Source organism: Tamandua tetradactyla, chromosome 5 (assembly GCF_023851605.1).
Source record: "Tamandua tetradactyla isolate mTamTet1 chromosome 5, mTamTet1.pri, whole genome shotgun sequence".
Classification (NCBI taxonomy): Eukaryota; Metazoa; Chordata; class Mammalia; order Pilosa; family Myrmecophagidae; genus Tamandua; species Tamandua tetradactyla.
The window spans coordinates 144,988,500-145,060,588 of NC_135331.1; the positions used below are offsets into that span (position 1 = coordinate 144,988,500).

Genomic DNA, 72,089 nt, shown 5'->3' on the forward strand with positions numbered 1-72,089 from the left:
ACTGAAAACAGAAAATAGAGAAAATCAATGAAACACAGCTCACTCTTTGGAAAGAGCCATAAAACTGACAAACCTTTAGCAAGATAGACAAAGAGAAAAAGAGAAGACACAAATGACCAATATCAGAAATGAAACATGGAATATCACTCCAGACATTAAAATGATAAGGGAATACACTGAAGAACTCTACATTTATATATTTGACAACTTAGACAAATGGTTCAAATACTATAAGAGCACTAACTACTACAACTCACCCAGTATGAAATTTATGACTTGAATAAACCTATGACTATTGTCCTTAACTCAGCCTATTACAACTTTGCTCCCACACATCTTTTTTGTGCTATTATTGGCAAATATATTAAACATACTTTACATTTCTATATGTTACAGGCCCAACAATTTACTATATACATGCACAATTGTTTTTTTAATCAACTAAGGGAAGAAAGAGGAAAATATGCATTAATAGTATCTATTATAATTACATAATAACCTTTACCAGTGCTCTTTGCTTGTGTGGATTCAAATTTCCATCTGGGTTCTTTTCTTTTATACCAAAGAACTTCCTTTAAATTACTTTATAAGGTGGGTCTTCTAGCAATACATTCTCTCACTTTTTGTTCATCTGGCGAAGTTTTTATTTTGCCTTCAGTTTTGAATGATAGATTTGCTGAATATAAGATCCTTGGTTGACAGATTTTTTTCTTTAAGCACTTTCATTATATTACCCCACTGCCCTCTGGCCTCCAGTGTTTCTGAAGAGAAATCAGCTGTTAATCCTATAGAGGTTCCTTGTAAGTGACAGGTCATTTTTTTCTAGCTGCTTTGAAAATTTCTCCTTGGCTTTGCCTTTTGGCATTTTATTCTGAAGTGTCCGTGGGTTTCTTTCCATTTATCTTACTTAGTGTTTTTTGAACTTCTGACTCAAAAAGTCTATGATTCTATTCCTCAAGAAAAAATTGGAGTTAATTAGATCAGACTACTTGACAAGGAACCTAATTGCATTTTGTTTCTTTCTATGACATTATTGAACATATTGATACTGAATACTGTCAAGAAGGCAGTGGAGAGTTAGACTTGGCTCAAAGATTTCCTACTGATTCAAGTGGGAATGCCAAGATATTCTTGCTTTTAGTCTGATTCCACCTTGGTAAAAGCCCTTTTGGGTAAAAGAATTGATTCTTAGGTTAAATCACTATGTGGATTAGTGGATCAGAATGACCTCATGGGGCCCATTGCCCTTTTAAACATTTTTACCGATGACTTGAAGGAGACATTCATAACTGGGAGAGATATCTAACATGTTAGACAACAGAAGCTGGATTCGAAAGAATCTCCATAAACCTAGAAAAACAGGCTCCCAAAAGAATATGGATGTTAACAATGATAAAGAGTAAGTCCTATATTGGTTCCCAAACCATCAACTACCTAAATATGGGATAGGGAAAAACTAGCTTGACAACAGTTGCATCCCACCTCCTCTCACTCCATCCCCACGTGGAGTTGGTGTTGCAGCACAAAATCATCAAGTGTGAATGCGTGCATGCTCTGTTTTTACAGTAGTGTTCAGATCAAAGGAAGAAACCTCTCTGGCAGATAGGGGCACCATACTTAGGACTATCACGAACCCTTATTTCTACATGACAAATTGGATATTCTTGATGAGGAATTTTGAAACCAAGTCACAGGAAGAACACTTGAGATTAGAGGGGGATCTAGTTTGTAGATGTTTAAACGTAGGAGGGCGAAAAAGGAATAGTTTGTAGAAGAAAACTGCATGCGCTTTTAGAAAGACCAGGGGCAGAGGCTGGCAAGATTGCTGATTTACTGAAGAACTGAGACCTCGGTTAAGGGCCTCTGCCAGGCGGCTGCAGGAAGAGAACCGACTCTTCGCTGGGAACCGCAGCGGCCCTTCCGGGCGAGGGCGTGACTCCCGGGCCCCGCGCCCCGCGCCTGCGCACTCGCCGCGCCCGCTTCGCCAGCGTTCCAGGGGCGCCAAGACGGAAGACCCGATGACCCGACGGCAGTGACGAGCGGTGACGCCTCAATGGTTGCCTGGGCGCGGCTCTCGCCTTCGGAGGCTAGCGGCTGGGGCGGGACGTGGCACCTCTTTTCGGGGCACCTTTCGTCAGGGGCAGGCGGCTGCGACTGCGCCTTGGGCGGCCGTCGGGGCGGGGAACCATGAGCCCCGGGAGCACGGGCTGCTCCGCCGGGCTGCTGCTAACCGTCGGCTGGCTGCTCCTGGCGGGCCTCCAGTCCGCTTGCGGGAAGAACGGCTCCTACCTCCAGGATCCCGGCCTGGCCCGCGAGGGCGAGGGCGAAGAAGACGGCGACAACGAGAGCGAGGCCGAGGCCGACGCCGAGGGCGCGTCTGAGGCCGAGGAGGATGGTGAGGGCGGGAGGCTCCGTGGCTGCCCTTCCCTGTGCCCTCGCCCCGAGTTGACCCGCACCAGGTTGCTGCCGAGTCCGGGGATCGGGAGGCCTCTGTTGAGGGCAAGCTCTGCCCTTTGCCCGAGAGCAATAAGAATTATCCGTATTAACATCTGTAGAGGTCTATGGCATACATCAACCCCGAATTTGTACACTTTGCACACCTAATATCCTTGAAGAAAAATGTGCTAATTCTTCAAGGCCGCAGTAAGATAAGCTCATGTGAAGAAATTGCTACAGAAATACTGCTAAAATATTGCTCTGGACATGGAAAAAGATCTCTCTCTCTCTCTCTCTATATATATAGATAGATAGATAGATAGATAGATAGATAGATAGATAGATGATAGATAGATAGATAGATAGATAGATAGATAGATAGATAGATAGATAGATGATAGATAGATAGATAGATGATAGATAGATAGATAGATAGATAGATAGATAGATAGATAGATATAGATAGATAGATAGATAGATCTATATATATATATATATATATATATATATATATATATATATAGTGCCCCTAACTATAGATAGATAGATGATTAGATAGATAGATAGATAGATGATAGATAGATAGATGATAGATAGATAGATTTTTTTTTTTTAAGTGAAGGAAGAGGAAGGTGATTTCCCCAGCACGGGGAATCATTTTGATACTCCTTGAAGTTAGTTTTTCCTTTCCGTTGTAGTTTTAAGTTCTAAATTGTTTGAGGTCCTCCTCCTTTCCACATTTGCAATTTGAGTTGTAACTCACTGAAATTTAGAATGCTCCTTACTGTGACACCTCTTGATGCTGACAAACTGCCCCACTCTTGAGTATCTCTGCAACGTGATGATATTTTATTTTTATGTTCACTTCTAACCACAGAGGAAGGGTGGCAGTGGAAAACCTATCAAGGGAACCAACTAGTGGCTTTATCGGATTATACGTGGTATCCATATGAACTTGTGCTTGGGGCATAAATTTGCCTTATTCTGCTGGCCCATTAAGCATTAAAACTTGACACCGCTCTAGTACATGTATATTGATTAGGAACTCGCATGCTGGCAGGTAAATGGTCAGTTGCAGGTTTGCAGCCTGGTAGAGAAGGATGATTCCCTTCCTCCGTAAATGACCCAGCTGAGGTTTTTCTAATATCCTTAACATTCTCATGACTCCTCAATCTATACATATAGAGTGGGTACTGTATTTATCAGCTTTCCTTTTATTTCCTAGTGACAGATAGTGACCCTCAGAGAGAGAAAGAAATTGACTGTCTGAGGTTAATGGTGAGATCAAGGTTTGTACTGCCTTGATAATATTACATTACAGAGAGCTTGAGAAGGTCCCTCACTTTGGAAATGTGAAAATGAAAATTGACTGAAGAGGAAAAGAACATATTAGAAAGCATAATAGCTATTGCTTCACTCTAATTTTTAAAGTAATTGAATTAATTTTAGCATTAACCTGATGAAGGGATAATTCTAGCCATAAAATGCTATGTGGAGTTAAAACTAAACCTGGGTAATGAGTCAGAATGACTTGTATTCAAATTCAAATATGGGCAAATTAATCTCTCTGACCCTCACTTTCCTCATCTGTGAATCAGGGACAGTGATGAACTTAAGGGAACCCATAAGGGAACCCATGAACCTCCAGGAATTTAATATCTAAAATTTCATGCATATGTGCTTTTTCTTTGGGATTGTGAGTATCTAGAACTTTGAACAATTTGAATGACCTAAGAACTGAAAATTTCCAGAACCATTATTAAAATTTAGTAAAGCCATTCTGTGTATAATAAAACCATCATCACCAATGGGCCCTTTTTATTTTTTAGAAAATACTTTTAGTCATTTTACAATTAATTTACAAAAGTTAGAATAAAGGGATAGAAAACAACTTTATTAGAAATTTTAGTAAGGAACTAGACATGGAAAACCCTAAGTTTTTTCTTTGTATTTTCTGCATTAGAAGGTATATGTTAAGTCCAAATGGTCTTGATCCTTTGAATGCAATTAACTGCTCATCAACTGTTATACATGATCCTGGTATGTTTCCATGTTTAAATACTGATCAGATTTCAAAGACATTTTTAATAGATTCTAGCTTATCATTAATTCTGATTCTTTTTGCACTTCTATTGTAAAGACACAATACTTTTGAAAACTTTGAAAGTTCATAATTTTGTTGAAGAGAATTCTACCATCTTCTTTTCTCCAGAAGGAAAACAATTTCATTTTTAGAGGTATAAATACCAATTAGAATAATTAATCCAATGAATTTAATTCATTTACACATCACCTATTTCATTCCAGTTTCTTTGGTGTGCATACCTGCCATCATTTGTCCATTTATCAACCTTGTCAAGGAAATTATGATACATAAACATCATAAAAGGAAACAATATACTCCATGTCCTTTTAGCAACATGGTATGATACATATTCTTGTCACAGTCATTCAAGATGAAGTCCTGCCTGTTGAAAGACTAATGGGATCGTGATGCCATATATCCCTATCATACTTAAATTTATAGTGTTCACTCTTTGATTCCTGAGTTAGAGAAAATTCACCTAATGTATTCACCTAAGATATCATCACCTTTTGTCATTGAAACTCTTGCTTATACAATCAATTTCACCGTGATTAGTATCTAAAATGCTGCTATCTATGTATTCATCTTCTGATTCACTCGGTCAAAATGTTTTTGTCAGTTTTCTTCTCTTTGCCATTATAGGAGAAACTGAAAAATTCTGTATTCTCAACTGTGTTCAATGAAAGCAAAAATAAAATAATAGACTACAAGGAATCAAGATTCCCTCTAGACTTCTTTTATATCTTGAAAGATGATGCAGTATTTTGCCATCATGTATATTTATATAAATTATTTCATGATTGCATCATCCTTGGCATTTTCTTGTTTATTTTTTTTACTCTTGTAGGGAAAATCAATGAGAACTGATGAAATAATATCATTATAGATGATGAAATGGCAAAATGTTTCAAGATAGAGGAAAAATCACCATCACTAAGATCTCACTCTGTATCTTAGATGTATAGAAGAGTCCAAAAGACCTATATACTGATTGTAAGATAGAATGAGTTTTAGTCTATAAAAATTTAGCCACATATTCTCTTTTTCATTGAAAGACCCCCTGAGCAAGAATTAAAGTCATGAAATATCAACCCTTCCAAATCAAACTAGAAAAAAGAACCTCAAAAGTTAAAAGTGAACCTTGATGGTAAGTACTTAAAGTATGTACTGTCCAGGATGGAAGAGAACATTCCATGTTGTGGCCAGAACAAAAAAGAGCAGGATTATTATCTTCATTGCTGTGGATGCCAGGCTTTTGTCAGCACAATCTAAAACCCGGGAGATTTATATACAAGCCTCATCACACTCTTGCCTCCTACCGAACTCACTGGTTCATTTTTACTTAGTTTTAACTAAGTAAAAACTAAGTTAAAAAAAAAAACATTTTTATTTGTTCTTCTATCAAACTAAGTCAATACGTACCACATTTTTGAACAGTTGCCTTTTTAGCTTTATGTATAGGACTTCGTATTATTCCTCTTTGGTTTCATTTTGTTAGTTTTGCCCATTTTCCAGACTGTCTTTTTTAGATCCAGATTTATCAAACATACTGGCTTTCCTTCCTAACTTTGCAGTAACCGTGAATTTAGTCAGCATGATATCAATGTTCTTATCCGGGTCATTAATAAAAATGTTGAAAAGGACAAAGCTCTGTGGCACTTAACTCCTTCCACATTGACACCAGTTAATTAGCTCTGTAGGTCTTATTGTTTAACCAGTTACACATCAATGTCTATGATATTCAGACCATTACTTTTCTTTTTACCCATAGTGCTATAGTGAAGAAAAATTAAGTCACTTTTGCGGAGTAGTATAGTTGGTTAATAGCAGAGCAGAATGACTCTGTTTTTTTGAGTAGTTTTTGAAAAGAGGTTATATTGTAAAGTAGTCAAATAGTCATTCTTTTACCTACATTTTCTATGTTCAGAATTTGGTTTTTAATTTATATTTCATAATGTGCCAGTAGAAAGTATCGAAGTATTTCAAGCATAGAAATGTCAATTCAAAATTGATCATCATAAAAAAAAATTGATCATCATGATAGTAAAATAATTTAACAAATTCAATCATTAAATCAAGTGCCAACTATGTATTCAAAGCACTATAGTTGCTCCTTATAAATTCAAAATAGAAATATTTATGAAAATATTAAGGTTTTACACTAATCAATATAGGAAGAAAAAAGACCTTGTGTAACATTATAATTGAAATCAGGTAGTACAGTTTAAGTTTGAATTGGATAATGATCATATGTTAAGCATGTTTATAGTGCTAAACAATTTACAGAATGTTTTCATACACATCTCACTTAATTTCTTATAATAATCAAATTAGGTAAATTTTCTTACAGAAGGGTTAACTAGGCCTGAGAGAGTTTAAATAATTTGTTCAAACTAAAATAGCTAATTTGTGGTAGAGGCAGATCTTTGGACTTCAAGTATAATGCATTTTTCCCTGTAATACTATTGTCCTAGGTAAATGTGAACATAACTTTATCAAATTGCTTTTAAAATTTTATCTTTTGACACCCTAATTTTTAATTTATTTTTCTATTAAGATTTTAGTGCTTATCTGAGTTATGGAAATTTACGCCATATTGCTGAACAATTAGAAAAAGAGAGAAGCTTATTATGTAATTTAGAACCAAAAATATTTAACTCTCAGATATTTGTGTATTCATAGATTATCCTGCTAAATCTGGTGTTGAAATAAATTCTTAGAAATATTTGGATTAACCAACTTAATCTGGAAAATGGTAGTACTAGTTTATTATACCTTATATAATTTTAATGAACACTTTATATTAAGTAGATGGAAATTATACCCTCATTTTTTCTTGGGAAATTGAGAATAGACATAATTGGATCTTTAGATTGGCACACCTTTTTGTGCTTTTCTGAGTTCTATACAAATTTTTCTTACCATGCACTAACTGATGAAAATAAATATTTTAAGTATTATATACAAAGTTTCTAAGTATAAACCTGGTTTACAGGTTATTTCCTAAGTTAATGCATTTCTTTAAAGGTTTAGGCTTCTTGTGCTTTAAACAAGGTCAGAACATGTACTAAGAAAGACATCTCTTTTCTAGTTTATAAAAAATCCTAAAAACTTTCAGCTGCTCATATGATGAATACTTTCATCTCCCAGCCCCAAGTAAGAAATTTGCACTTAGAAAAAGTTTCATATGAGTAAATCATTTATCTTTGCACTTTATGTTTAGGTACAAATACGACAATAATCAAAGAAGTGGAATTTGGAATGTGCACTGTTACATGTGGTAAGTAACATAGAGCTTAGGAATCCATACTGTGATTTGAGATTGGAGAAGGAAGATTAAAAATAGACCTTTTTTATATGTAATTGTGTATCTCATTCATCTTTCAATAATTTCTATTTCTAACTATAATTTACATGCAAACTCAGCCTGTCTTTAACAGGTAAGATATTTTGAGTTCATAACCTCTAAATCTTATTTAAGCCACGTCCCAGTATATTTTGGCACATAAACTCCTTATGCCAAAGTAAAATTTTCTCTATCTCACAGATGTTCAGAAGATGAAAGATCTTCCGTTACTTATCACAGATGTCTTCCCACATACTGTGCTGGCAAATCTATCAAGAAATTTGCTTATTTGTAATAGTTTGTGCTAAATTCTACATTTCTCCAAACTGTATGTCAGGTCTTAGAGAAAAGAGGTATTGGCTTTGTGGGGAAAACAATGTTCAATTAATAAAAGAGGTGGGAAAAGGACAGTGATGGGAGGAAAGGAGCACAATAATCAGAGGACAAGACAGATAATCCATGCAGATCTAGATCATAATGAATTTTTTTGTCAAAAATTATTCCTGTACTGTTTTTATTTGAGGTGGTGTTGAATCTGTTTTTTTACCTTAATGTCTTAGTAGGTCAAAGTCTCAAAATGAGAGTAATCCATGTAATAAAGCTGTTCTTATCCATTTGCAATTTGCATCTTTTTTTTTTTTGCTGCTTGAGAAATCTTCAGGCAGAGAATGATTATTTTACTGAAGTTTCAGTAATTGATATTGTCGCATTCCGTTATTTGAAATATTTTATAAATTGTTTATTTTTGTTCATTTAGCAAGCTATTTTTTTCATGCTGACTATATGCCAGGCAGTATTATAGGTGCTGTGGATACAGCAGTGAACAAGACAGATGAAACTCACTGCTTTTAAGAAGCATATATTTTAGTAGCGTTAGAAAGATAATAATATGTAAACCATGTAATATATTAGGTGATGATAAGGTCCAAGGAGAAAAATAAGCTAAGAAAAACCAGTATTTCATAGCTAAAATATTAAAAACTTCTCAATTTATAGCAGATCTATTTAGAAGAAGAAAATGATTTAAGGAAAATTCTATTTATTTTAACTCCTGAAACAATATTTTAGAAGCCAAACATTTCTTTGCATAGAACACCCAGGCAGACTGTAGGTGTTACTTGGATTTACACAAAATCCCTCACCTATCGACATCTCAATGAACTAACTGTATTTGGCTAAGTAGATAAATACATAAAATACAAACTAGGAAAATATTTATGCATTTTAGAATGCTTTTGTAGCGGTACCTTTCAGAAATTTAAGTGGATTCCCACTGCAATCATGCTTAGCTATCTGTGTCAATCAAAAGAAACATTCCATTTCTTTGTCTCATATGGAATCCTCTCCCTTACTACTCAATGTATGGTCAATAGAAAACAGCTTCAGCATCCTCCTGGAGATTGTTAGAAATGCAGAATCTCAGGACCTAGTCCAGACCTACTGAATCAGAATATACATTTTAACGAAGTCCCCAGATGATTCAGGGGCACTTTGAAATTTTAGAGACACTCCCATAAGCCGCCTCCAATATTTAACTTTCCCTTGCCCTTGAGATGAGTTTTAGGATTCACCTTGCACAGATTGAAAGAGAGAATCTGGTAAATGAGGAAATCAAGATGGGCTTTTCTTTTATCTCTGACCATAGTCTTAACACAAGTCATTTTGTCTAAGAACAGGATTCAGCATGCTGTTGATCCAGCATTTTAGCAGGGCTCTCCATTATGGTAACAAAAGGCAATCTCAGTGGAGCTCTGTAATGTAATTGATTTGTAAAGATTTAATTTCTTGTTACAAAAAAGTTTAGCTATTCTAAACAGAGTGTCTCATTGGAAATGGAGATTTGACTGTCAGTTGGTTATCTTGTCTGTGTTTAATAGGGAGACTTAACCAATACCATGTATGATAGAATTTGACTCAGTAATGTCCTCCAGAGGTTCTGCTTACCCCTCCCAGAAGAATGTCATGGTCAGATAAATTTGGAAAGTCCTGATTACTACTGTAATTAATAAAATCTAAGACTCTGTTGACTGTAAAAGCCACATTTTATGTACCCCTCAGAAGGAAAAATGTTGATCTATGACATTCCATCTATTGTAAGACATTCTAATTTCAAAGATTTTAAAGTTAACATTTTTGCATCTTAGCTCAATGGAAATTTATACACAATATCACACTAGTTTACTAGTCTATTAAAAGTTCTCAAAAACCCTGTAGTAAAGAGGTCCCTTGAATTTTAAGTAACTGTCATTTCCAAAGGTGTATCTTCATGGAATCCTTTTTTCTTGTGATAACAATTAGAAGAACTAGTGTTTTGTGTAACTCACTTTGGGGAATGCTGCTTTATGAAATAATTCATTAAAAAATTCTAAATGTTATCCCAAATTAAGGAATTGAATTCCTGAAATTAGTAGAGAAGTTAAAAAAAAAAAAAAGACCTATCTAGAAAGTAAAGAAACTTTGGAATTAGTTTATCTTAATATTTGCTCATTTCTTTTACCAAAGGTGTTGGCATTAGAGAAATTATATTAACAAATGGATGCCCTGGAGGTGAATCCAAGTGTATCGTGCGAGTAGAAGAATGCCGTGGACCAGTAGATTGTGGCTGTGAGTTGGACTCTATATTGGAGGGAGGTTGAGGGAAGAAGTTTCCCTAGGGAGCTCTCCTTAACCTCAGGATACCACTGAGTGGAAGGAGATGATCAGTTAATACAGTGAAATAAAATCATAATAAAATTTAAAACTCAGCTTCTTCTTAGGCCATTATAGCTCTGAGTAACTTTCTGCTTTTTATATTTTTCAGTCATGTCTAAAATTTAACATATTCTCCATAACATACTAAGACTTACGGTACTCATGATCCCTGGTTGAGACTGCTTAGAGTGAGACAATTTTGACTCTTTGGTAGTGACATTTTATCAGTAGAGTGCTAAACTTTAAATTGGGAATTTTAAAAACCATTCTTTATCAGATTATGCTACTGTGAGATTTCAGTATCTCTGGGGATACTAAAAATCATGGGCTCTAACCAGGAATTTGGAAGCCTCTAGTAGATCTCAAGGTTTAATCTAATAGTAAGTTGGTTACCCTTGTTATGCCTCATATCCACAACTATTCCTCTGGAAGAACGAACAGCCATGGAGTTGACTCACCTGCTTTTGGTGATTCTTTCTTTGCATCTGTCAGTTCCTCTACTCTCAAACTCCCAATAATATGTTTGATAACTTACAGCATATAATTCATTTTTTTCTTTTCTTTTTTCTCTTATTCTTATAATTCATTTTAAAAATCGGAAGTGGCTTTTAAAAGTAATATTTTCATAAAGCAATTTATAATGTTCAATGGTACTTAAGTAATTAATTTTTCTTTTTTCAGGGGGCAAACCAATTTCAGAAAGTCTTGACAGTGTTAGACTGGGATGTATTCATATATCTCCTGTAAATCGTTTCAAATATATGTGGAAACTTTTAAGGCCTGACCAAGTAAGTAATGAGTGTATATAATTTGGTGCCTCTAATGAGTTACAGAATTAATTTTTTCTGATCCTGATGACTCATAGAAAACTTTCTCTCTAAAAGCAGTTTGCTAAACTGATGGTAAAATCACACAACTTTATTGTCATTGGGATTTTAATGTCTTAAATTATTTAGTGGGGCAACTTTACATATGTCTTAGGATCAGCTATAATCAGAACTTAAAACATCCATTTTATATTAAATATTCTAATTGGGAAACAGGATTTTCATTGGTTTATATAGGAGTTTTATAATGATAATTAATGTAGCTACAATTAATTGAGGCTTATTAAATGCCAGGTATACACTAAACACTATAGTTTCTTTTACTCCACATAGCAGTCCTGTGAGGGTAGATCCTGTCAGTATGTGCACTTTATAGATAAGCAACTGAAGTATAGAGTAATTTGTCCATGGTCACATAGACAGGAAGTGGTAGGGTTGGGATTTGAAGTCTGGTTTGTCTGACTCTAAAATCCATGTGTATAGTTAATTGCTATGATAAACTAAAAGAGAAACAGATTTTTATTTTGTTAAGCGAAATAGATTGTTTTCTGATCTTAAATGTACTTAAAGAATTTGATACTTTGTTATTATTTTCTTTTAAAATAGCAAGCTATTATACTTGGAAATGACTCAGCAATCCTGGATGTCCGCAGAGAAACTCGCCCTGTTGCTCTAGAGTGTAACACCCTGGATAATAATGAAATAGTTGCATCTGTTAGATACACAGTCTATACGACAAGTGGTAAGTGCCCAACAGTGTTTTGGTTTGCTTGTATCCCAACATTACAAATCTTAAAGAACATTTAAATCACCTAGAGGGTGGAACTGGCGTTTTTAACAAGTCCCTGAATGCTGCTGGTACTGTTGATCCAGGGGCCACCCTTTTGAGAACTACTGGCTTATATCATTTAGACTTTTCTGCGAGGTAGTACAGTTTCCATTTCACAAAGTAGAGTCAGATGTGCCTTACTTCGGGAAACTGCTGTATTCGTGAAGAACTTCCAAAGAGTAGTCATCTAACTTGAGTTCTAGTCTTGCTTTTACTTACATTATAAAATTGAAAATGGACAATTTGGTCTTTTCGTGGGTGTTTATAAAATTTTGGTACCATAACCCAAATAAAATTAAACATGTTATCAGGACATGTTTCTTTAAAAGTTATTTATTTGGAGAAAATATTTTTTTGATGAAGCAATAGTACTGTCCTTGATATTTGCCACAAAAAGCAACTCTTGTCTCGAACATATTTTTACATACTAGAAACTGTTTCCTTTGTGAGATGGATCCATGTAAAAGTTTTTTAACTTAATCTATGGTGTCTTCTATATCTAGGTAATTATTTCCTTTGGTTCAGTTGCTCTTAACCATTTTTATTGTCGCTTTTGTTTTTGTGGATGTGGGAGACTGGTCACAAGTTCCTTTGAGAATCTATTCAAGACTCCAGAGCCTCTTTGCAGAAAATGCCCATGTATATATATATGTCAGAAGTTACATGTAATTTTAAAGTTCATAGAGTTTTTTAAGTAATTTTTGAATCATAAGTAAAGAGATTTACTGTAGTCTACAGATACCCAGAGCATAACATCCTTTGCTAAAACAAAAACATTAAAGCTTCTTTTGGGCGATTTAAAAAAATAAACTATTTCTTTGATGTGTTTAGTGTCTTTAAAAAAAAGGCTTCATGGTGAAAGTTTATAATCTTACCCCTATGTTGTGATTTCAGATATCATTAGAAAAGACAATTTCAATAAAATACTTTAAATAGGACCAAAATACTGCCAAACTGGAAAATATCTCAACTAGTCCTTAGTTCATGATATTAAAGTTGTTGGGGACCATTCTCAGTCTTTGTCCCCACAGCCTGTTTTGGTAGGAGACTAGTGATCAGCTTCTCCCATGGTTAGAGGACAATGTGTAAGCAAGGGCCTGGAACACAGACCCCAAAATGCCAGGCTTTAATGAGATGACGTTGACTACTTTCTTGCAGCATTCCTAGGCTGGCCAGGTAGCTCTCCCTTCTTTCCACATGCACTGGTTAAACAGCAAAATGTTTTCAGAAGAACATTATAAGATCTGTTAGTGTCTTTTTAAAATGACAGTTAGGTACACCACTTACAAACAGACCCTTTTGGCTGTTTATACATCAAACAAACGTTTGGTTAGAAATGTCCACACAATATGGTAGCATATACTGGCTTGAAATAAATATGTCATTGAAATATTTTTAGGGTAAATATGGTTTTGCTAATGAAAAATCCCTGTGCATTCCCTTATATATCAGATGTTTCATTCACATAATAGTTGTTTATCATAGTTAGCCATAAGCTTAGTTTCTCTAAAAAGTGGGGTTGTCAAAATTCAGCCTATTTTTCACTAGCAAATTTCAAGACAAAATTCAGCCTACTTTTTATTAGCTATAAAGTAATCTAAGTGACCCTTGCAAAAATACCGTTGTTGAAATGAACTAAAATCTTCATATTCTTCCCTCTTCACCCCGTTGACCAGTATTACAGGGTAGTAGGTAAATGGAAAGGAATTATTGCATTTATCCTTTTCAGATTTTAGTCCTAAAGTGTGTCACTTTTATTCAAGTTTTAAAAATCCCCCTTTGCTGTAAATGTAAAATTATTTTAAAATAAAAGGTTTAAAATTTCATTGTATGTTGGCATATAAATATAGAGGTAATTTTTCTATCTTACTTGAAACTAGTTAATGAGACCTTTACAAAGTCACTAAATTGAGTTTACAGTTTCTAAGAAAAATGGAAAATTATACTCCATGATATTCAAAGTGTAGGAGAAAAAAAAATCCAGGATAATAAACAGTTGGAACTGTCCATTAGGGAGCCTACTACCGTTAAAGTGGTATATATCAAAATTAAAATATTAAGAGAATCAGAACATAACTTGCATGTATCATTAGACCTCCCTGGACCTTTGTTCACTTAAATATTAACACGATGATTAGACTAGATGATCTCTGTCATCCTTTTCCACATAAATTTTTTATGACTCTATAATTTTGGGACCAAGAAGGGTGACAAGAAAACTATATAATCCATGAAGTAAGTAATATTTGTTGTAAATTAGATTTTCACCAATTTACAATGTAGTAATGTCCTAACATAAGCTAGCCTGGCTTTTTCTCTTTAATAGATTTATTTGCAGAAAGAGCAGAAAGATATGGGAGAGAATGCTTGATTTAAGCGTGGTGTGTCTATATTTAAGAACAATGAGCCTCAACCCCTACCTTATACCGTATACAAAAATTAATTCAAGATGTATCATAGTCCTAAATGTAAAAGCTAAAACCTTTAATCTTTTAGAAGGAAATATAGGAGAGTATCTTCATGATTTGGAAGTAGGCAGTGGGTTTTTAGAAATGACTCAGAAAGCAATTATAAAAGGAAATGATAAATTAGACTTCACCAAATTAAAAACTTCTGCTCATTAAAGGAAATCATTCAGCAAGCCAAAATCTGTGAGAAAATATTCACAAACCATGTGCAATCAGTAATCAATTTGGGAAAAGGTCTGCTAGTTTCTTTAAAAACTGAGCACACTCCTACCCTACAACCCAGTAATTCCATTCCTAGTTATTTAGCCAAGAGAAATGAAAATATGTATTCACAAAATGACTTGCACAAGAATGTTCATAGCAGCTTTATTTATAGTACCACCAAACTGGAAACAACCTAGGTGCCCATCAGTAAGAGAATAAATAAACAAATTGTGAACACCACTCAATAATAAAAAATAATAAAATTATTGGTACATGCAATAAAATGGATGAATATCTAAAATACTATATTGAATTTTTAAAAGCATTACATGAAAGAGTAGATAATGTATGTTCCATTCATACGAAGTTCTAGAACAAGTACAGCTAAGCTAAGGGAGAAAAGAAAACCAGGATTAACTAGGAAGAGGTTGGAGGGACTTCTTAAATTATAGTAATGTTCTGTGTTTTGATAGAAGTTTGGGTGATTACAGAGATATGTATTCACTTGCCCAATTTAAGCAATGTACGTTTAAATATCTGTGCAATTCACTGTATGTAAATTTTATCTCAAAAGGAAAAAATATATAAACAAATACTGAACTCTTGTTAATGATATGCCTGCTGAAGTAGGTAGGGGAAAGTTTACAGATGTTGGCAATTTATATTGAAATACAGCCAAAAAAATGGGTTGATGGATTGATAAATGGATAGTAAATATTAATGGTACTATCTAGATGGGAGTATTCAGGATATTCAAGGAAATTCCTTCAACTTTCTTACATATTTAAACAGAGCACTTCAAAAGTGTGCAGCAGGTTCATTAACAACTTTTCACTAATTCTGTCTGTATTTTTTCTAGGGTTGTTTTTCAAATGTAACTTTTCCATTTAGATATCATTTGCTTTTTTTTTCCAGTAGTAATAACATCAGCTGTGTATTTTCTCTCCAGAATTACAGATGAGAAGAGTAAGCCGACCAGACACTGACGCAGTCCTAGTTTTTGTGCTGACCGTAGGCGTCATCATGTGTGTGTTCGTGATCTTTGTATTGATCTTCATAATCATAAACTGGTAGGTGAACAGCTGAAACTGCCATATCACTCTTGACTGACTTCCTCCTCCTTCTTTTCCCTTCCTCTCATCCAATAATCATAAAGCAAACAATAAGATAAAAAATAGAAGAGAATATGAAAAAAAGTGAAAAGAACAAAAGATAAGATGAACTAAAGAGGAAAAAGAAAAACAGTAATCATAAAGCCTTGCTCTAATGCCTCCCAAATATGTCTTGAAACTGTCCAATTCCCTTTCCTCATCCTCTGACTCACCTAGTGCAGTCTACTTCATCTCTTAGCCGGATTTTTTTTAAAAAAACAATCTAATGATTTGCCCAGCTACCGGAGAGCTTCTAAATGTATTTCTTTTACAGTTTTCAATAGTTAAAAAAAAAAAGACTTGTTGAAGGAATATTTGTGTTGCCCAATTGTAGATGTCACAGCTCTAAAACTTGGTACCATGCTAATTCATTTATATCAGAATACTTATAATACTTATTATACCCTGATAAGGCTGAGGGTCCATTTACTAGGGCAATGCAGCTGATACACCACAAACTAAAAATATCCTGTGACTAAAAAGACACTTCTCTATGTTAAAAATATAAACATGTTTAGTTTTAGTTTTAACTTCATAAGGTGTTTTGTTTTTATTCTCCCAGGGCGGCAGTTAAGTCTTTCTGGGGAGGAAAATCATCAACAACTGAGATACATTCCGATTTGAGTTCGATGAGATATAAAGATTCCACTTCTCTTGACCAATCACCAACAGAAATACCTGGAAATGAAGATGATGCTTTAAGTGAATGGAATGAATGATGTATGGATGATATAAACTACAGGAGATTAGAGCATATCAGATTTGTTATTATAAAAATAAAATATTTACTGAAATACTTCCATGTTTTTGGTAAGTGATTTAGCACAGTCTGAAGGTAATGCATTGTGAGGATAGCACTGTTTTAATTAGGGCATCTTTGAGATAAAAATATCAAAAAGTACTATTTTTTATCTATAATATTTTTTGATATTTTGATCAAAATATTGATCAGTCTCAATATTTACCATTTCAGACAACAAACTTGGGGACAGTTATCTGGAGGGCATAAAGAAAAAGTTAGAGAAACATTTTTGCTTACTTTGAAGATGATTTGTCAGTTATGTCCTGAATAAGAAAAATTAGAGTCCTTACAAATCAGACTTTCTACCCACTAAGAGCACTGGATTGGACTTGCTCCTCATGCTTTGTAATTTCTGTAGACATGTGACATACAAAGTTTTGCTTGTTGAACATGAAACAAAAAATAGGAAAAAAAATAACCAGCACTTAATCAGTGAATACTTTATGCCATGCATTGCTCAAAACACTTTTCATAGATTACCTAATTTAATTATGATTATATATAGGAAATAATGTAAGGGAGAAGTGAAAAAGAAGTTGGAGATGGCTGAGGCAATAACATGAATTTAACATGCTCTGTGTTAAATTCAGGAACACTAAATTAAAAACTTGCATGAACACTAATAAATACCTTTATTATTCTCAGCTTACAGATGATAACGTCTCAGAATCAAGATGCTTAGTTCTAAACATCACCACTGTCTTTTTCTGTTGTTTTATTTTGCAATACAGTAATCATCAATTATCAAACAAGACACCAAAACATTAGATATTTTGATTCAGTAAACTTCATCAGAAATAAATATTTCAGAGGTTATAATAGCACAAAATATATGTTTTGCTGTTTAGATGAATTTTATGCCAATTTTATTGCTATTGCTTTGGAATTTATTTGATGAAAGCTTTAACTCTCTTCACACCTGTGAAGATCTTATAAGTGGACATTTGTGATGTGCTTCCATGTAGTAGTCTAGAAATAGGCTATGTTATGGAATTATCCATGTTTTATATCATATAGCATTTTTATTTGAGAAGCATTTGTATTTGAGAGAAGAAAATAATTTATTTGTTGTATGACTTCTACTGGAGCCTTCAAGTGAAAATGTTTTTTCATAAAATCTTCCAAAAGAATTTCTTTACCCCCCTGCTCCGCTACATCAGTGTGATAAATATTAATCTTCAGCCCCCTTCTTCCTGATTGTGATCACGTAGCATTAGTGTAGGTGCTGTACATTCTTAAATAAGAATGATCAAACCTTGTTTTGAAAACCATGAATATCAGTAATTCCTAGCAGTGCTTCCATCAACACCAGTGTTAGGTCAGGTGTTAATAGGCTGAGTTGTTCTTAGCTGTTCAACTGCCTACTTTATTTTTTATTGCTGTCTACTTTCTAGGCATATGGTAGTATAATATTTCCTGGGTCCCTCATGGTTGGATGGGGCCATACAACAAGTTCTGGCTAATAAGTTAAAAACTGAAATTCCAAGTGTCACTTTCAGGCTGAAACATTTAATGGTGAGAACCTTCAGAACTCATCCTCCCTCTGGTGGCTGCTCTGATCCCTTGGATCCCACAGTGGAGACCATATGGCAAGTTTCCAGTCAATCAATGATAACATGTAGCATGAGTGGAAAATAAACCTTGCTATTTTAAGCCACTGAAATTTGGAGTCTGTTTGTTACAGCAACCTTACTAAGACTATACCAATTGAAAAAATTTTTTCATGATCAAATGAGTTGAAGAAACTTCTTTAGTGCAGGACTTCCCAAAGCTTTCAAAGTGCTATGAACATTGTGACTCTCTGTCTTGGTTTCCTGGGGCTGCTATAACAAAGTACCTTAAAATAGAAGTTTATTGCCTCATGATCCTGGAAGCTAGAAGTTTGAAGTTAAAGTGTCAGCAGGACTATGCTTCCTCTGAAGTCTGTTGGGCTCTGGCAGTGGCTTGCCAGTAATCCATGTCATTTTTTTGGCTTGTGGCATAACCCAATCTCTGCCTCCACCCATGACTGTCTTTTCTCTTTGTATATCTGTGTCCAAATTTCTTCTTATATGGATATCAGTCAGATTAGGACCCACCCTAATGCAGTTTGGCCTAATCTTAACAAATAACATCTTCAAAGATTCTATTTCAAAATAGGGTCACATTCACAGACCAGGGATTGGGACTTGACTATGCTTTTTTTTTGGTGTGTGCAAGCTCCAGGAATTTAACCCAGGTCTCCAACATGGCAGGCGAGAACTCTGCCACTGAGCCACAGTTGCCTGCCCTTGAATATGCCTTTTTAGGAGATACATTCAACCCATACTTCCAGAATATTTCCCAAACTTATTGGTGATTTGTGGACCAAAAATGAAAGCAAGCATGGACTTCAATTTTATGTTGTCTCAGAAAATGCTTCTGAGTAGGGCTGTCCCTGATGGGTCTACCTACCACAAGAATCCAGGGATCACTAACCCAGTCTTTCATAATGCATAACGCACAGTAAATCAGCAATATACATTGACAATAGTTGCATTCTGCCTCCTAGATCTCGAGGTGTTTTTTAGGCCAACTGATCCAGACCCACCTTGATGGTCTTTCTAGAAACCGCCCTACTCACCGGATGAGGGGCTCTGAAGATAGCAACCACACTGCATTAGGTTAAAACAACAAATCTTATTTCTTAATAAGTATGTTATAATATACTTGGGATCCACACCCACTCCAGGTGTTATGAAGACCCACCATTATTCTCCACTGGGTTATACTCTATGTGTTGAAGGAATCTCTCCTTGCCAAGGTCCAAGGTTATTAACCACTAAAGATTAATAGAATCAGGTACTTCCCTCTCCTGGCAGACCTGGCCTCTTCCATCTTATGTCTTCTCCTAAATTCCAGGCAACTGTTCCTTTTCCTGATCACCAAAATAACCATAGGGGAATCCTTGAAGTTTGTCTCTGAACCCAGGAGGTAAATAAAGTTAAGCAGTAAAGTATTTAAAAGAGTCCTTCCTTTGGGACCCTAAGTCATTGGTCTCTGTGTCCAAGCAGGATTTTGTTAGTTGTTTAGAGTGACACCCTGCTCACCGAGAGAACACTTCTTTCATCCTTTTCTCAACAAATATTGATTAAGCTATTCTTATGGGGCAGGTACTATGCTAGGTTCTGGGAATAGAATTGGTGCAATTTTTAAAAATGAAAGTTTCCCTTTTCTTCTCACCATTTACCCAAGAGACAGATATTACAATTAACCACAACTGTGATTAATACGTTGAAGGAAACCTACACGTTGCTGTGAAACTGTAGTAGGGGGAATGACATTTAAAGGAGACTTAAAGCCTGAATAGGAATGAGCCTGATTAAAGGCAGAGAGGGCCTAGACAGAGGGAATAGCAGGTTCAAAATCTCTTAGTAAGTAAGGAGCATGGAACATCCTCAAGGCTGGTGGAGATAGGGTAAGAGAACAGTGGGAGATGAGGCTGGGGATAAAGGCAGGAACAGGTGATAAAGTAAGGTCTTACAAAAAAAAAAAAAACCCCAAATTTTGGGTTTATCCTAAGTTCAAAGAGAAGGCATAAAAGGGGTTGGGAGTGACATGATCAGATTCACATTTCTAGACAACTTTGGTTATTGTGTGGTATATGAATTGGGAAGGTACAAAACTATGTACAGGAAGACCAGTTATGAGGCTACTGCAGTAGTCCAGCAGGGAAGGGCAGGAGGGGGCAGAGGTAGTATTGACTAAAATATCAAGGGCAATAGCAAGAAGTTGAACTATTCAGATATAGAAAGCAAAGTTGAGGGAAGTGTAAAGAATTACTTTAGTTGCAGAGGTGGGAAGGCTGTATGTATTGTTGATATTTATGAGGCATTCAAACAAAAATGTCATGAGCCCTTGCAACATGAGTCTGAGACTAAACAGAGAGGTCTGGACTAAAGATGCAAACTTTGAAGGCAAATTGTTAGCAAAAACAGTATGTAAAGATAAGGAAGTAAAGCTCAAAGATCAAGAGAGCTAGAAAGGATATCAATATCACCCTAACAACAACAACAAGTTGCACAAACCTCACAATAATGATTTTTCTTGAACCCATCAAAGAGTCCATTGAAGGTTGCAGGACAAATACTTCACCTGAGATCTGGAGAAAGATGGGTACCTGTGAGGAGGAAAAGGACTCCTGCATTTGTTTGCCTTGGGCAGGCACTGGATGCTATTTAAGTAGGTAAGAAGATTCAACTAGAAGTTTTTAATGAATTGTTAAAGGCCGAGTGTGGGCTAGTGTGAGAGTGTGAAGCCCCTAAAGGCTGCAGACATAGATGTATTCTCACCCTCCCCATCAGGGAGGCCTTCCCATCAGGAACTCCAGCAGGTGCTCATAGGAAAGAGCAAGGAGAATCCTGAGAAAGTTTCCCCGTGGTGCTGGCTGAGGCAGGGAATATCAGCCAGTGCTGACCTCTTCCCCACTGACGCTCCCTAACTTCCAAAGAACAAAAGCTTTAATCTTCAGGGGAAACAACAATAAAAACAATAGCCTGAGGATGCTAGTGGAGACCCACTCAGAGAAAAACAGGCTCTACCACTGGGGAAAGGCCTGGGAAACATGCTAGAAACAGTCCCACTGCTGGAGGAGGAGCAGGGACACTTGTGAAGCCCACACCCCTAGATCCAGGTTCACAGTGCCTGCCTAAGACTGAGACTAAATTGGAACATGAGGAAATAGACCCCAAGCCACACTCCATCATGCCAACAAGCCTCAAATGAAAATTACAGTCAAATGCTGACATTGTGAGAAATACTTTGAAGCTTGTGGTGCACTGAAAAGAACCATAGAAGCAACAAGTTTCAAACCTAGTTCAACTTCCTGACTAGATTAACACAACCTCCATAGTAGAGGCCTAACAGAAAGAAAGATGTGTTCATCATCAAGCACAAAATATATTTATCTAAGTATGCATCATCCTATAGATCATATCTAGGTTTCAAGAAAAAAAATTGCAAGACATTCAAAAACGCAAGAAAAAATAGTTCAAAGAGACAAAGCAATCAACAGAACGAGACTCATTGATGACACAAATGTTGGAATTATCAGACAGGGAATATAAGATAAATATGATTAATATATTAAAGGCTCCAATGGAACAAGATAAGATTGGTAATTTCAGCTCAGAGATGGAACTTATAAAATAATAATCTAAAGTAAATACTAGAAATTAAATTTTTTTTTCTAGTATTGAATTTCTAGGATTGAAGAATCCTTTCAATGGGCTCATTGGTACACTTGACAAGAAAAGAATCAGTGAGCTTGAAGAAATTATTCAACTGAAATACAAAGACAAAAATGAGTAAGAACAAAAATGACCATCCAAATGCTATGGGGCAATGTCTAATGATCTAACACAAGCATAATTGGAATTCCAGGAAGAGAAGAATAAGGGGAGGAAGCAGAAGAAATATTTAAAGAAAGTGAAAGGGATTACCTAGGGAAAAAAATATATCATGAAAAAGAGAAAAGGCCTTAGTACAAAATTTCAAGGAATTCCACTGTTTATGGTTGAGTAGGGTCAGAGAAGTCCCCAAAGTGACTGGGAAGGAGTACCTAGGGAGATAGAAAGAAGCCTTGAAGAGTGCAGTGTCATAGAGACCAAGTAAGAGATCAGAGTGTTTCAAGAAGGGGATGGGATTCACCACATTGAAAGTGGAAAAGGTCAGGTAAGATTGACTGAGAGGGAACAATAAGTCAGTAGCTGAAGGGCAATGTAGGATACTGGGAGGGCTTTATTTTTTCTTTTTCCGAAGTGGATATGACTAGAATTATAAAAATGAGGCCAATAGAGAAAGACTGAAGATAGAGAAAAATGAAGGAGTTAGGCACAAAGAAATTATGCGTAAGGACTCTTAAAGTGGAAATTGACAGAGACCCAATTCAAACCAGCCTACACAATAATACAACAAGTAAAATATATTGACCCATGTAACTTGGATCTAAGGGTCCAAGTAGTTTCATCATGACAGTCTCACTTTTGGTCTTTCTCTTTTTCTCTTGGTTTTGTTCTCTTATGTCCTGGTGTCATTCTCAAACAGCTCTTTCCATGCTCCAGACTCACACTGTATTAACTTAGCATTCTCTTCTTCAATACATTTAGCAAAAGTCCTGGTTTGACTCTCACTGGACTGACTTGAGTCTTGTGCCCTACCTGACCTGCCCACCATGGCCAAGGGAATTATATCTGTTGATTTACATGCCAGAGCCGAAGGTTGAAGCCTGGAATATGGAGTTAGGTTTAGCACCCTCAGGCTAAATAAATAGCCCAATTTTGAGGTAAAATTAGCCTAAAGGAAAATCAGAGTTTTAATATCAGATGGAGAGACAATGGCTGCTAGAAAGAGCACTGTAGATGATGTCTAGTACTATGGGGAGGTACTTGTCTTTGGTACAATGAGAAACACTTCTTAGAATGGGTCAGACCCAGAAGGGACAGGCACAGATTCTGATTGGTTTGTAGATGTGGTGGCAGATGTGATGCAACAAAATGCCAATATTAAAGTGTGAGAGCAAGCTCACTTCAGCTACACAGCGTTATTAAAAAAGAAAACTATGAACCATCCTTATCTTGCTTCTGTTAGCATAAATAATAGATTCTATGAAGTGACAAGTACGAAAAAGTTCTCAAGGGAAGGTAAAGTTTTTATACCAACCTCTATTACAGCATTTATCACATTGTAACAAGGTGATTTCTGCCTGGCTCTCTCATTAAGCTGTGTGCTCCTTAAGTATAAAGACCGTGTTTGTATCACCAGCATCTACACAGTTACTGGTACATAGAAGACCTTCAATATAGTTGGATGAATGACCCAATACATGAATGAATGGAAAATCCAACAATAACTTCACAAACTCCCTTATACAACAAATATATCTTCTTCCAGGGTAAGGTAGTAAGTAAGTGCATTAAGCACTTTGCACATTCAATTTTAAATTATCCCCATAACAACAAATAGCTGTGCTGTACCTTATTTGTAAGTGATAAATCATACCTAGAGTGGTTAGTTCAAATAATCCAAGAATACACATCATTCCTTATTTTTTTGCTGTACAAAACTTACCCATGCCTTCCTGAAGTTCATTTCTAATTGGCCTTTTGACAAACCATGACTCTTGATAGATAAAGATAGTCTATTCTTTAGATAAGTAGTCTATTCTTTAATCTAGCCTAGGTTCCTTTGTGTCCATCTGGGAGTGCAAGACCTCATTAATTAGACCTTAATTCTCTTCCATTATCATTCCTAATTCACTTTCATATTACACAGCTAAGAATCAGGTAATGAGATTCCTAAAAATTCCCAACAATCAGGGTTGGTCAGCATGCCTTTAGGCCAGCATCAAGTGGCAAGGTGATTGATAGAGATATTATGCTGCAGTTTTCTATAATCTTGGATATGATACAGAATGAAGCAGACAGCATCACTCATTTTGTTGAAATGCATTCCAATTTCCTTCTGTTAAAAAATTAGGATAAAGTTTCAGTGCAAAATGGTTTTCTTCCCAGAATGGTTCCAACATAATCTATATAGACTCTCCCTCTTTCTTCTTGATCTTTTAAAACTTGATGCAATTTTTCTGTTTTGGTTCCACTTTAACTGTATTTTAATCTACTTCTCCAGTCACTTTCTGTTATATTCTGGAGGACAATCTTTTTGGAATTCATAACCCATCACTGTTGTGATCCACCATCTGTCTCAAGAAACATAGAACCCATTTACATGGTTATTTACACTTTGAGGTTTGCAGAATTTTATTATCTGTGATCAAGTCATTTATATGATGGAAAGCAGTTCGTCTTTGACAGTTTTCTCATTATCATTGAAAATGAAACTTGGATGTTAAATATCAGGTATTTTTTCCACCATTTAAAAGAAATAAAATGCAAAAAAAGAAACAAGCTTTTATTCATGTTAAGATTCTACATTTTGTGAAATCATCAAGTGTATTTAATAAGTGTTCAAGTCTTATTGTTGTTGTTGTTGAGAAGAAAACTTAGAATTAATGGCCATTTACATCATAATCAGAGAGACATTGTGGTAGTTAGATTCATTTGTCAACTTGGTCAGGTGAAGGTGCCTAGATCTACTGCTGTGGACATAAGCCAATGATATGTGAACCTCATCTGTTGCTCATTACATCTGCAGTTGGCTACGAGGTGTTCCTGCTGTAATGAATGATGTTTGATTTAATTGGCTGGTGCTTAAATGAGAGAGCTCAATGTAGCACAACCCAAGCAGCTCAACATATCTCATCTTAGCACTTGCAGCTCAGCCCAGGCCTTTGGAGATGCAGAAAGGAATCACCCTGGGGAAAGTTGTTGGAACCCAGAGGCCTGGAGAGAAGGCCAGCAGAGACTATTTGGTGCCTTCCCACGTAAGAAAGAACCTCAGTTGAAAGTTAGCTGCCTTTCCTCTGAAGAACTAATGAAATAAATCCACTTTTATTAAAAGCCAATCCATCTCAGGTGTGTTGCATCTGGCAGCTAGCAAACTAGAACACATATGTACTAGTTCTTATTCTTTCTACAAGTCTATGCATTTATAAATATAGTTCTTGCTTAAAATAAATACTTTATGATTTTTTTTAAGTATTTTCTCCAATAATGAAGTTCAGTAGTTTATTCATTAAGTGAAACTGGCCTGAACAAAAGTTCAGAGGTGACAATGCAATCGCTTAATACAATGACCTTGAGGAATTCTTTCATAACTGGAGACATTTATGCTGAGCTACCTATAATGCCTAATGAATTTCTTATTCATTCAAATATGCTGTTTTTCTGTGAGTATTATTTGATAAGGACAATAGAAACATCACAGTTTCCCTCCTGTATATTAATCTTCTTCCTTTTCTTGAAACATAAGGTTTTCTTCCAGGCACTACTGAAACAAAACTCAAGGTGCTTTTGGACAATCAGGTTGGGCTTATGCCGGCTCATTAGAGAGGCATTGTGAGATTTTTACTGCTTAGGCAGTGCCCCAAGGTAAGAGCAATAGCGCTTTACAAGAAACAGAGATCGTCTGACAGTAATGAAATCATGTTCTTCCAGAACAAACAATATAAAGCCCTGGGGGTAAAAGGGACAGGAGAGAGTCCAGTATAAGCAATACTCTTTCGTATACTCTGGAGAAAGGCAGCATATAGTTATTGGCACTAGAAAGCTCCATAAAGGAAATAGTTTTGCTGAGTTTCTTTGCAGCAGGGATAGGAGCCATGTCAATGGGCACGAGTTGGGAGATCTGTGGGGGAGGATGACGTAGGGCGTTGGCCTGAAATTATGAGTGCCCGAATTTGATGGTTAAAGATGCCAGAGGAGATGCCAGGGCCACAGGAAGGAGTGGGGGTGAGGTGCAGGATGGGGTGTAGAAGGGATGAGGAAGAGTCATAAGCAGGTGCAGAGTCGTGGGGAGGCTGGAAGGTGAATAGAAGCCAAAGTAGAGTGGGAGAAACATAGTCTGAACAGCAGGAAAGGAAAATGGACTTGGCAGTAACATTTGGCAAAGACTGGAGTAGGGAACTGATGAGAAAGAAACCAATGAGAAGGAGTTTGCGTAAATCAAGGCAGGTTGTGATGAATGTCTTGGCAGCAGGGAGAAATAAAAAAGAACAGATTTTAGAGAAAAAGGATTTTAAGAAAAGCATGAGATGTTTATATACAGATAAAGAGAATCTGAACTCAGGAGCCAAGTTTAATCTCTTTCTATAGTTATCTTCCCCTCTCATCTACTCCCATGTCAAATAACTCCTATTTTGTTAAAAACTCACCTTGACCTTCAAGGGAGTGCTTTCCTGTTTTCAAGCTATCTCTCTGTCATCCATTTTCTTACAGCTTTAATCTTGCTTCAGGGTACCTCTAATTCCATGTTTCCAAAATGAGCAGATACCCAGAGCTTTTAATTTTGAATTTCTGCTAGATGGATACATCCTCATAGATGCACTGCTATTACATCAGCATACATAATTGAAAAAAAAAAAAAAAAAGCAAAAGCACCTCCTCTGTGATATCACTCCTCCCCCAGCCATACAGTCTCACCCATGTATGTCCGATCAGTCACATGCCAGCAAATGGCTCTCCGAAATCTTCTCTTCCTTGCCGTTCTCACATCCCTAACCCAGTTCAGACTTCCTTGTCCTTGACTCTCCTAGGTGGTGTCTCTGTCAGCTGCCTCAGCCTATTCAGTACCCTTCGGACAGATTGGTCTATAAAAATGTTGTTCCCATTTCCCATGTGAAGAATTTTACCTAGTCTTTTAATCAAGTGCTTCTAGAATCCAGCAGGAACCTAATTCAAACTTAGGTCTTCTACCTTCCTGTATGTATACCTTTTGTGTCAATAAAATTCATCTGTATATTACCCTCAAACATATTATGTCCTATACCCACATCTTTGCTCATATTTTTTTTTCCCGTGGGAATTCTCATTTTTCTCCTCTCTCCATCATTCATTCTTCACTTCCCTGTTCATTGTAATCCTAGCCACCTTTAATGGCATTTCATCATGAAGCTTTTCTTTACTACTATATAGACTAAGTCACAGTAATACAGACACCAAAATATTTATTGAAGTATACAGAACAGAAATATGTTTTACTCTCTTATGTAACACACTAGAGGTAGGCAAACAGTCTAGAATGGATAGGCAGCTCTTGACTGTGAGATTATTAAGGGTTCTTCTAATGTGTTGCTTTACTCGTTCATACAGTGAGAGTTCCAGTAAGGATGAAAGCCACAGGTCCAAATTTCAGCTGGCAATAAAAACAAAAAAGGAGGTTGAGGACAGTGCAGTTTCCTTTGAAGGACATGGCTTGGAAGTTGTACACATGACTTACCATTCACATTTCATTTTGACCAGTGACCATGCCTAACTGTAAGGGAAGCTGGGAAGTGTAGTCTCTAGCTGGGAGTCTGATTCCAGCTAAAATTCAGAGTCTTATTACTAAAAAGAAGATAGGGAGGTAGAAGTGAGAATTAGCATCCTGTGCCACAACCATCATACCCCCAAGAATCTCAACAGGCTCCAATCTTCTGTGCTTATTTTTTTGCCTCTCTATCTAAAATATAAGCTCTTTGAGGGTTCCAACTGAATGATACAATTAAAATATTGCTCCCATTTCCTATGCAAAGAATTTTACCTTAATCTTTTATTCAAGTATTTCCATAATCTGTCCCAAACCCAACTTTGTGTCTCAAACATCTGACATGGTGTCTGGTACACAGTGAGCATATAAAAAATATTTTTTATTATCATCAATTATGATGATAATGATAACGCTACCTTTTTAATCTGAGCATGATTGGAATTTGTAACACAAGCTACAAGAGATAAACCTATTCTGAACAGTGTATTAGGACTTATTAGTGGTGTAACCACCCCTCTCCAGAACACCACAAAAAAACACACACACAAAAAACTTGTTTTGCTAACTTGCAACAATTTCCACTGAAGTTGATACCTGTTAACCCACTTTCCAGGTAGCTCCTACTCCTCTTTGGCTGATAGACATTTCCACTTCCTTTTTCTTAGAATCCCCACCTCCTTATGTATATTCTTAAGACGCTTGCTTGCTCTTGTTTTTAACCACCGCAGCAGAACCATCTCCAACTAGTTTTAACCAAAAAGACATGCACAGTAATCACAACCCTAACCTAAACATTACCTTCGCTTCATTAGAATAGCAAAAATTGCATCCCTGGGAAGGATTTAACTGCCATTTTTTGTGACATGCAATGTATGTAGAATAATGCTCTAGCATGACTTAACATTGCATGTGTGCCCTAGAAACTACCCCTGAGACCTATGTCACTTTATTCCTTCCCATGCCTCAAAGCCAACCCCCAAATTAGCGAATAAAACCCATAATCTTAGCAGCTTGGGGAGACTGATCTGCGGCCTGCTTCCAGTATTTGGTTTGTTGACTTTGCAAATAAACTCTTTCTTTTTCCAAATTCTGGTGTCACATATTGGTTTTCATGTGCTTTGGGCAGAAGAGCCCATTAGGACAGGAACAGTGGAAGAGCATTATATACTCCAAGAGAATTGAAGAGTAGGTCTGGTGCTGTAATCTAGACGTGTATATTCTCATATAGTGGGAAACGGTGGGACCCAACATCCTCTCTCTATTTATTTCTCCATTTCCTTGTGCTCATGGTTAAGGTTTTCTTACATACTTAGAAACTGCAAACATAAAGCCATTCTTCTGGCTGCCCTCCCCAACCCAAGTACTGTCTCAGGTGGTCTGTCCAATGACTTCATAAGCTGGAGCATCTTCTTTCCTTTCTACCTAACCAGTGGCAGCACCAAGGGAAAGACAGGGGATAGGGGTGGCAGACTTTTAGACACTCACCCTCATAACTTCCCTCAGTTCTTTAAGATGGATAATAGAAGCTGTTTAAGGCTATGCAAATGAAGTACACCTTATGCCTCCATCCTACTAGAATGTTCCTGACTTTACAGAAATTTGAGAGCTATTATGACAGTTAAACAAATTATTAGAGTCTTCCCAGATGCAAGGGCTGGTAAGGCAGCAGGGAAAGGGAGTTGATCTGATTGTGTATGGCATGTGCTTCATACACACAGGGAAAGGGAGTCGATCTGATTGTGTATGGCATGTACTTCATACACACAGGGAAAGGGAGTTGATCTGATTGTGTATGGCATGTACTTCATACACACGATAAATCTTTTATCTAAAAGTACTTTGACATCATTCTGTTACCCTCAGTTATATGTTGAGTTGTGCCCACCCTCCTTCAAAAGCATATTCAAGTCTTAACCCTGGTCCCATAAATGTGACTTTATTTGGGAATAGAATCTTCAAAAATGTTACTAGTTAAGATGAGGCCTTAGTCCAGCATGGCTGGTGTCCTATAAGAAGGACACAGAGGAGAAGACCATGTGGAGATGGTGGCAGATGCATCTATAGGCCAAGGAACACCAAGGATGGCCAGCAAACAACAGAAGCTTGGAAGAGGCAAGGAGGGATTCTTCCCTACAGGTTTCAGATGAAGCATAGCCATACTGACACCTTGAGTTTAGCCTCCACAATTATTAGACAATACATGTCTGTTGTTTTAATGCTTCCAGTTTGTGGTACTTTGTTACAGCAGCCCTAGAAAATGGAGATAACTTCCCAATGCACGTGTGAGGTATCCTCAAAATCATCTGAATAAACAGACCTGGAAAGCTTATGTGCCAGGCTCAGGATCTTACTTAATCCTCACATCATCTGTGTGAGGTCGACATGAGTCAAATTTTATGGGTGAAGAAACAGAGGAGTTGAAGAGCTCATCTGGATGTGTGTGCTAAGTAAGAGATTTTAACCATGATACACACATGTGTGTATCATGTGTGCTAAGTAAGAGATTTTAACCTGGGTTTTCTGATTTCAAGTCCGGCTTTCTTCTCACACTGCCCAAATGCTGAGCATGTTACATTTAAGACAATAATATAAGCAGAAATTTTTAAAGTGAATAGAGAAGAAGGTATAATTTAACAGGTAAGCTCATGGGACCCAGTGAGATGGTACAGTCAACTATACTCAGTCAAGTCAGAAATTGGGAGAGACCTAACAGCAGCCATGCTGTAGCAAGGCAACACTTTAATGCAAATGGAATAAATACTCCTCATTACTTCAAGAGACAGACATTACTTCAGGAGACAATATACTAGAAGGTATATTGCTGCAGAACAAATTTCAGACTAATATGTCAACTCTGTCAGGTATTTGAAAAACTAAAATGAGCAGTGTGGAGTGGCCATGGGAGCAGAGCTAGGGAAAGAAGATTGCAGAACAAAAGAAAGAGGGGTTAAATATGAATAGTAAAGGACTGTGACCCTGTAGGTAAAAGAACTAGGTCAGGATACAAAATCCTGCAGAGAAATGCCAGGGGGTATGTGAAAGAAGTCACATAAATACAAAGAAATGGCCTTCTCAACAAGGAAAAGGGAACCTAGGATCATGGGAAAACAATCCACCCCCACATGGCCAAGACGCCATTTACATCATTAATAAACTTTACCATGTTGGACAAAAATGGCAAAACCCAGCTCCAAGCTCATTTCATAAAGAAATGTGAGGTGCGGAGATAATTGCTCAGTCATTTCAAGGCTTCTGGCAAAATGGAGGAGCCAGATGTGACTGGGTTACAAAAGAAGTTCATGAGGTGGCAATTTTAAACAAGGACCTTGGCACACAGCAATGCTGATTTCAATGGGGAGGCAACTGGGTCCCAGTTCCTCTGCTGTGTCCGTGGGAGCATACAAAGCCTTCCACTGCATGACCAAGAATGCTTTAGTCCTAAGGTTTCCACTAGGAAAAAGAAAATGCCTTATGTTATTATAGTGTTTATTAATGCATTGATGTAATTCCATAATTATTTCAGAAATCTGACATCATTCTGATCCAAGGGATTTCACATGGAGATTTTCTTTCCAGAGAAAAGGACATTGGAAGAAACGCAAACATTTTTTTTTTGAAAGTGTAATAGGATTAACTGCTTTTTTTGTGGTTGTTTTAACAATAGAAATGATAGCATTCCTGATCGTTGCCCTTATTTAACAGGGTGCTTACCTGACATAGGAACTCCCACATTCTTTGACAGGATTGGGGGTAAATGTCTGCAACTGTTATTAAAATTGGAGATATGAATTCAACTTTAAGAGAAAATTGCTCTTTTTTGTATTGAGAAAAAAACATTTCAAAAGGTTAAGGAGAGATGCAGCTAAATAAATAAATGAATGAATGATTTTTAAAAAAAAAAAGGAAATAAATAATGAAAAGGGTGGAGGGCATGGGGAGTTACGTGGTCCAGTCAAAAGTCCGCGTTCTTGTGAGAAGTGCCACATCCCAACAAAAGCTGCCCTGAGCCTGGGATAGGAGGAAGCCTTGAGGGGCCAAGGACTTGTTCTCCACAGAGGAGATTGCGGCAGACTGGCACTGGCACCTGGGAAGACCATGACCTAAGAAGAAAGAAACCAAAATGGGATGCTGTAGGGGTCTGGTCTAGGGGTCTTGGACATATTCCAGCTTTATATGAAGTTTTACTTTTTCTTTGTCTGTGTTTTAATTCTCTTTTGTGATCTCCAAGCCAATGGTAAGATTTGGTTAAACTGACCACGTGGTCTTCGCTGTGCTTTGGAGACTTGAGGGATGGAACTGTGCTCACACTTGGAAGAAGTTGTGCAATGAGTCAGGACAGCAGTGTGAGGAATCCCAGGGGTGGGGTGGGAGTGGGGTGTCAGGAAGTGATAGAGCACAGCCGGGATAGATTTCTGGAACATGTAAGTATTCTTCATGGATTCTGGAAAGAATCAGTGAGGGAAGCCTTGTAAAGGGCTGGACTCAGAGCCCAGTGGATTGGGAGCTATACTCACTGCTATTTTGACCTTAAGAGGAAGTGCCATCATTGGAAACCAGAAGGGTGAGAGGGGGTGGGTTAAAAATTGAACAAAAACACCAAAAACTTTGGCCCCCTGTAAAAAATTTCACCTATAAATGTCAGTCCCAACCATCAATAAAATAGATATTCATAATCCTTTGTTCTTGCTGATAGTTTCACACAAAACCTTGAGACAGCCCATCCTTTTTCTTTATTCTTCTCCATCTAAACTGAGGGGCTCATTCAGGCCTTGCTTGGAGTCAGACTATCACCTTCTTCTCTGCAGCCTGGAGTTTCTTTTGGAACTGGTGGGTCTCCCTTAGGTCAAACTAGACACTTGGGAGGCTAAGACCTTTGAAGTCAGCTTTCCCCTTTATTTCAACCCCAAATCTAATAGAATCATTTCTCTCTCCTATGCTTTCTTCAACATTCCAGAAGGCAATGAGAGATTTATAACCCAGGGAAGGCGATGCAGAAAAGTGTCATAACTGCAAGGACTCAACCCTTCTTTTGATAGTCATGGCCTTTTCTGGGGCCCTGGGCTAAACTTTATAAAAGACAAAGCTTCCTTGGTGAGCTGAGTGTTGGGGAATTACATTGGTCATATGGAATCTTCCATGCAATGTTCTGGTTCAAGGGTAACTCAAAACAGGGAAATCTTGTGGAAAAATCATCAGCCAAAAATGCCACTGTATTTTCCCTTGGCCTCCTTAGTTCATACAGCAGAAAGGACCCGGAGGGAGGCTGACTTATGCTGCTAGGATAGGGGCCTTGTTCTCTACGATAGCCTGTGGTTTATATCGTCACCTAAGGGTTCCTCGTAGTATACCAGGTGTGGTAGTTAGATTCAGTTGTCAACTTGTCCAGGTGAAGGTACCTACTTCTCTTGCTGCGGACATAAGACAATGGTGTGTGAATCTCATCTGTTGCCAATTACATCTGCAGTCAGTTAGGAGGTGTGTCTGCTGCAATGAATGACAGTTGACTTAATTGGCTGGTACTTAAGTGAGAGAGCTCAATGTAGCACAGCCCAAGCAGCTCAGCATACCTCATCTCAGGACTTGCAGCTCAGCCCAGGCCTTTGGAAATGCAGAAAGGAATAACCCTGGGGAAAGTTGCTGGAACCCAGAAGCCTGGAGAGAAGGCCAGCAGAGATTACCCTGAGCCTTCCTATGTAAGAAAGAACCTCAGATGAAAGTTAGCTGCCTTTCCTGTGAAGAACTAATGAAATAAATCCCCTTTTATTAAAAGCCAATCCATCTCTGATGTGTTGCATTCCAGCAGCTAGCAAACTAGAACACTAGGTTTATCATTTTGTTTAATCATGAGTATGAGTTTGATTTGGACATGTGAAATGATTCTGGTCATTGAGATGTAAGATGTAGCTTACAGAGCGTCTAGGAAATAGTTTCCCCATCTTAAGTGATCAAGAGGAGAGAAGAATGTTTTGTTTCTCTGATATTGTCACTTTCAGGATGTAAGAACCAAAGGTGATGCAGTCACCTTGCTGCCATCTTAAGGAAGAAGCTAATGTGGTATAATCAGAGACAAGGAAACTGTAATCATTAAATTATGCTAATCCTTAAGCTGTCCTGCCTCTGGATGTCCAAGTATTCTAGTCTAGGCTAAGGCCTTTCCTTATTGTTTAAACATATTGAGTTTTCTAGTACTTCTAGATTAGAAACATCCTAATTTTAAAAATATGGCCATATCATCCTCAAGAATATATAGATATTGTTCTTTCTCAACCAGACATGCATTATTTTACTGGTGTTCTACCTCAGGAGCAAGTTCACCTCAAGATATGCCAGATAGTTCATGTAAACATGGTGGTAAGAAATGTGAAGCTCATCTTGGATGCCTTGGACCAAGGTATGTGCACTGAAATGTTCAGACATTTTTGTATTTCTTTTCATTGTAACAATTATAAGCAAAAGAATCATAGATCAAAAGCTTTGTTGACCCTACATTTGTAATTGTTGATAATAGTTGCAATTATTACTAAGAAAAGTAATAATTTCCAAAGGCAGGGCCCCTATATTAAAGTATAAGACAACTGAATGTAGTTCTTCCCTCTGTTTTGGTTTGCTAAAGCTGTCAGAATGCAATATACCAGAAATGGGTTGGCTTTTACAATGGAGATTTATCAGTTTTCCAATTTACAGTTCTAAGTCCATGAAAATCCCAATTAAGGCCTTAACAGGATGCTATCTTCTCTAGAGAAAGGCTGCTGGCATCTGGGGTTCCTCTGTCACATGGGAAGGCACATAGCTGGTGTCTGCTGATCCTTTACTCCCAGGATTCATTGCTTTCAGCTACTGGTTTCAGTGGTTTTCTCAATTTCTGTGGGTGCTTGCTTGCTTCTCCTGGGGGCACTTTTTTCTACCCTCCCCAGGGCATTTCTCTCTCTCCGAGCTCTCTTGGCTTTTCTGTCTTTTATCCTTTCATAAATGATTCCAGTAAAGGATTAAGACCCACCTTGAAAGGGCTGGGTCACATCCCAATTGAAACAACCTAATCAAAAGTTCCCACCCACCATAGGTCTACACCTTCAGGGATGGATTAAATGAACATGGCCTTTCCTGGGGTACATAACAGCTCCAAACTAGCACATCCTCCCACTGGAAATATTCAATAGAAGTGATGGCATGCAATAGAGATATTTGAGAACTGCATAAAATGGTTGAAGGGTGATAGGATGGACTGTATGTGGCTAGAACAGGGACTTCACAGCTCTTCCATGGTCATTCCAATTCATCCCCTTCCATATAGCTAACCCCTTATTGGGGGATAATCTTGTTTTAAAGAAAATAATTTAACTTAAAGTTTGTTTTTTCCATGATTAAAAAAGAAAAATAAGCTCTCTTGTTGCTCCACCCCTGAATTTTTTAATCGACTAGTTATATTTATTTATTATTTCTTTTGTTAACAGTCATCTAGTAAGCATGTTTCTTTGTCAACTTTGCAAAGTGAACAATGGGAACAGAAGGACACAGGGGTTAATAAGAGAGAATCCCAGTTTTTGAGGTACTCATGGTCTCTGTAGACACAGACACAAAGAACCACCCCTTAGAAAGTAGTAAGGCAATAAAATAGGTAAGAACATAAAGCTATGGCAAAAATAGTAATTAATGTACTGCCAACTAATTTTTGCTAATGTGTTAATGCTTTACTATGTTTGCTCTCACAAGGATGTCTTTATTTGTGGAAAGGACTTCTTGGATACCATGTTTTAGCCTTCAGCAATGATGGTCAGTGAAGGAGAATTTTGCAGGAAATAATCCTCAAGTAGTATGATACAGAGAACCAATTCCTTTGTTGAAGTATACAAAAGACTGGACAAAGCCATTTGCATATATTTTTCAGCCAAAAGAATGAATAGTGAGCTTGAATTACTACTTATATTCACAGACATTATCAGCTAACCTGGGTTTTCCTAGTGCAAAACACTTCTCTACCTTTAGATGAATTTGGAAGATGTATTCATTTCTTCAGATCATTCAGTGCTACTCAGTAAATTATGGGCATTAATGTTGTATTCAAACAGCATGGATCTAAAGATGTTAATAATGCTGCTTCAATTGGTGCCTTACTTATATTCAGGAAATAGCTCAAAGTATTTATGCGGGTAGTTTGGAACTCTTTTTGACAGGTTAGAATGCGTCCTCACACGCTATTATTATGAACACTAGAGACTGTTAGAATGGAATTTGCAAGACACAGATTATTATATGTCTAGCTTTTATATTATTTTTATCTTAGAAACTAGCACAGCTTTCCCTCCCACGGTTAGCAATGGACATAAAGCAATAGTGTTCTGGAAAGGAATTAACATATCTCTTGGTAACATCTTGTAATGGTAACTGGCATTCAGGCCAATTGATTCATCAATAAGTGATTTGTCAAAATTGTACCCTGGAGAAGTAATTAGAGCCATCACTCAGGAGTCATGAGGCCAGGACTTTTTGCATGATAATTGTAAGCCACTTCAAAATTTTCCAGTCCTAGCTCCAGATTTTTCTATTGAAAATGAAAATCCATAGAAGGAATGTCATATTAAAGCTCAGGATAGCCTAGGAATGCTTTTGTGGGCGTGCCAAATCTGACTTCCTTGTGGCTGAGCTCACAGGTTTGCATCACTCTTCACTTCTGCGAGTTAAGCACCAGGGGAGAGGAAGCTGTATTTGGGGAGCTTTATGCCCAATATGCTGCCAAATTTTCAAGTCTTGGGTTCTAGATGTGGTTTTCAAGTGTTGAATAATTTCTGGACATATCCACAACTGTCTCCAAACACAAAACCACATACAAAATGTCATTATATATAGGCCCTTTACCACACGAGGTGATCTGACACAGCTGTTCCTGTCCTTTTAGTAGGTATCCAAGAGTAATCAATGAAGGCACTCTCCTAACTAGTCTCTACATAGAATTAATTTGTCTGACTTCCAAACCAGATGCTCCCCCAACTGCCTAGTACTGGCCCAAATAATCCCAAAAAGCACATTACGCAGGGACAGTTTATGTCACCTTCGACACCTCCAGCCAAGCTATCTCTAGATGTCTCCTTGTTATGCTGAACTGTGACCCTAACCTTTGATTGTCTGTGGCCCTGGGAAACTTAATTTCACTGAAAAATGGCCCTTTCCCCATTTCTCATCAACCTTTTGATATAAAGACCAAAGAAAACCTAAGGTTTGTCAGCAAGATGGTGGAATATGAATAAAAGGGCTGTTCCATCCCCTCATCTAGACTGAGCCAGCATACAGCAAGATGCCCACAGCATCTGCTCTGCATGGGAAGCACTAAGGGTCTGACTAGATTTGACAGAAGCTCAGGAGTGGTAAAGGAATAACCTTCCAGTAAGCTACAAGAACCACAGATGCCACTGTTTCTGGTTCATGAAACTTGGAGAACATCCTCCAAAGGCAAGAGACCCAGGATATGCAGCCAAGTCCTCTACTATCCCATCTCCTTATGTCCCTATATCCTGGTCCCACAGACTTTTGATATTTCCCTGAACATACAATTGACTTTCAAGCTTTATGCCTTTTGCTTCAGGAAGATCCCCATTCTCTAGTTACTACCAGGTGAAATTGCACTCAGGGCTAATACAGCATTCTCCTTGGTGAAAGCTTTTCTACTCCACCTCCTGTCAAAATGAATTGCTCTTTTCTCTGTGCCCCCATAGCACTTTTATCAAAAAAGTTCTTCTTCATTTTCTATATAGCTTTGGCTGAAAATATTTTCCACTGAATCTCCCCCTTACCCCCCAGAGAATGCTCTTGTATAAAATTTTTCTCAGTTTGATAAGAGGATAAACTTCATTTCTTATAAAGACTTAGTATGCTTTCTCCTCTCAAGTATTGCATTTCCTTCTTTGCCTTTGCTGCTAGGAAACTTAAAGCTGTGTTTTATATTCCTTCTTAGTAATGGTAGGGCTTTTAGTATCTACTCTGCTCCTCATAACCCATTTTTCTCTATTTCTTTTCCTTCTGAATTAATCATTTTTGGGAACCAACTCAAATAATTTTTTAGAAACAAGAAGAGCATAAACAAGGACATGGTCAAAGTGTTACATTAAAATGATACTTGGAGGGCAGTACGACCATGGTTCAGTGGCAGAATTCTCGCCTGCCATGCCAAGTTTGATTCCCAGTGCCTACCCATTGAGGGGGTGGGGGAAAGATATTTGGAGAAGGTATTTCTGTGAATGAGTATAGGAATGAGGTAGGCAGCCTCTCCAGTGCCTACTTAAAACTTAGCTCACTGATAGAATAGGGGAAGAGAGAAGTTACCTCTTAAATTATTTTCCTTTCAAAATCATTCTTTTAGTTTTTGGATAAAAGCTGAAGATTAGATCTTTTAAATGAGGGCATTGGAGGCTTAAGCAAGTCGATTGTGACAGAATTTAAGTCCAGTTTCTATGACTTGGGAACAAAAGGAGGAGAAGAGACTTAATTTGGGAAACTGCACAGGAACTTAGAAATTCGATAACAGATGACCCCATACTGAAGCACCCCTAGGTTAAACCTTAGACTGCAGGAAGAGAGGCTTAGGCTGCTCAATCCTTCTCACCTTAAATCTAGCAGCAGGTGCCACGTCAAGTTGGGAGTCACAGGGGGTAAGGTGGAATGGAAAGAGGAAGGACTCAGTGGGTTCAGCTCTGGGCAGCTGGGACAAAGACAAGAAAACAAAGGCTGGGGTTGGACATATAGCATCCATGCTCTCATTTCCCTGGCCAGTACCTACATGCTGTCCAGTCTAGTCACACTCAGACTTGTCCCTGATTCACCATTTTGTAGCAGGAGCTCCACTCTGAGTCTAAAGAAAGCTAAGAGCTGTGTGCATGAGGTCTTAGGTAAAATGGCCAACAACCGCTACCGCTTTCTGGCCACAGCTCCCTCATCCCTACCAGCTACCTCCAAATCTCCAGCCACCAGGACCTGGGGAAAAGAGTGTGGAAGTATAGACCTGAGGGACTTCTTTTCTCTTTTAAGTCTGCAGTGTCAGAGGTAGATGAAAAAGCAAAGGCAGGAAAGGAGAAGCAAGCCTCATTCCTAATAGTGATTTAAAATTAGAGATGACCCTATGACCTAGCAATCTCCCATCTAGGAATATACTGAAAAGAATGGAAAGCAGGTACTCAGCCAGATATATGGACACCAATGTTCATAGCAGCATTATTCATAACAGCCAAACTGTGGAAGCAATCCAAGTCCACCAGCAGATGAGTGGATAAACAAAATGTGGTATGTACATACAATGGAATATTATTCAGCCTTTTAATGGAGTGAAGAGCTGGTGCAGTCTATGACATGGCAACCCTTGAAGACATCCTGTTGAGTGAAAAAGTCAGACACAAAGGTATAATATTGCATGATTCCATTTCTATGAAACAACTAGAATATGCAAATTCATAGACACAGAAAGTAGAGAACAAGTTATCAGAGGTGGGGAAGGAAGATAAAGGGGGATTAATGCCTCATGGGTGCAAGGTTTCTGTTTGGGCTGATGGGAAAGTTTTGGCAACACTGTGAGTGTGATGGGAGTGTGTTTGGGAGTAGTTGAGATGGGAAAATTCATGACGTATATATGTTACCAATTATAAAAATTATAGAGAGAGAGAGATTAAACAGACAGTAGCAACAAAGGCAACACATGGTCCCCAAATGGATCTAATAATGGTGAATAAAATGCCCAAAAGGACATTACATATAAAATGTAAGCTTTATATCAAGGCTAAAGTTTTTGAACTTGATAGCTCTTCTTAAGGTGGTTACATAAGTAAATATCCTTGTTCTTAGGAAATGTACATAGAAGCATTAAATGTTTAAGGAACAAGTTGTATACAGCCGTCTCTCAGTTGTCCAGAAAAGAGAGAGAGAGAGAGAGAGAGAGAGAAAGGTAGACAGATGGAATTTTATAGCAAATGTGGAAAACATTAATAGTTCTTGGATCTGGGTATCTGTGTGTGTGTATGTGTTGGATGTCTCTGTGTGGAGTTCGTATTATTTCCAACTGTCCTACAAGTTTGAAATTATTTCAAAATAAAAAGTTTAATTAATTAATTACAAATTTTAAAAAGATTAGGTATGAACTCTTTAAATGATGATAATCTGATACTTCTTAGGGAAAGTAATGCTTGTTTTTTCTTACTAACTTTTCTGGCCAAGACAGTGTCAAAGAAGCAGCCTTAAAGCAGGGAGCCCTGAGGTTAAGACTGCCATTTTCTATAGAGGAACTTTCATTCCCCTGCCACTAGCAGTCATAGGAACTGCCTCACCCCTCGATCTTCCTTTTCAAGTTCTCATCTCCAAAAGCAGATCCAACATTCTCGTATCTAATCTTGGAAGGAGATCTCCTACAAGATCCCCTACCAGAGAAGGGGATAGTTACAGCCCAGTTTCTGATCTGATGACAACGACAGTTTCGTGACTTGTCTCTTTCTTTCTGCTTCTGTGTCAGGATCTACCTCTACCACTAGCTGTATCCTCTCTGTGTCTCTGGGAGTATCACTTTTCCTGACAACTGCTGGGTTTCTTGTCGCAGGACAAGCACGCATCTTCATTGGCCACAGAGGGCACCTGGAAGTTTCTTCTGTTTCTTTCTTTCCTTTCTTCGCCTCAATATTCATTAATATTTAAGTGCGTTATTTCCAAAATCGTTGCAGGTTGAAAAATCTTATAAAGCATTTATTATCTCAGCAGTTCAGAGACCAGATTTTACTATTAGCCTCACCAATGCTTTTTTTCCTTCAAGTTTCCTATGATATCTGAAATTAGAAATATTTGCAAATGGAAATTTTACAACTGTTTATTTCCTTAAATTGGCTTCTGTGTTCACTTGTGATAAAAGAATACAGGAATATCTTGAAAATTTAACATCTACTTAATTGGATACTCAGAAGACAATTTCTTTCTTCTTCCACTATTAAATTCAGCCAAAGCAGGGGCCTTAAGATGAAGAGTCTAGGCAAGAGAAGTAACAAGTCATAATTATATAAAAGGCAAATTGGAGGTCACTTTCAAATTAGAAGTTGTCAAATTATTGTTCTCTACTCTGGTGTTTTTTATGGTTGACTTCTTGACAGTTTTTGCCCAATATGAATGCAGATAGTAGCAACGAGGCATCTACATAGCAATACTCAAAAATGTCACTATGGTTTGGTCCAAAAAACAAAATACAGAATATTGGAGGGAAAAAAAATACAAACATTATACTTATTGTTCAAATCATAGCACATTTCAGTGGAGGCTTTTAAAGTGCGCTTTAAAGTGTACTCCCTTTAGTCTACCTGTTTTTCCTTGATGCTATCTAGAAAGTATTATAATAGATATCAATGAAGTTTACTTTGTATATCAAATAAAAGTGAAGTGCAAAAAACACCTGAGAGGAAGGAAAGAAATAAACATCTAGTCATTAAGTATTTATTTGCACTGTGCAATTCTAACATTTTGATGGATGATTAGACCAAATGGTATTTTTTTTCCTAATATTGAAAAACATTTCCCTCAGGCACTCTATGATTTTGTTCTTTCTCAAATAAATACATTTCTAGCATACAAAACTATAATTAAACACATGTCACGACATTTTGATGGACCTCAAACTCAAAATCTGCTGAGTTCCAGTTGTTGTACTGAGCATGACAACTCATTTTGTGAACACCTTGCCTTTATATACATGAAATTCATTTACCATATGATCATTTTGTCTAAAATTCCTCTAGTTCTGAAGCACAAGAGTGTCGCTGGTATGACACATTCCTGGCATATTGTGGTAGACAGAAAAGATAGCAGGAATTTAGGAAATGTGGGTTCTAGATCTGTTATTACAAATTAAGGTAGATTTGAAATACTTTAATTTGATAAGGAAATAACTTCTCCATTTCCCCCCATTTTTTATTAACAATGAATAGCATTTTGAACTAGTAATCATTCGAGGTTGTTCAATCTTGTAGAAAACTCAGGCATAGACTGGTCATTTGCATCTTTGACACTGAGTATGGAATGGGAAGAGGGAATTGGAGGAGTAGGAAAGAAGAAAAAATGTTGGAGGAGAAGGAAAGGAAAAGAAGTTAAAGGTAATGGGCATATTCTCTGCCACTAATTCTATACTGTACCCTTCCTAATGTCTTGTTAATGAAGAACATATGCATAAACTACTTAGCTTGATATAAGTTGAAGTCTTCATTTTCTGCAGAGAATACGAGATACCCAGCCGGCATATACCATCTTTCCTCAATTTGAAGACGTCATCAATTTAATTAGTTTTCTGAGCAAATGGAAAGCATGTGACATTAAATGAACATGTAGATTATGAAGTGTACCCTTATTTGAGATTTTCTAGCTGTGAAAAAAAGTTTTTTAGAAGCCAAAAAATGGGGTATTAGTTCCGTGCCTAGAATTGTGCTAAATGTCACGAGGATATAAGAAACATAAATAAGATGTGAAGAGAGAATCAATCAGAAAAAATAAAGACTCATCTGACTGTTACACTAAAAATTTGCCTCAACAATTTCAGTCCTCAGAGAATGGATGTTAAACAGCTTATATCACTGATTACAAAGAAGAAAATGATTAAAGAAGAAAATGAATAAAGTTAGGTGAGAGACTGAAGGAACAAGAGAAAAAAAGAGATCTGAGTACACCAAAAAGGTAAATCAAGAAAGACAAATCGGTTTACATATTCCTTGTCTTTGAAATTCCTCTTTGATGTAGAACTGGAAAATACATTCTCCTAATGTCCCACTTCTATAAGGAAAAAGACTTAGCTTCCCAAATTCACGTGGTAAATCTAAAAAAACAGTCTGTAAAATATCTTGGTCTCCAGACAACTATTAAGGCATAGAAAGTAAGATTTAAAGGGGTGTATTGAATAATATAAATTAATTATACACACACATACATATACACACACACACTCTGAAAACTGCTTAATTTTCAGAGGTTTCTGATGGTTCATAATAACTGCACATCTACATATGTTCCCTTGGGATTAGTCCATCTGGGAAGCTCACATATGTTCTCGGGTTACTGTATCTCAGCTGTGGCCTAAAGTATTTCAGTTTCTCTATAACCTACATTTTAAAGCTGAAATTGCTCAACCATTCAGCATATTGCCTAATGGTTTTGAAAATATGCTTGGCAAGAAAACCAAGTGCAGAGAGAGGTAAGGAACAATGATACTGCCAAATTAACTCCATTTAAACTCTAAAAAGAGAAAAAAAACAAAGGCAGTGAAATTTCAGTGTTTAGTATTAGATGCCTTTGAATTTTTCTGGTTTAGTCCAATAGAATCAGATCCACTGGCAGAAAACTTCTGGTGTGGGGGGCTGGGCTTTAATTTGTAAAGAGCAGTCTCGATGACTCAGCTGCAGTGGGCTGGAGAATAACTGATGTAGCTTGCTCTTCTTGCCTGTACAGGAATTCCTTCCTTGCCATCCTGGAAAAATGACTTAGTTCTTTTGTTGCTGCTCTTGTAGTATTGTTCTTTGGTCAACTTTATTGAGGTATAATTTACATAAAACAGTTACCAATTTAAGTATACTCACAATTTAATTTTGTGAGCTTTGACTAATGCAGTCAGGTACCCACGCCCAAAATCATGATAGATGATATTTTATAATCCCTAAACGTTCCCTCATGCCCCTTTCCAATCAATTCTCTGCAGTCCCTTCTGGTTCCTAGGAATCACTGATCTAATTTCAGTCGCTATAGTTTTAGCTTTTCATATAAATGGCAACATACAGTATATACCTTTCTGTGTCTGACTTCTTTCGCTTAGCAAAATGCTTTTGGGATTTATCCAAATTGTTTCTTGTATCAGTAGTTGGCGCCTCTTTTAGTTTTGAGTTTAATTCCATTTTATGTATATACTTTATATATTTACCAGTTGACGGATATTTGGGTTGTTGCTTTCGGCTATTATGAATAAAGCTGCTCTCAGTGTGTGGGTAAAAGTCTTTGGATGGCCATTTTCATTTATCTTGGATTATTATCTAGAGATGCGATTGCTGGGTTATATGACAGGAATATGTTAACTTTATAAGAAACTACCAAACTGTTTTCCTTAGTGGCTGTATTATTTTGCATTGCTACTAGCAAGTTATGAGGGTTCCAATTACTCCACATCCACACCAGCAGTGATACTGTCAGTTTTTTAAAATTTTTGCTTTTGGAGTGAATATGTGTGCTGATATTATACAGTGATTTTAATTTGCATTTCCTCAATTACTAATAGTGTTGAGCATATTTTCATGTGCTTATCTGTCATTCATCTATCTTCTTTGATGGAGTGTCTGTTCAAATCTTTTTCCCACTTTTAAATTTAGAAAATTAGATTCTCATCTTATTATTGAGTTGCAGGGGGTTTTCACATATTTAAGTTTAAGTACTTTATTAGATATGTAATTCGCAAGTATTTTCTCCCAGTCCGCAAGTTGTGCATCTGGTATTGTAAATTTTCCATGTTGTTCTTCTTCAGTCATTTTGTCTATTTTTAATTATTTGCATTTTCATATGAATTTTAGCATTAGCTCATCAGTTTCTACAAAGAAGCCTGCTGGGATTCTGATTGATATTGGGTTGACTCTAAAGGTCTACTTAAGGAGAATTAGCATCATAACAACATTTTGTCATTCAGTTCATGGACATCAAATATCTCCATTTATTTAGGTTCTCAAAGATATTTTAAGTTTTCAAAGTGTGCAGGTATTCCACATATCTTACTACATTTACCCCTAAAAATTGCATTTCTGATGCTATTATAAAATAGTATTTATTTTTTATTTCCATTTTTTGCTGCAATATATAAATACATTACCATTTTTATAATTACGTTGTTTTGTGATTTTTAAAATTTGCTTATTAGTTCTAATATCATTTTTTAAGATTCCTTAGGATTTTTTACATAGGCAATCATTTTATCTGTGAAAAAAGACAATTTTATTTCTTTTTACCTGATATGCCTTTTCTTTTTATTGTACTGTCTAGGTTCTCCAGTTGGAGAAAAGGAGTGGGAGCAGTTATCCTTGTCTTGGTTCCAATTTTAGAAATAAAGTATTCTGGCATACACCATTAAATATGATGTATGCTGTACATTTTTCATATATTTCCTTCAACAGATTCTAAAAGTTCTCTTCGGTTTCTAATTTGCAGAGTTGTATTTTTTGAAAATCAAGAATAGATATTAAATTTTGTCAAAACTCTTCCTGCATTATTGAGATAATTTATATTTATTTTATTTTAGTCTTTCAATATGTTAGTGTATATTGATTGATTTTTGAATGTTGAGTCAATCTGACATCCTGGGATAATGCCTGATTTGTTGTAATGGATTATCCCTTTTATATATTGCTGTATTTATTTTGCTAATATTTTCTTAAGGATTTCTGCATTAAAGTACATGAAGGATATCAGCCTATAGTTTTATTTGTTATGCCTTTCTCTGGTTTTGGTGTCAGGATGATTCTAGCCTCATAAAATGAGTTCAGAAGTGTTTCCTCCTCTTCTATTTTTTGGAAGATTTTGTGTAAAATTGATATTATTGATTTCCTAAATGTTTGGTAGAATTGACTGGTAAAGCTGTCTGAGTTTAACTTCTCTTTGAAGGAAAATTATTTGCTATTAATTCAAGTTATTTAATAGATATAAAGCTATTCAGGTTATCTATTTCTTCTTAAATGAGCTTTGGTATTTTGTGTCATTCAAGGAATTTGTTCATTTCATCTAAAATGTTTGAATTTATGGACATTCTTTTAATGTCTGTTATTATATTTAGTAATGCTCCCTTTTCAATTCTTGATATTGTTTATTTGCAACTTTTTTCTTTTTCCCTAATAATCATTATTAGAAATTTAGCAATTTTATTGATTTTTTCAAAGACAATCTATTAGGTTCATCAGTTTTCTATACTACTTTAATGTTTTCTATTTCATAGATTTTTCCCCCTCTTTATTTCTCCTTCATTCTGCTTAGTTTGGTTTTAATTAGCTCTTCTTATTCTAGTTGATATAAAAGTTGTTAGCACTCATTTTGGTCTTTCTTCTTTTCTAATATAAGCACTTAATGTATAAATTTCTCTATAAGCCCTGATTTATCTGAATCCCACACATTCTTTACTTTTTATTTTGAAATAGCTTCAAATTTGCAGGAAAGTTGCAAAAATAATAGAAAAACAATACAAAGAACTCTAACATATCCCACCCAGATACCTAGATTTACCAGTTTTCAGCATTTCACCATATTCCTTATATTATTCTATCATCCATCTATGTCTCTATGTATGCATGCATCTATCTATCTTATCTGTCTATCTATCCATCCATCTATTTTCTAAACATCTGAAAGTCCTTGCATACACATGGTTCTCCTCTAACACTTAACACTTACACATACATTTCTTAAGAATTCACTTATATAACTACCTTAAGTACAGTCATCAAATTCAGTAAACTTAGCATTTATAAAAAAGCACACAGTTCATATTCCAATATTTGTCTATTGTCCCATTAATGCCCTTGTAGATATTTTCTCCTTCAATATAAGTTCTATTCTGGAATCAAGTATTGCATTTAGTTGCCTCAGTCTCTTTAGTCTCTCTCTCTCTCTCTCTCTCTCTCTCTCTCTCTCTCTTTTTAGCTGTGGTAACAAATATACAACATATAATTTCCCCTCTCAACCTTCCCAAGCATATGATTCAATGGCATTAATCGCATTCACAATGTTATGCTACCTCCCCACCATCCATTACCAAAACTTTCAATCACCCCAAACATGTACCCTGAACCAATTAGGCCTTACCTCCCTATACCCCCTCCCCTCAGCCTCTGGTAACCTGTACTCTACCTTCTGTCTTCGAGCAACCACTTCTTTAATTGCAGAGGGAGTGGTATTTAAATTCAAATTTCTAGTAATGCATACCTTGCCCTACTGTCTGCTTCTCAATGTTTTGTGCTCTCTTTTCACTTTATGAATATATAAAGGTATTTTTAAAACGCAATCAATTATCTGCTCCTCCATTTGGAAGCCCTAAGAGGATTTTACTGTGAAAGACCCAAAAGCAAGCACGGGTAGAAGTAGAGAAAGGTGTAGGAGAGGGATATTCAAACACTGAATTACATGCAGCCAAGGAGTGAAGGGGGATTTTATATTCAAGAAGCCAAGTATTGAAATCCAAGATCTTAACTTCTCATGACATGTTTTTAGCATTATATTGTTAGAAAGCTTATAATATATGATTCTGTTTTTGCTGTTTTGGAAGACTGTGAAAACCAGATAAGCTCAGGAACATGGTTATGTGAACATGAATGTAATAGAGAAATGTCAGTGAGGCTTGGCAGGATGGCAGCATACAGTGTCGGTTCTCTGCCTTTTGGTTAACATCAAGTTTAGTATCTGCTCTTATCAGTTTAATATCGGACATATTCTCTATCTGAGGTCAGCATTCTAAATTGATTTTGGGAACTGGGGGTGGAAAAGGGGCTTGTTGCATCCACTCCATGCCTCATTCTGGCATTGCATTATTTCCAGGAATGGTGTATTTCCCATCTAGGATGACTCTTGTACAAGAGAAGCTAAGTTGCTCTAGTGCTTTCTCTTTGGGGAACATTTGCTTCTTTACCTCTTTAGTTAATACTTAGAGGCCTTTAAAAGTCAGGTAGGCTTTTAAGTATAGGCTAAGCTATTTTTCTACAGTTTTTTTTATTAAGATGTAGTTATAAAAAAATTATTAGAGAAGTTGTGGATTTACAGAACAATCATGCATAAAATACAGGATTCCTGTATACCAACCCACTACCAACACTTTGCATTGCTGTGGAACATTTGTTACAATTGATGATAACACTTTTTTGTAACTGTACATTTTTTAAAAGCACAGTAGTTACATTTGTTACAATTGACAAAAGATTATTAAAATATTTCTGTTAACTATCATCCATAGTTAACATACGGTGTATTTTTTTCCACATAGCACCTTATTATTGACACCTTGTATCAGTGATTATATTTGCTTTGATTCATGAAAGAATATGCCAATATTTGTACTATAAACTATAATCTGTCATCTAGAATAGGGTCACTGTGTTATACAGCCCTATGTTTCGTTTTTAAATTTTTATTCTAGTAACATTTGTTTCTCCTTTTAACCACATCACCTATATAATGCAGTGCTGTTAATTACACCCACAATAATGTGCTTCCATCACCACCACCCATTTCCAGTCCTTTGTATAAAAATTCTGTACAAATTAAGCATCCATTCCCCATTCTCTAACCCCAACCTACCCCCAGTAACCCACATTCTAGTCTCTAATTCTATGAGTTTGCTTATTATAATTAATTCATATCAGTGAGATCATACTATATTTGTCCTTTTGTGTCTGGCTTATTTCAGTCAGCATAATATCCTCGATGTTCACCCATGTTGTTGCATGCATCAGGACTTTATTCCTTTTTATGGCTGAATAATATTCCATTGTATATATATATACCACATTTCATTTATCCATTAATCAATTGATGGAGATTGGGTTGCTTCTAACCTTTAGCAATTGTGAATAATGCTACTATGAATATCAATGACCAAATATCTGTTTGAGTCCTTGTTATCAATTCTTCTGGGCATATATCTAGTAGCAAGATTGCCTTGTCATATCATAATTCTATACTTATCTTCCTGAGGAAATGCTCAACTATTTTCCAAAGCAGATGTGCCATTTTACAATTCCTACTAGCAATAAATTATTGCTCTTATTTCTCTACAATCTCTCTAAAACCAGTAGTTTTCTGTTGTTTTTAAAATAGTGGCCATTCTATTGGGTATAAACTATTTCATTGTGGTTTTAATTTGCATTTCCCTAATAGCTAATGATGATGAGCATCTTTTCATGTACTTTTTTTTTATCCACTTGTATATCTTCTTTGAAGAAATGTCTATTCAAGTCTTTTGGCCATTTTTAAATTGGGTTGTTTGTCTTTTTCTTGTTGAGTTGTAAGATTTTTTTTATGTACTTGGATATTAAACCCTTATTGGATATGTGGCTTCCGCATATTTTCTCCCACTGAGTAGGTTGTCTTTTCACTTTTGTGATTTATTGATTCATAGCCTCATTCCATTACAATTAGAGAAGATGCTTTTTATAACTTCAATCTCTTTAAATTTATTAAGACTTGCTTTCTGACACAACATGTTTTCTATCGTGAAGAATGATCCATTTGCCCTTGAGAAGAATGTACATCCTGTTGTTTTGAGTGCAATGTTTTGTCTAAGTCTGTAAGGTCTAGTTCTTTTATCATATTATTCAAGTTCTCTGTTTCCTTATTGAGTGTGTGTCTAGATGTTCTAGATGACAGTTCTGTTGAGACAGAAGTCTCCGGCTATTATTGCAGAGGTGTCTGTTTCTCTCTTCAGTTTTCCACAGTCTCATATACTTTGGGGCACCACGGTTAGCTGCATAAATATTTATGATTGTTATTTCTTCTTGGTGGATTGCCCCTTTTATCAATATTTAGTGTCTTTCTTTGTTTCTTATTAACAGCTTTTGACTTAAAGTCTATTTTTTCCAATATTAGTATAGCCACTCCAGCTCTTTTTTGGTTACTATTTGCACAGACTATCTTTTTTCCAACCTTTCGCTTTCAACCTTTTTGTGTCATTGGGTCTAAAGTGAGTCTCTTGTAAAGAATATATATATTTTTCAGAAATAGAAAAACCAATAAGCAAATTTATCTGGAAGGGCAGGGTGCCCCGAATTGCTAAAAACATCTTGAGGAAAAAAAACGAAGCTGGAGGTCTCGCGCTGCCTGACTTTAAGGCATATTATGAAGCCACAGTGGTCAAAACAGCATGGTATTGGCATAAAGATAGATATATCGACCAATGGAATCGAATAGAGTGCTCAGATATAGACCCTCTCATCTATGGACATTTGATCTTTGATAAGGCAGTCAAGCCAACTCACCTGGGACAGAGCAGTCTCTTCAATAAATGGTGCCTAGAGAACTGGATATCCATATGCAAAAGAATGAAAGAAGACCCATCTCTCACACCCTATACAAAAGTTAACTCAAAATGGATCAAAGATCTAAACATTAGGTCTAAGACCATAAAACAGTTAGAGGAAAATGTTGGGAGATATCTTATGGATCTTACAACTGGAGGCGGTTTTATGGACCTTAAACCTAAAGCAAGAGCACTGAAGAAGGAAATAAATAAATGGGAACTCCTCAAAATTAAACACTTTTGTGCATCAGAGAACTTCATCAAGAAAGTAGAAAGACAGCCTTCACAATGGGAGACAATATTTGGAAATGATATATCAGATAAAAGTCTAGTATCCAGAATTTATAAAGAGATTGTTCATCTCAACAACAAAAAGACAGCCAACCCAATTACAAAATGGGAAAAAGACTTGAACAGACACCTCTCAGAAGAGGAAATACGGATGGCCAAGAGGCACATGAAGAGATGCTCAATGTCCCTGGCCATTAGAGAAATGCAAATCAAAACCACAATGAGATATCATCTCACACCCACCAGAATGGCCATTATCAACAAAACAGAAAATGACAAGTGCTGGAGAGGATGCGGAGAAAGAGGCACACTTATCCACTGTTGGTGGGAATGTCAAAGGGTGCAACCACTGTGGAAGGCAGTTTGGCGGTTCCTCAAAAAGCTGAATATAGAACTGCCATACGACCCAGCAATACCATTGCTAGGTATCTACTCAAAGGACTTAAGGGCAAAGACACAAACGGACATTTGCACACCAATGTTTATAGCAGCATTATTTACAATTGCAAAGAGATGGAAACAGCCAAAATCTCCATCAACAGAAGAGTGGCTAAACAAACTGTGGTATATACATACGATGGAATATTATGCAGCTTTAAGACAAGATAAACTTATGAACCATGTAATAACATGGATGGACCTAGAGAATATTATGCTGAGTGAATCCAGCCAAAAACTAAAGGACAAATACTGTATGGTCCCACTGATGTGAACGGACATTCGAGAATAAACTTGAAATATGTCATTGGTAACAGAGTTCAGCAGGAGTTAGAAACAGGGTAAGACAATGGGTAATTGAAGCTGAAGGGATACAGACTGTGCAACAGGACTAGATACAAAAACTCAAAAATGGACAGCACAATAATACCTAATTGTAAAGTAATCATGTTAAAACACTGAATGAAGCTGCATCTGAGCTATAGGTTTTTGTTTTGTTTTGTGTTGTTTTGTTTTGATTTTACTATTATTACTTTTATTTTTTTCTCTATATTAACATTCTATATCTTTTTCGGTTATGTTGCTAGTTCTTCTAAACCAATGCAAATGTACTAAGAAATGATGATCATGCAGCTATGTGATGATGTTAAGAATTAATGATTGCATGTGTAGAATGGTATGATCTCTAAATGTTGGGTTAATTTCTTTTTTTCCGTTAATTAAAAAAAAAAAAAAAAGAGAAGGGATAATTGGAGATGAAGGGATACAGACTGTACAACGGGACTGGATATAAAAACTCAGAAATGGACAGCACAATACTACCCAATTGTAATGCAATTATGTTAAAACACTGAATGAAGCTGCATGTGAGGTATAGGTTTTTTGTTTTTGTTTTTTTTGTTTTTTTTCTTTCTATTATTGTTTTAATTCTTATTCTGTTGTCTTTTTATTTCTTTTTCTAAATCGATGCAAATGTACTAAGAAATGATGAATATGCAACTATGTGATGTTATTAAGAATTACTGATTGTACATGTAGATTGGAATGATTTCTAATTGTTTTGTTAATTCTTTTTTTAATTAATAAAAAAAAAAGAAAAAAAAAAAAAAGAATATATAGATCGTATAGTTGGATCATGCTTTTTTTTTTTATCCATCCGCCAAACTGTGTCTCTTGATTAGGTTGCTTAATCCATTAACATTCAGTGTTATTGCTGTAAAGGCAGTGCTTCTTCCACCATATTATCTCTTGGTTTTTACACATTGTATCTTTTTTAATGTCCCTCTTTTCTTTTATTGCAATCTCCTTTTCTGAATAGTTGATCTTTTGTGATGTGTCTGACTGATCCCTTTCTTATTTCTGTTGCTGTATATTTTTAAAAAACTTTCTTTCTGGTTACCGTGGGGTTTATATTATACAGCCTACATTTATAACCTACTAATTTGAAAAGGTGCCACTTAGTTTCAATAGCATAGATGTTTTCTGCTTTCATATCCATCTGTTTCTTCTCTTTATGTTGTTTTTGTCCCACTTTACCACTTTATATTTTGCATGTCCATTATTGGAAAACACACCTTTTTCTTGTTCAATTGTATTAGACTCTTACAAAAATTTTAGAGTAAAGGTGCAAATTAAAGATAGAGTACTACTAGGCTTTAATTTAACCTTATGGTTTTCCTTGCTGATAATATTCATTTCTTCACACCTGTTGATAAACTCTCTCAGTTCGTGTTTATCTGTGACTATTTTAAACTATCCCTCACTTTTGAATGACAGCTCACCAGATAAAGAATTATTATTCAGTCCTAAACACTGCCTTCTTGCTGTCATGGTTTCTGATGAGAAATAGGCATTTTTGGATTGAGAAGCCATTAATGTGGTGAGTCGCTTTTCTCTTGCTGTTTTCAGAATTCTCTCTTTATCTTTGGCATTTGACGTTCTGATTAGTATGTGTCTTAGAGTAGGTCTATTAAGATTCATTCTATTTGCAGTACTTTGTGCTTCTTGGACATGGATGTTTATGTCTTTCATAAGAGTTGGGAAGTTTTTAGCCATTATTTCCTCAGATATTCTTTCTTCCCCTTTTTCTTTCTCTTCTCCTTCCGTGACACCCATGATGTATATATTTGTGTGCTTCATGCTGTCACTCAAGTCTGAGATATTACTCACATTTTTTTCTGTCCTTTTCTCTATCTCTTCTTCTTACTGTATGATTTTGATTGTCCTGTATTCTAGCTCATTCATTCTTTCTTCTGCCTGTTCAAACCTGCTGTTGTGTGCCCTATTATATTTTTAAAAAATATTTTTATTGAAAAATTTTTACACACATACAGTCCATACATGGTGTACAATCAGTGGCTCACAATATCATCACATAGTTGCATATTCATCACTATGATCATTTTAGAACATTTGCATCACTCTAGAAAAAGAAATAAAAAGAAAAAACTCATATATTCCATATCCCTTACCCCTTCCTCTCATTGACTACTGTCTATAGTATTTTTAATCTCTACTATGGTGTCTTTCATCCCCATAATTTCTATTGTGCTTATTTTTATACTTTCAAATTCTTTATGCTCATACATTGTCTCCTTAATATCCTTTAACTAATACAAGGTATTAATAATAGGGCAGTTTATGGAAAAATATACCTAAAGTAAACTATGAATGATAGTTAATAGAACAATTTTATTAATCTTTCATCAATTGATAGGAAGTATAATTACAAAAAAGTGCTATCACCAATTGTATAAATGTTCCACATCAATGCAGGGGTGGAGTTTTGGTTTGCTAAAGCTGCCAGAATGCAATATATCAGAAATGGAACAGCTTTTGTTTTCTTTGTGTGTGTGTGTGTGTGTGTGTGTGTGTGTGTGAATAAAAAAAATAAATTTCCAAGTACATTTTAACAAGTAGGTATAGAACAGATTTTAAGGTTGGTATACGTTACAGTTTCACGATTTTTCATTTTTTCTTCTAGTTGCTCCAAGACACTGAAAATGAAAGAAAATATCAATATAATGTTTCACCAGTCTTACTCATTTGTTAAATTCTATCTTTTCTGTTATACTCCTCCTTCTATTTTTTTATTTTTTGTGATAAATAACATACATTCAAAAAAGCAATAAATTTCAAAATATATCGCAACAATTAGTTGTAGAACAGATTTCAGAGTCTTGTATGGGTTACAATTCCACAATTTTGGGATTTTACTTCTAGCTGCTGTAAGGTCCTAGAGACTAAAAGAAATATCAATATAATGATTAAGCAATCATACTCATTTGTTAAACCCTACCTTCTCTGTATAACTTTACCATCGCCTTTGATCTTTCTCCCACTAAAGGGGCATTTGGGCTATGCCCATTCTAACGTTTTCATCTTGAAAGGCGCTGTCAATAATATAGGAGAGGAGGATGGAACAAGTTGAACTTTGGAAGAGGTTGGTCCCTCTGCTTTTCATGACTTATCTGGTCCAGGGATCCATTTGAAGGCTGTTGGTTTCTGGAAAGTCACCCTAGTACATGAAACCTTTGTAGAATCTTATATATTGTACTATATATTCTTTAGGATGGTCAGGAATGGTTTTGGTTGGGGGTTGGCAAGTTATGATAAGTAGCAATGTCTAGCTGAAGAATGCATAATGGTGACCTTCAGTGTAGCCTCTCAACTATTTTGACTCTCTCAGCCAGTGATACCTTATTTGTTTCATTTCGTTCCCCTCTTTTGGTCAAGATGGCATTGTTGATCCCATGGTACCAGAGCCAGTCTCGTCCCTAGTAATCATCTCCCCCACCACCAGGGAGACTTTCACCCCTGGATGTTATGTCCCACGTAGCAGGGAGGGCAATGGTTTCACTTGCAGAGCTGGGCTTAGAGAGAGAGAGGCCACATCTGAGCAACAAAAGAGGTCCTCCAGAGATGACTGTTAGGCTAAGCTTCTCTCCTACAAATGTAAGCTTCACAAGAGTAAGCCTCAAGATCAAGAGCTTGGCCTATTGATTTGGGTGTCCCTAATGTTTGACAAAAAATGAAACAGCTTTTAAAAGTAGATTTATTAAATTGCAAGTTTACAGTTCTTAGACTGTGAAAATGTCCCAATTAAGGCACCAACACAAGAGGTTACCTCACTCTAGAAAGGCTGATTGCCATCAGAACACCTCTGTCAGCTGGCATCTGCAGGTCCCTTGTTCCTGGACTCCATTGCTTTTTTTTTTTCAGCTTCTGTTTCCTGTGGGGGTTCTTCACTTGGCTTCTTCAGGGCTGGGTTTCATTTCTTGGCTTCTCTTGACTCTCTCCAGATTCTGGTTTACTTAACATCTCATGGGAAGGCACATGGCACATCATGACATCTGCTGAGCCTAGCATCTCCCAGTGTCTGGGTCTTGTGTTGACTCTTTCAGCTCTGTCGCTTCTGCTCTCCAAGTATCTGCATCTGAGGTTTCTCTAAAGTGTTTCCCCTTTTAAAGGACTCTAGCAAACTAATCAAGACCCACCTCGAGTGTGTGGAGTCACATCTCCATGTCATCAAAAGGCCATCTTCATGGAAGTAAGGTAACCAAAAGGTCATACCCACAACTGGGTGCGTCACATCTCCATGGAAACAATCCAATCAAACTTTCTCACCCTAAATAATAGGTCTGGCCCCTGCAAGATTGGATCAGGGTTAAAACATGGCTTTTCTGGGGTACATAATCATTTCAAACTGCTACAGTTGGTATATGGGAATCCTGTATTTTATACATGATTGTTCTGTAAACCCACAACTTCTTTTATAAAATTTTTAAAAAAATTTATGGAATTTACGTAAATAAAAACAGTTATTCATGAAATAGCTCTCTAAATTTTAGAAACTTCCTCCCATTATGAGTCAGAGTCACATGAAAACTTCAAAAATTTGAAGTTGATTTTCACGGCTGATCCAAACCATTCTTCTTACCAGTTTAGAAGATCATTCACCCCTCATGTGTCCTTTCTCCCAAACTCATCATCATCTTTTCCTAGGCATTCCTCTAGGGATTCTTCTTGGTAACTGGACATGAATGTAAAATGAGGCCCCTGATATTGAGCACAATGTGCAGGTGTCTTCTGATTGTATCCATGCAGAGTAAGAATGTCTTTTTCTATATTCTGGATATTAGTTATATAAAAGCGTGATTAAGGGTTTCATTACTTTTATTTCCAATCTTGTCTTATGAATTACATTTCACTTGAAATTGGCTAGAACCCCTGTGTTGGTTTGAAAGAATGTAGGGACACTAGAAAAGCCATGTTTTAATCAAAATCCCATTTCATAAAGGTAGAATAATCCCTATTCAATACTGTATGTTTGAAACTGTAATCAGATCATCTCCCTGGAGATGTGATTTAATCAAGAGTGGTTGTTAAGCTGGATTAGGTGATGACAAGTCTCCACACATTTGGGTGGGTCTTGATAAGTTTCTGGAGTCTTATAAAAGAGGAAACATTTTGGGGAATGGAGATTTGGAGAGAGCAGAGAATGCTGTAGCACCACGAAGCAGAGTCCACCAGCCAGCGACCTTTGGAGATGAAGAAGGAAAACGCCTCCCAGGGAGCTTCATGAAACAGGAAGCCAGGAGAAGAAGCTAGCAAATGATGCCTGTGTTCACCATGTGCACTTCCAGACGAGAAACCCTGTGTTCGCCATGTGCCCTTCCACTTGAGAAAGAAACCCTGAACTTCATCGGCCTTGTTGAACCAAGGTATCTTTTCCTGGATGTCTTTGATTGGACATTTCTTCTTTTTTTTTGAGGTTTAAATGTACTTTTTAAAAAAAAATTTTTATTAATTTTTTTAAATATGACAAGAAAGAAACACATTCTTAACATATAATCATTCCGTTCTACGTATATAATCAGTAATTCACAATATCATCATATAGTTGCATATTCATCATCATTATCATTTCTTAGAATATTTGCATCAATTCAGAAAAAGAAATAAAAGAACAGAAAAATAAAACGAAAACAGAAAATAAAAAAAATTATACATACCATACCCCTTACCCCTCCCTTTCATTGATCACTAGCATTTCAAACTAAATTTATTTTAACATTTGTTCCCCCAATCATTTATTTTTATTCCATATGTTCTACTTGTCTGTTGACAAGGTAGATAAAAGGGGCATCAGACACAAGGTTTTCGCAATCACACTGGCCTAAGAGTCACCCCCAGGAGAGCCTCTTTTGTTGCTCAGGTGTGGCCTCTCTCTCCAGCCAACACAACAAGCAAACTCACCACCCTCCCTCTATCTATGTGGGACATGACTCTCAGAGTTGTGAACCTTTCCTAGCAATGTGAGACAGAAATCCGAAAATGAGCTGAGATTCAGCATCAAGGGATTGAGAAAAACCCTAGAATGAGCTGAGACTCAGCATCAAGGGATTGAGAAAATCTACTTGACCAAAAGGGGGAAGAGTGAAATGAGACAAATAAAGTGTCAATGGCTGAGAGATTCCAAACAGAGTCGAGAGGTTATTCTGGAGGTTATTTTTATGCATTAAGTAGATATCACCTTGTTATTCAAGACGTAGTGGAGAAACTGGAGGGAACTGCCTGAAAATGTAGAGCTGTGTTCCTGTAGCCATGTTTCTTGATGATGATTGTATAATGATTGGACATTTCTATAGCCTTGTTTTAACTGGGACATTTCCTTGGCCTTAGAACCGAAAACTAGCAACTTATTAAATTCCCTTTTATGAAATCAATTCTGTCTCTGGTATATTGCATCCCAGCAGCTAGCAAACTAGAACAACCCCTTATCCTTTTTCACATTTGTAGTCATTTGTCTTCTATCCTGTGTTTGTGCTTTTGAAGTTTATTTAATCCCATTAAATTGCATCCTCTTTAATAGGCCTTATCATTTCTATTACTGTTGAGACCAATTTGTTCTCCAAGCATTGCAGCTAATGTTGTTTCATATTATTTGTGATTCCTCAGACATCAGATATCATTGATAGCTCAGCAATTTGACATATTTTCTTAGTACATATTAACTTGCAAAATCCCTGAGGTCAGAAACCACTTTTTATTTTTCAGTCCCAGGTATCTGTGAGAATGCCAGGCACTTAGTATGTGCTCAATAAATGTTTGTTGTTTATCAGTCCTGAAAAATTGAGTCGTTCAAAGTAGGAGAAAAAATAAATTTAGAGCAACTAAATTCTTCCTCTCTCTGTGTTTGTTTGTTTATCTAGGCTAAAATTCCCTTATATCAATGTTAATTTTGCCCTTTCCTATCTCATTGGTATTTCTTTCTGACAGAGAAAACAGAAGCAAAGTAAAAGTTGAGACATTTTACTTTCTTTCTGTCATCCATGCCATTTCATGCCATTCATCCAAATCAATGAAATGATGTCTTACCTTGTCTACTCCAAGAACAATTCTAAAAAGTCTCTTGGTTGTCATAAACAGTATGTACAAAACTCAACTAATTCCAGTGTTTGGCCTTATTTTCAATTGTGATAGATTGAACATGGCTGTGAATTCTTTGTCCATCTGTCCACCATAAGATGGGATCTCTGTCTCACCCTTCTTGAAACTGGGCTGGACTTATGATTGTTTGGGTCATGGGGACAAGGTTGCCATGGGGATGGTAGACCACCATAACAGAAGACAGCCTGGGTGCCTGAGAATTTTATGGAGCAGATTCACAAGTCTTTGAACCATTGGACTTTTACTTTATACTGAAATAAACTTCTGTTTTATCAATCTACTATTATTTTGAGTCCCTATTATATGTAGCTCAACCTAATCCTAATGAATAGAAATTCTTTGTTCTATCAGAACAGATCATTTGAATCCAGAACAGTGATTTCTAAGTAATTTTTTAAATTTCAAAGGTTCTTCTTGTTTTTCGTTTTATGCTTATCATCCAAAAACTGAGAGGTAATGGAAATTGGATAGAAGGCTGACTAGATAATGATACAGAAGTTAGACTCCTGAAGCACATGACTTTATGCCGACTGGAAGAGTTCTGCGGGATTCCTAATCTTCTTATGAGAACATTACGGTATTTATGTCTTATTTTCTTTTGACTTTCTCCTGGAAACCTTAAATCATATGTAGACTATCAAACATAATAGCACAAGAATACTGTCTTATATTTTCCTCTAATTATTTCTTATGTGTTAGTCTTGCTTCTCTAATGAGACAGTAAGCACCATGAGTAAAGAGGGCATATCTCATACTTTCTGATAATATTGGTAATGTTGGTAACAATGCAAAACATACCACAGACAAGCAACGAAACTGAATTAGGTTTAAATGTTTGATACAGAGTCATTGGAAATATATAATTAATTTGGCTTGTATTTCATTTAAATATCTCCTTATAATTTTCAATAATTTTTAAGACTTAACGGATCATTTGTAGAAATCCTTTTGAAAGAACACTATAAATTTATTAATCATTTTAATATCTTTCTGTGATACTCATTATCATTGTTCCCTCTAGAATTGTGAATATTTGCAAATGACTATATAAGAGGAAGTCATCATAAAATGTTGATTAAAAATCATACGACTTTGAGAGGGGAATTCATTTATCTAAGAATTTTTAAAAACTTATATAAAGTCTTACCATTTTTAAACACTGAGCAGCATTAGTAATCATTTAGGCCAACCTTTATGTAATACAGACAAGGACATGGAAACTCACTACATTTGCCTCTACCAAAATAAGATACATGGTTAAGAGTAAGTGGAAATCATGTCTTAAAAAAAAAAGCATCATTTTAAAAACATTTATATATGTAATCTTGAATTTATTTAAAATCTTAAAGAAAGCATCATTAGAATGAAAAAAAGAGAGATTTGAAAAATAGGATAAGTTCTTTGGGCTGCTTCAAATACTAAATAATCAGATTCTGCCTCATAATTAATATGTTAAAATGTACCGCAGTAATGTTAATATTATGACAAAACAAGATTAACTCTTTTTCCGCTTATTATTCATTATTTTTTTAGAAATCAGCACCACATCAATAACTGGTTATGTGCTAAAAGGTATTGTAGAGGGATAAAAAGTCAGGTGAAAACCTGGGCTATGGATTTGGGCCAGATATATAACAGTTGAGTTAGTTATATTTTGACATATAAAATATTTAAGCTCTGATCATCTTTTTCCTTTCAAATGAAAATATTTTCCCTTAATGAACACTGTTTTAGGAAGTATTGGATTGGCCACCCAGTCAAGCAAGAGATTGCAACTGGACGCTGAAAGGTTAGAAATTTTGATCTAATTTCTCTCTGTTGACTCTACCTCACTTCTACCAGCCCCCACTTCCTGTTGCTCCATCCCCATCTCCTCCAGCTTTCTCTGCTTGTTGCATAAGCCCCATCCTGGCTGCTTCAGGATGGAGCTATCCTAACCCTTCAGTTTGTGTGACCTTCCAGAAACAATGTCTGTCACTGACTAAAGAGAAAATGCCATGACTTCAGGCACAGTCGAGTTCATTAAATAAATGAGAGTTTAACATTCAGTTTATGCCATTTTTATTTCCTTTTTTCCTCAGTGGCCTATCTCCTAGCCGTATACCTCCTCTGCAGACCTTGAGTATCTTTGTACACTTTAGGTCCTCTTCCTATCCAACCAGCAACAGGATAAAGTTACTTGCACCTTAACCATCTCATTCATATCAATGTTCAGATAGTTTTGGCTATTAAATCCTTCATCTGTGGAATAAAATATTGAGGCCATGGTTAAAGAAATTCTGCCACCAGAGAAAGTGTTGACATGTCTTTTTGAGCCGACTAATCCTAAGATTGACTTTGAAGGTTGAAGCATTTTAAGGTGACTGAAGAAGCCGTGTAGGAAAGGCCAATTGATTCCCAGTCTCTCTTTTTTTTTTTTCATTGATTCATCTTCTTATAGCTTTTACCCCATGTTCACCCTGACTTCCAGATACCTATAATCCCAAATGCAGTTTCACTGAGTCTCCCAGCTTTTCTTTTGTGACTTCTGGTCAGCTTCACAACACAATCTTCCCACCAATCAGCTCACTCTTCATGTATTAAGCAATCAATCCACTGCAATATCCTGTCCGGAATTCCTAGTTTCATATCCTTCAGCCCCCAAGTCACCCATTGGGCTTAAGTGGGAGAACCAAAGAATATGTCCCGTTGAGGATGAGAAAAGGAACAGCCCTAGAAAGATGGAAGCACAGGGGCAGAACCCTGTGTCTCTCCAAGTGGGATGTTAATGATGTTAATGATGATCATGATATTGGAAAATCAACATATGTGAAGACTGGGAAACCTTGGAGCAATAAAGCAGGGTAACTGACAACATGAGAAGAGAAAAGTAAAACTAGAAAGAACACTATGGTGGCATAAGAATAAAACCAAAAGAACTCAACTGACTGGACTCTGTAAAGATTAATAGTAATAACAACTTCTTAGTGAGCAATTACCAGTGTGACAGGCATTTTAAAACTTCAGTACAGAGCAGTAGAGGTTAATTATGCTTGCTTATAGTAGTTTCCATTCTCCAGCTCATGTGCTTCTAGCACATTGTTAATTGTTAATATTGTTAACAATAATAAACATTGCTGATATTTATTTAACTGTTATTACAGCAGTGAGTTAAGCACTGAGCATTATCTTCACACCACTCCCTTACCCCCCAAATAAGGTAGTTTATCCCAATTTTGCAAGTAAGGAAACTGAAGCTTAGAGATGTTTAATAATTTATCCATTGTCACACAACCAATAAATGGGCCAAACTTGAACTCAAGGTCTGTTGGATTGCAAAGTCATGTCTATGCCGCCTCCAGTGGTCTCAGGATGATAGGTAAAATAACAAGCTTCAAGTGATTTATATTAAGGTTAAAGAACACAGGTTTATTGATAGATGGTGGGAGATGGAAATGGGATTTGGAGTTAGAAACTTTGGTCTAAAGTAGGTACTGCAATTAAGACTATCTAAATTCTAAAATCCTGACAAGCAAGTAAAAAAGGGAATCATGACTTTTTTCTGAGGGAAGGAATTGCTCTCTGTATTTAATTGAAAAAAAAAAAACCAACCCAGTAAGTACAATAAAACTTTCATTCATTCATGCACTTTTCCAGGGAGTCTGCAGAAATTTATAAATTAAAGAAGAAATAAATATGTTTTTATTTTATCACAATACCAATAATGTGATAAGGCAAGCTCTGGTGTTTTGGGAGTTTGCCATAGAAGGCTACAGGCCATCCTGGAGGAGTCAGGAAAGGTTTTCAGGAGGAGGTGATTCCTGAGTTGATACAAGAATCAACTATTGGATTTTGTTAAACAAAGAATGAAGTCATTGGAAAGTAAGAGGAGGTGAAATCATTAGATTTTTGTTTTAGAGAGCTGATTTTGGAAGCAGTGTGGAAAATGGATTAAAGATGGGTAAGATTGGAGTCAGATAAATACAGTTAGAAAGCTTTTACAGGATTCCAGTAAAGAAATTATGAGCCTGATATCAGGAGACAGAAGTAGATAGAGAAAAGGATGGATATGAGAAATATCAAAGAAAAAAAGTTAAGACCTGCTTGATTGTGAGAATGAGTGCAGAATGTGTTGAGGATGATTCCCAGATGTTTGTCTTGAGTAAAAGGAGGTGCCATTCACTGAATGAAGATCAAAAGGAGCCTCAAATGTGGGTGGGTGGAAGTAGCAACAATGAGCTCAATTTGTACATGGTGGGCTTGAGATGCCTGTGGGACCACCAGGTAGGCCTGTGTAATAGGCAGCCAGATACACAAACCTTGGACTCAGGAGAGAGAATTAGGCAAAAGATCTGCATTGGAGAGTCATCAACATATAGGAGACAGTTGAAACCATGGAGTCACTCCTGGTGAATTCATACCACTCTTTGTATAAGAAATATCAAACCACATAATGAGCAATGTTGCCGAAATTGTTTTACAGTTGTATTATAGTTTCCCAGCTGCTAAAACAAGTATCATACAATGGGTTGGCTTAGTAAGGGAAATTTATTGACTATGATTTCAGAGCCTGGAAGACTTGCTTCCTCCTGGGGTTGGTATCTTCTGGCTGGCTGGAACACATTGGGATTCTTTGGCTTTTCTGTCACATGGCAAGCAAATGATGGTATCTTTGCTTTTCTCTTCCAGATTTTGTTGCTTTCCAACTTCTAGCTGTTCCCTGTGGCTTCTCCTTATGTTCAATTTCCTTTGCTTATAAAGGCTTCAGCCACACTGGGTTAAGACTCACTCACCCTCACTCAGTTTGGACACACCTTCACTAATATCTTCAAAGGTCTTATTTACAAAAGGGTTCACACTCTCAGGATGAAGTTGTGGGTTGTGAACATGCCTTTTTTTGAGGGGCATGATTGACTCCTCAACAAGATGATACAAAATTGTTGGTCACACTCATTTTTTTATATTCATCTTCAGTAAAAGTGGCAGCAGAACATTACATCATAGTTGTCTGAAGCTATTTCTCCCAGGAGCTAAAATAATATAATTCAGATCTGTAATTTTTTAGTGGTCTAAGGGCATCCAAAAACCCTGGCTTACCATTAGAATCATGGCAGATGCTTTTGAAAAATTCCAAGATGTTCTAATTCAGTTAGTCTGGGGAGGGTCCCAAGCATATGTGTGTATGTGTATCTGTATGTGTGTGCGTGCACATATGCATATATATTTAAGTTCCCAAAGTAATTCTAAAGAGCAGCTAGAAATAAGTGGTTGGCAAGTCCTAGAAAATTCTTCCTGAATATCAGTTGGATTTTAGACAAGAGCTCTAAAGCAAACAATTCAAGACTAGGTGAGTCATACACTTTAGATTCCAAGTATCTTGTTAGCAAAGATGATATTTTTGTATAAAAGTTAAATAGCCTGCCTTGGTTCTTGCTTAGCCAGATGGAAAGTATCCCCCTTCTGAACAAAAGTTCTGGAATGTAAAGAGAAGGACAAAGATATTTCCAATAAGCAGCTTTAGACCTACTCAGATGCTCACATTGCTACTGAATTGATGTTTCAAGATTGTGTCAATAATGTTTATGTCAGAGGACCTTGAATTAAGAATATTTGAAAGGCAAATTCCCATATATTCTATTCATAGATTACCTGTGAAATGAATTTAAACTCATAACTATATTAAACATTAACATTCTGGTTTTGTTACAATCCTTAATGATTCAGAAGACATGTTTGGATCAAAATGTCAGCAGGTTGGTATTATAAACATCAGCTATTTACAATAGCTTCCTGACAGTGCTAGTTAAAATGATCTATTAACAAAGTTTGCTGTATAAAGTACCACTGAAACTTTTGCTTCTAACCATAAGGAAGTAGCTTGTAGTAGACCAGTTCTCCCACCAAGAACAGGTAAAAAACTGGATAAAATACAACAAATAACAAAGCAAAACACCACACCTATTTGAAGGTCATCAAAAAGTTACCAAGTATCCAAGGCTTAAGTTTTCAAAATCATGGAGGAAAGGGAAACTCTTTAAGATGAATTCAATATTCTACATGTTTTTCCTGTTAGAAATGTTCTCATTCTAAATGGCATGGGTGGAGAGAATGGAAAAAAAAGACAAGCAGAAAGTGACTGTTAAGAGGCAGATATCTGAATAGTTCTTTCAGCAGTGTCACAGGACTAAGAAAGTAAAAGTTTGAGTTCAAGTCAGAGTAGAGGAGTCCTAGAAAACCCCTAGGTTTCAACTGACCTTAGGAAATATGGCCTATGAGAATGGCCAAACTAAAAATATACCAGGTCTTACAAAGGGTGAAACTTAGCATCGATCACCTCAATCCCTGATTGGATTGTCTCCCACTCTAACTGCCTACCTAAACTAGAGAAAAATCATCTACAGATGTTGAGAACATCACCCAGTCTGGTACTGTCAATACAAAATAAATATTTAAAAAACTCCCCCAATGCATATCACAGTAAGAGTGTTAAACACCAAAAGGCATGCTGCCTTGAGAAGTGCAAAAATAAAACTTAAGGTGACTCTTCAATAAGAGTGATGAAATCCAGGGGACAATGGAAAATATCTGTAATGCACTGAAAGAAAATAAACGCCAACCAGAATTCCTTAAGCTATAGGACAATGCAGTGAAGGAAAGAATGTCTTTTCAATAAAAGGTGCTGAGCAAATTGCATGCCCACATGGGGAAAAGTACAGCTTTGACCCATCCCTCACACAATATATAAAATCAGCTTCAGGCAGGCCACAGTGGCTCAGTAGGCAGAGTTCTCGCTTGCCATACCGGAGACCTGGGTTCAATTTCTGGCGTCTGCCTGTGCAAAAAAAAAAAAAAAAAAAAAAAAAAAATCAGTTTCATTTTGATGCAAATATAAATGTGAAAGATAAACATTTTCATGACCCCTGGATAGGTGAAGATTTCTTAAACAAGATGCAAAGTGCACCAACTATAAAGGAAACAATAGATTAATTGTACTACATTAAAATTAAGAGCTTCTGTTCATCAGAAGACACCACTAAGGAAGTAAAAGGGTAAGCTATAAAGCAGGAGAAGATAGTTGCAATAAACATGACAGAAAAAGATGTATCTATTAAGTATAAAGAATTATTTTTAAAAAGCACACAAAAAATTAAACAGAAAAAAAAGAATTATTTCAAATCAACAGGGAAAACCCAATAGAAAGATGAGTAAAACACATGGATAGTCACTTCACAAAAGTGTACATCCAGTGGTCAATACTCATGTGAAGAGGTTTTCTATCTCTTTATTCATCATCAGATAAATACAAAATAAAGCCTCAATAATATACCACAACAGTTTGCCAAAATATCCAAGTGAAAAATAAGGACAATACCAAGTACTAACAAAGATATGAAGCAATGGAACACTGTACAGAGCAGGCGGGTGTGTAAACCATTTGGTAATGTAGAAGAGATCAACAGACTACCTAGCCGGTATGTTCTCAGCCTTTGCCTTCCAGCCAGTTGCCAACAGAAAGAACCCATGACTTTTTGTCTGAAGACTTCCATCAGGTGCCAGATTTTTCTGCACATTTGATAGGTCAAAAGGGCTAGGATGTTAATAGCCCCTGGGGGATGACCTCAATCAATGACTGATGAGGGTTTATAGATAAATATCCGAGCCCTTCATATCTCAGTTGTGATAATTTTGACATGCATCCTACTTACACTGCTCTGCATAGTTTCTTAGTGGAATTAAGCCTATGACGCCTACGGAAGGAATGTGCTCAATAATTACTATAGAGCGGCTTCAGGCTCTCTTCCACCAGGAGTCCAAAGAATTTTACTGATCCTGGAACAGTTTATCATGCTAATTTTTTGCTCAATTTTCCTGATTCATAGGGATAGTATAAATTTAGAGCCAATATGTACATGTGACACAGGACTGGGGTTTTAATTTCTCATAGACAACTTTTATTCCTCCAGCTAATGTCCTGGACAAGAGTGTCTTTTTTTTCTATGATCTGGTAGAAATAGCTTTCTGGATCCCTTTTCATCAACAGGGAATTCTTCAGTTTTTTGGCTGGAAGGTTTTTGCTTTCATCACTTTAAATATGCCATCCCACTGCCTTGCTACCTCCATGGTTTCTGATGAAAAATTGGTACTTAATCATATTGAAGTTCCTTTGCATGTGACATGTTGTTTTTCTCCTGTGGCTTTCAGAATTCTTTCTTTATCTCTGGCATTCTATGGTATGATTTTTATATGCCATTGTGTATGTCTATTGGGTTTACTCTGGAGTTTGTTGCGTATCGTGGATGTGTATTTCATGTATTTTGTTAAATTTAGGGACTTTTCAGCCATTATTTCTTTGAATATTATTTCTGTCCCCTTTCTCTCTCTACTCCCTCTGGGACATCCACAATTAGTATATTGGTATACTTGATGATATCCCACAGTTTCCTCTGTGTCTCTTTACTTTTCTTCTTTCTGTTCCTCAGACTGGATAATTCCAATTGTCTTATCTTCAACTTTACTGGTTCTTTCTTCTGCCAGCTCTTTAACTGCTCTTCAACTCCTCTAGAGAATTTTAAAATTTCTATTACTGTAGTCTTAGCTCTGTTTTGTTCCTTTTCATAATTTTCATCTCCCTATTGATATTCTTATTTTTTTCATGTATTGTTTTCCTGATTTCCTGCAGTTCCATGTTTTCCTATAGCTCTTTGAATGTATTTAGAACAACTTTTTAAAAATCATTGACTGGTAAGTCCCAGGTCTGGTCCTCCTTATTGATGGTTTCTCCTTTACCTAGACCATTGCTTTCTGTTTCTTTGTATGTTTTGTAGTCTTTCATTGAAATCTGGACATTTGAAATTTTAATGTGTTATCACTGGGCTTTAGACTAACATTTGTCCATTACCCTTGTATCCAGCTAGTGTTATGACAGAATTTTCCTTGAATACTAGGAGCTAACCAAAAAAAAAAAGAAAAAAAAATGCTTTTCCTAGTCTTTGCAGATTGACCAGTGTGAGTGCTCTCCTCCAGTGATTGTTCATAAAATGAGTTTAGAGAATAACTCAAGGCCAAAGTGTAGGGCCCCCCGATCCTTGTCTTGGGTATGTGCGTGTGGTGCTACCTGGGAATCCCCCTTATTTATGGTGACATGAATGTCCCTTCTTCCCTAGGAATCAATTTCCTCATGTTCCTAGGCACTTCACTGTTTGTCCTACATGCAGAAATCACTTACCCCAGGTAGCTACAACTTTACTTCTCTCCTATAGCATTCTGTAGGACAGCTCTCTGAGCTGCTTTCCACATGCAGGACATGTTCTAGGATGACAGGTCTGTGACAATGTTCTGATTCAGTCTCTCAGGATGCTACAAGACAGATTGGGCCAGACATACATTTCCCCAGTATGTACACTAGGATTACTTTGCTCTTTCCAAAACCAGGGTCAGGGACCTGCCCTGGGATGGTGGGGCAGCTCTCCACCGAGCCAGAGAGGGGATGGGGCATGCTAGTCAGGTGCCATGAGACTCTACTGTTATTAAGTTGCTTTTTTCTTCATTCAACCATGTATCAGTAGTTGTTTGGTTTCTGGAGCTTTGATAAAGATGTTTTTGCCAATTTTTAAAAAATATATTTTTATTGACAAATCACACACATACAGTTCATACATGGTGTATAATCAATGGCTCACAATATCATCACATAGTTGTATATTCACAATCATGATCATTTTTAGGACATTTGCAACACTCTAGAAAAAGAAAAAACTCATACATCTCATACCCCTTGCCCCTCCCTCTCATTGAACACCAGTACTTCAATCTGCCCAATTTATTTTACCCCTTATTACCCCTATTATTTATTTATTTATTATCCTTTTTTTTTTCACTCATCTGCCCATTCCCTGGATCAAAGGAACATCAGACATAAGGTTTTCATAATCACGCAGCCACATTGTATAAGCTATATTGCCATACAATCGTCTTCAATCAAGGCTACCAGAACACAATTCAATAATATCAGGTACTTTCCTCCAGCCACTCCAATACACCATAAAATAAAAAGGGTTATCTATATAATGCATGAGAATACCTCCAGGATAAGTTCTTGACTCTGTTTGAAATCTTTCAGCCACTGAGACTTTATTTTGTCTCATTTCTCCTTCCCCCTTTTGGTCAAGAAGGCTTTCTCAATCCCATGATGCTGGGGTCTCAGCAAATCCTGGGAGTTCTTGTCCCATGTTGCCAGGGAGATTTACACCCCAGTGAGTCATGTCCCACATGGTGGGGGAAGGCAGTGAGTTCACCTGCTGACTTGATTTAGAGAGAGAGGCCACATCTGAGCAACAAAAGAGGTCCTTTGGGGGTAACTCTAAGGCCTAAGTTTAAGTAGGCTTAGCCTATCCTTTGCAGGAATAAGTTTCATAGGGGCAAACCTCAAGTTTGAGGGCTCAGAGTATTGATTTGGTTGTTCCCACTGCTTGCAAGAATATTAGAAATTCTCCAAGTAGGGAAGCTGTATATTTAGTCCTTTCTCCTCAGTCTCCCAAGGGGACTTAGCAAATACTTCTTTATTTACTACCTAAAATACCTCTGAGATATATCAGGGCATCATACTAACCTTGACAAACCAACAAAATCTCATGCCCTATTCAAGATTCCATGTACTTAAGGTGTTCAGCTAAATTGACCATACAAGTTAAATTAGGTAATGTGCTACCCAAAATATGAATTTTGCACCAACTAAACTTCTCTCTCTTTGGTCTCACTTAGGAGTTAAAATGAGGACAACATCATCCCTTATTCTGATTTACCCTAGTCCTATCTAGATCAACTTCCTTCATATCTCTAGTCAAGGTCTGATCCACTTTTCAACTTTTTAAATGGTTCCTGTATGGGGTACTGCTGACTTTCATAGCTTCAGCACTCTAACTCTGAGTCTTAGGTGTCATGTAAATCCCCGAAGTTTCTGAGGATGACCAGGTTATATATGAACAGTTCAGTATCTCAGAATTTAGAAATAACAGTTACAATTGAATATATGTGACTTCTGTAAGAGCTTACAATCTAGGACCTTTTATAATAGGCCCCCATTGGATAACCCATGCTCTCAACTTCAATACACTGAGTTTTTCTATTGTGGTGGTCCATATGAGTGAGGGATGATAATATTTGCCTTTTTGTTTCTGACATTTCATTCAACATACAGTTCTTAAGTTCCATTCATCTGGTTGTATGCCTTACAACTTCACTCCTTCTTGTAGCTACTCAGTAGTCCATTGTATGTATACACCACAATTCCCTGTTCCATTCCTCAGTTGTTTTATCCTTAGGCCACCTCTAGCCATTGTGAATAATGAACATTGCTGCCATAAACACCAGTGTGCAAATGTCCATTTCTGTCTCCACACTCAGTTCCTCCAGGTATATACTGAGCAATGAGATTGCAGGGTCAAATGGCAAACCTACCCCTAGCCTCCTGTGGAACCACCATACTGTCCTACCAGGGGCTGCACCTCTCAGTTTCCCTACTGACAGTGAATAGGTACATCTCTTTCTCCACATTTTCTCTAGTACTTGTTCGTCTCTGTTCATTTTTAAACAGTTTTATTCACACATCATACACTCCAACCTAAGTAAATAGACATACCTTCACCACCATAATCTATATGACATTTTCTTTCCTTCCACAAAGAATCCATGCCCTTCCCCCATGCTCCTTGCCTGTTGACATTTTAATTTTGTTTCTGCTAGTTTTTACTGGTTGTTTACAATTGTTGTGGTGGGATGAAACCCTAAATCTCATTGCTGTGCCATCTTGATTGGAGTGGGGCTTTCTCTTCTATTTTGAAGTCAGCTATTAAATAAATGTTTCTGGCCCATATCTTGTCAGCACTCACATCCACATTCTGAAGGCTGCTTATCACTCTCTTTCTGACTCTGTGCCTTAGAGCTTTATGCTGATTGTGGAGCACATTCAGCTTGCAGGCAGGGCACGCTAGAAATGTCAGTGAGTTAATGCATCCCTCAACAAATGACAGACATGGATTTGGTAGATAAATATCCTAGTTTCCTCACCCTCCTGTGCAATGGAAATGCATACAAATGTGCACTAAAGGACATACATAAACATATTTATAGGTGCACATTCGTAATGGCTTCAAACTGGAAACAACCTAAATATTCATCAATCATAAATTGAATCATTTCATATTGGTATATTTACACAATGGAATACCACAATCTAAGTGATTGAATGAACTGCCATTAAATAGAACAAATGAATCTCGCAAACATAATGTTTAGCAAAAGAAGTCAGATACAAATATATACAATCCATTTAATGCATAGGCATCCTATATCATAATGTTGGTGCCATATTGGGGCAATACCATGCAGCCAAGGGTACAAACTATATAATAAGTTGCAAATGAAAACTATAATTTCAAAAAATAAGGAACAGCTAACCTGGGGTTTCTTCATCATAAATATGATCTAAATTGTTAGGTAACCATGTACTTAAAGTTATTTATTATTTTAAAATATTCAGCTTAAAAAATCAAATTATTTCCATATTTAATAATGTGCTTTATAATGTTAATATCTTAATGACCTTTTTCTGAGCAACTGGTTAATTACCAGCATACAATGACATCCATGCTATGTATGTGACTCTCATTGTAATTGATGCAATTAAAAATAATATGGCACAAATTTTGCAAGTTTAACAAGCAGAAATTAATAAATGTTCATATTGTAAGTCATCATCGTATCAAAAAAAAGCAACCAGGGCAATTGCAGGTAACTTTTGGTTGAGATAATTGGTTTGCTGCTCCAAATTGAACCCTTTGGGGTCAACAATTTCTTCAGTAACCATATTAGCATATTTTAATACCTGTTGAATCTAGACACTCACTAATATGCTTAGTAAATGGAATTGCTATTTACATTTATTAGCATTTTCAATCTTCATCCTAGCTACAAAACTCTGAAAGCATTATTGAAACCCCATTGCAGTAACAGAATCTCTGTGAGCATCTAAGATTACTCTGCTATAAAGCAAGCAGGAAAATATGATCATCTCTCCTTTTGGAGAGCATCTTTTTCCTTTGGGCATGGACTCCTATGTGGGTTTCCTGAGAGGCAGTTGAATGTGAACTCAAGAGGAGTCATATCACATGGGTTCGAATTTTGGCTCCATTACTTAGTAATAGAGTAACCTTGGACTAGTTACCTAGCCTTTCTGTGCCTCAATTTCCTTATTTGTAAAATCTGAATAATAATAGTACATACAGATTATTGTGAGGTTTAAATAAATGCAGTACTCTTTGAACAGTCCCTGGTACAAAAGTTAGGCACTTTCAATTATTCAACTAATATTTATTAAGCACCTACTATGTGCCAGGAACTTTCTAGGCATTTTGATACAACAGTAAATAAAACAAAAATCCAGACCCTTGTGGAATTTACTTATATTACAACCAGGGAGATAAACAATAAACATAATAAATAGGTAATGTGTAGAGTACATTAAAAGGTTGTGGTAGTAATGATTGTGCAACTATGTGATGATACTGTGAACCACTGATTATATACTTCGGATGGATTGCATGGTATGTGAATACATCTCAATAAAATTGCATTAAAAAGATTATGGGAACTATGGGAAAAGGCATATGCAGGGTATGGTAAGAGGGATCAGGAGTGCCAGCTGGAGCCAGGCAGGTTGCAGCAAGTAGGGAGGTCAGGGTGTGCTTCTCTGAGCAGGTGAAATTTAGCAGGGACTTAAAGGAGGTGAGGGAGTTTGGCCAGTGACCATCTCCGGGAAGGTAGTTCCAGGAATTAAGAACAGCTGGGCTAAATATGCTCTGTGTATTCAAGGACCAGCAAGGTGGCTGGTTTGGTTGGGTCTAATTGTAAAAAGGAAGAGGATGAGGGATGGGGGGCAGATGCCATATGGCATTAGAGGCCATTTTAAGGGCTTTGGCTGTTATTCTGAATATGACTGTTGTTCTTGTTAATTTTCATGACTTTTTCCAAGACAGAACATTCACTTCTGTAGCTATTACTGGAGGCATTTCTGTCCCAGAGCCTCGGTACCCAAATGCCAGTTGGTGAAGGATATAATGAGATTGGTCAAGCTTCTTCCAGGGCTGCACACCTTGCCAAGATTGCCACAGATGAAAGCCATGAGCT

At 36.6% G+C, this 72,089-nt stretch overlaps 1 protein-coding gene, 1 long non-coding RNA gene and 1 other non-coding gene across 4 annotated transcripts; 2 read left to right on the plus strand and 1 right to left on the minus strand.

Moving 5' to 3' along the window:
* The first annotated feature begins 1,989 nt into the window (after window positions 1-1,989).
* Window positions 1,990-16,834, plus strand: SPACA1 (sperm acrosome associated 1). 2 transcript variants are annotated; one of them, XM_077159273.1, is made up of 7 exons: window positions 1,990-2,395; window positions 7,746-7,802; window positions 10,371-10,472; window positions 11,241-11,347; window positions 11,993-12,128; window positions 15,837-15,957; window positions 16,601-16,834. In XM_077159273.1, exons 1-7 carry the CDS (start codon window positions 2,188-2,190, stop codon window positions 16,755-16,757), a joined length of 888 nt encoding a protein of 295 aa, XP_077015388.1. In that variant the 5' UTR covers window positions 1,990-2,187; the 3' UTR covers window positions 16,758-16,834. The 2 variants fall into 2 exon arrangements, with proteins under 2 accessions (XP_077015388.1, XP_077015389.1); XM_077159274.1 differs by lacking the exon at window positions 1,990-2,395 and adding an exon at window positions 2,547-2,643.
* Window positions 16,835-38,248: 21,414 nt separating this feature from the next.
* On the minus strand, window positions 38,249-58,039 carry LOC143682795 (uncharacterized). The gene is made up of 4 exons (XR_013175279.1): window positions 57,855-58,039; window positions 53,428-53,470; window positions 39,002-39,076; window positions 38,249-38,411 (listed from the first exon to the last, which is right to left on the minus strand). It is a non-coding gene; the product is annotated as an uncharacterized LOC143682795 (long non-coding RNA).
* On the plus strand, window positions 47,099-47,288 carry LOC143685486 (U2 spliceosomal RNA). Its single transcript, XR_013176707.1, has one exon. It is a non-coding gene; the product is annotated as a U2 spliceosomal RNA (small nuclear RNA).
* Window positions 58,040-72,089: the final 14,050 nt, after the last annotated feature.

Excerpts from the sequence above, each read along its gene's own strand:
- SPACA1 (XM_077159273.1), top strand. The coding sequence starts at position 2,188 with ATGAGCCCCGGGAGCACGGGCTGCTCCGCCGGGCTGCTGCTAACCGTC. Across the intron at positions 2,396-7,745 it reads GTCTGAGGCCGAGGAGGATG|GTACAAATACGACAATAATC; the intron begins GTGAGGGCGGGA and ends CTTTATGTTTAG. Across the intron at positions 10,473-11,240 it reads TGGACCAGTAGATTGTGGCT|GGGGCAAACCAATTTCAGAA; the intron begins GTGAGTTGGACT and ends TTCTTTTTTCAG.